Genomic DNA, 72,089 nt, shown 5'->3' with positions numbered 1-72,089 from the left:
TCTTTTCAATAGGTGTCTGATTCTTTTGTGGCTCCATGGACTGTAACCCACCAGTCTCTTCTGTCCATGGGATTTCCCAGGAAGGAATACTGGAGTAGGTTGCCATTTCCTGCTCTAGTGGATCTCCCTGACCCAGGAATCGAACCCACATCTCCTCATTGGCAAATAAACCCAAAATGAAATGGCAAGGGTAACATAGAATTTTGAAAGGGCTAACAACGTAGCAGCTATGCTTTAGGAGGTTGGTTTATGTTTGTAGTACTGGTGGGCCATCTGAGGAGCTGAGCTGCATGGAGACAGCCACGGGCCCTCACCAGTTATTCCTTTGGCATGATTTTGCAATCATTCTGCCTGGCTTTCATGTTCCCTATTCCTTTTATAAGTTTGACCCTTTGGCTTTTTGAGTTTCTTTTTACCTGGGTTTGTGCATGTGGGGGTATGTTTTAACTGATATATACCTTTTATAAGTTTGCTTTTTTCACTTAAAATATGTATTGTAATCATCCCTACATATCAATATCCAGTTATTTTATTTTCTGGTTTCTTTTTACATATATATGCATGTAATTATTAAGTAATTAGATTATATTACCCATGTCATATTATTATTTCATCCTTAAAAGTATATTTGCTTGTTTTTATCATCACTACTCTTCAGCCTATATTTAATAACCTGATTTTATCTTTTTACTCCTCTCACTATGCTCCCATAATACACACATTGTCAGTTTGTTTTACAAAATGGCACAATGATAGCCACACCCCCTCCTATTAAAAAACATCATGAAAATCCCTCAAGGTTAATTGGTGTGGTTATAAATAAGTCTTTTATTAGCTGCTATGTATTTCATGATGTAGCAGTACCATGATATATTCAACCATTCCTTTTAGGAATTTTCACTCTTTTTCAGTTGTTTTGCAGATATAAGCTATCTATTAACACATATTTGAATAAATGCTTAGCACTGGTGCTTTTATTTTTATGATGTAGCTTCCTGGACTGGAATTACTGGATTAAATTATATATATATAAATTCAATAATGATTACCAAATTGCTTTCTTATAACTATTCATATTCATACCAACAATATATAAGATAAAGCTTTTTCCTTCGTCCAGGCCACCAATAGATGTTTTCACTATTTGTCCATCTAACGAGTATGAATTAGTAACTTGTTCTGTTATTTGACATTTTACTGACTAGTAATGAGTTTACTCACCTTTCCAAGGTCATTTTAATCATCAACTGTGAATTGCTGATCTGTATTCTTTGCTCAGTTTTCCAATTTGAGAGGGGGCTCTCTATTTTTTTGTTGACTTGAGAATACAATTTATTTTGGACCTAAGTTCTTAGTGAAAAATATGTATTAAAATTACCACCTTCCACTCTGTAGCTTGCCTTTCACCCTCTTAATGTGACGTGGTAATAAAAGAAATGATAAATTTAAGAATGAAAGATAGTAGTGAAATTTGAAAAGGATAACATTCACAATATCATCCAAAAATCAAATAACTAAAAGATACTCAACTTCAATTTTCATCAAGAAGAGAAAAATTCCACCCCAATAAAATATCACTTCACACCCATTAGCTGCCAAAGTGGAGAAGACCAATGATGCCAAATGATGGTCATATGTGAAACAACTGGAAATTTCATGCACTGACACTGGTAGAATTAACTGGTAAAACTCCGTGGCAGAATCTACTAAAACAATGATTAACATTCTCTGTGACTCAGCAATTCCATTCCTAGGTATATATCTGATAGAAATACATGTGTGTGCTTATACCAATCTGAATGTGGATCCAAAAGGAAGACTGTTTTTGTTTAGTCGCTCAGTCGTGTCCAACTCTTTCACAACCCCATGGACTGTAGCCCACCAGTCTCCTCCGGTCATGGGGTTTCCCAGGCAAGAATACTAGAATGTGTTGTCATTTCCTTCTCCATTGGATCTTCCTGACACCTAAGGGTCAAACCCACATCTTCTGCATTGGCAGGCAGATTCTTTACCACTGAGCCACCAGGGAAGCCTCAAAATGAAGACATATAACATATAACCTACAATATATAACATATATAAGATTATATATGTTATATATAATAAATTATATATAGATTTGCCAAAGAAAATTTCATATGTACATACACATGGAACATATATTCTAATTTTTTGTAGCACTATTTTTAACAGGCTAAATAGCCTATGTACTGTTGAATTAAAAATAAATTGTGGTATAGCCACACACTGGATTATAGCAAAGAGAATCTGTGCTCTATAACACATGTGAAAATGGTTTATGCACTTATAATTTGTGCCCAGCTGTTTTGGTTCAAAATAAAAAGCAAATGTTTATTAAATATCTAGATCAGTGGCTCTCAACTGTGATTTGAAAATGTCTGTAGAAGTTGTTGATTGTCTCAGATTGGCATCTAGTGGCTAGAGATCATGGATGCTGCTAAACATATTATGATGCACGGGATAGACCCCCACAAGACTTGTCTTGCTCCAAATGTCAATAGTGCTGAGGTTGAAAAAACCTTGATCTGGATGAAAATATAAGTAATGATGTATAAGACCACAACAATAGAAACTGAAAAATGTTTTTTGAGAGATATATAAAAGTTGCTGAATAAATGATGGATCATTAATTGCTCATGGCTAGAAAGACAAAATTTTAAAGATTCTTATTCTCCTCAAATTGCTAACAGATTCAATGAAATTCTAGATATAATCTCATCACTTTATTCTGTAGATATGTGGACCCTATAGTGTGTTTTCAAATGGAGAGGGACTCACAAAATGGCATAGATAATCCAGAGAAGGAAAACCTTGAAGATTTGAAAGACCAGATATCAAAATTCATTATGAAGATTTTCTCTAGATTTTTTGGTTTTGTTTATATGTTGTCTTAATGCTTTGTTTTTTCCTTCTTTATTTAAATCTTTACTTCATCTGGAATTAATTTCATTTTGGATATGGCATACTGTCAGTATTTTCTGCAAAATAAGGAACCATAATTGTAATTATCTTATTAACTAAAGTGGTATTTAGAAAATTGGTTTAAGTTTTCAACTCTTTTCTCTACCTGTAGAATGGTTACTAAGCTCTAGCTGTATTATATAAGATCAAAGAAAATTAGCTACATAATTTTTATTTTTTTAATTTGTTTTGTTTTTAAGTAATTCTTCAAAGGTTCATTTATTTACATCAAAAGGGTTCTTTCTTATTGAAATATACTTGACATATAACATTGTGTAAATTTAAGGTTTACAGCATGTTGACCTGATATATACTATAATTGCCATTGTATCGATAGTTAGCACCTCTATCATGTCACATCTAAATTTGTATTTTAAAATGAAACCAACCCCCGCCACACAGTATTCTTGAGCTTAATATATTTTTTTCTCATTAAAGTTTCAAAACCAAATAAAATGCAATCAATATAGTTCAATGAATCATTTTTTATGGTCAGCCTTCTTTGTTTTCTTTAAAATATCTTGCCTACCAATGCAGGAGATGCAGGAGATGTGGGTTCAGTCCCTGGGTGTGGAAGATCCCTTGGAGGAGGAAGTGGTGACCCTCTCCAGTATTCTTGCCTGCATAATCCCATAGACAGAAGAGCCTGGCAGGCTACAATTCATGAGGCTGCAAAGAGTTAGATACAACTGAGTGACTGAGAATGCAGTATGTAGGCCTTCCTTTGAGAAATGTGTATTTAGATCTTTTGCCCATTTTTTGATTGGGTTGCTGTTGTTTTTTTGACATAGAGTTGCTTATGTATTTTAGATATGTATCCTTTGACAATCACTTCATTGGCAAGTATTTTCTCCCACTCCATGAGTTGTCTTTTTGTTTTGTTTATAGTTTTCTCTGCTGTGCAAATGTTTTTAAGTTAAATTAGGTCCTATTTGTTTATTTTTGCTTTTATTTTCATTACTCTAGTAGGTGAATAGGAAAGCTACTTCTGCGATTTATGTCTGAGTGTTCTGCCTATATTTTCCTCTTAGAGTTTTGTAGTGTCCAGCCTTATATTTGGGTTTTTGAACAATTTTTACTTTTTTTGTGTATTAGAGAGTGTTCTAAACTAATTCTTTTACATGCAGCTTTCCAGTATTCCCAGAACCACTTATGAAGAGACTGTCTTTTCTGTACTGTATATTCTCACCTCCTTTGTCATAGATTACTTTGCCATACGTGTGTGGATTTATTTCTGGGCTTTCTATCCTGTTTTACTGGTCTAAATTTAAGTTTTTGTGTAGTGTTGTACTGTTTTGATTACTGTAGCTTTGTATTATAGTCTGAAGTCAGGGATCCTGATACCTCCATCTTCATTTATCTTTATCAGGATTGGTTTGGTTCTTCAGAGTCTTTTCTGTTTCCTTATAATGTAAATATTTTTTTAATCTAGTTTTGTGAAAAATGTCATTGGTCATTTGATAGGGATTGCTAAGGATCTGTAGATTGCCTTTTGACATATAGTCATGGGTGTACAAAGTAATATTTCAATATTTGTATATATTGCAAAATACCACAGTAAGTCTAGTTAACATTTGTCAAGATTTATAGTGACAAATTTTTTTCTTTTGTGAGAACTTTTGAGATCTGTTCTTTAGCAACTTTCAAATATATAATAGAATGTTATTAAGTATGATCACCACATTGTTTGTGCTGTCCCATGACTTATTTATTTAATAACTGGAAGTTTTCACCTTTTGACCCCCTTCATTCACTTTGCTCACTCTCCATCACCTGCCAGTACCACATTAGCAATTACTATTCTGTTTTTTATATCTATAAACTTGATCATTAGTTGTTGTTGCTGATTCTGCATATATGCGTGATCATAAGATATGTATCTTTGACTTAGTTTACTTAGCTTAATGTCCTCAAGGTCTGTTCATGTTGTCACAAATGGCAGGATTGCCTTCTTTCTCATTGTGAACTTATATTAAATATCCCATTATATATATGTGTGTGCGTGTGTGTGTGTACACATATATACACATATATATACTGTGGTGAGATATACCTATATATATATATCTGTATCTATCTATCTATCTATCACAGTCAAGAATGAAAGATTAGATATTCTCTACAGTAACAACATAAGCATTGTACTCTGAACATTTTTCCTAGCCTTCCTCAAATGGATCTGTGTTCTTTCCATAGAGTAACTAGTGAAGGAAAATACCATACCATTTTAAATTTCTTAAATTTTGGCTCTGCCAGCTGATAAATGGAGCGCTGAACCAAGTCCACCTTGGAAAAGCACTTTACCCTGCAATTAATTCCTAGTTCATAAGTGTGGAGTAGGAACTGATATCTCAGCATCTGAGAGAGTCTTCTTGTTGGCTTTCTGACCATGGAGTAAGTAGGAGCTGTTCTAGGCCATGTGGAAGCCCTTGGTCTTCCCACTTTCAAGAAGAGTCATAAAAACTTTTGGCTTTTGAGGAGACTCATAGAGATTAATACTGCTATCAAAAATTAGAAAGATTCAGGATGAAAATTTTGATTACATTCTTATTTAACTCCACAGGTGCAGAATGATACAGAATCATATACATTTAATGGTGTAGTAACTAAAGTCACAGCTCCTGATCTAGATGTGGTCTGATTAGTGTGTGTTAGGACAGCCATGACCAAGGTGATCTCCAGCTGTTAATCACTTCGAATTTGTGAAAATTTCCAAAACACAATCTCATGCATAAAAAATTTTCATATACATAATAGTTACATGCATAACACACATATTTCGTAATGCTAAAATGAGATATGTGTGAACATGATCCAATTTGAAAACAAAATGTTGCCTGAACCACTGGAGCATCCTTTGTGATTTTTTCCCATAACAATCTCTTCTCTCTGTATGAGAGATAATAACTACCCTGACATTACTGTTAGCACTCCCATTGATTTTCTTTTACTAATAAATTTACCAACTATGTTTCATTCCTGTTTTGAACTCATATAAATGGAACCATGCAGCAGCATTTTAACCTAAAAATTATGCTTAAAATATTTGACTTTGGTGTCTGTAGTTACTTAAAATTTTTAAAAATTCTGTAGTATCTGTTTTATGAATAAATTTTTTTCTCTGCTTTTCTGTACTTCCTCTCTCTTCTTTTCACACTAAACAACAATGTGAAAATATCAGGTAATATCTTCCGAACAATAGTTCTTTTGCCTAAAGAAATCCTCTTGATAATTTTTGCAAGGTAGGTCTGTTGGCAACAAATTTGTTTGTCTGAGAAAGTCATTATTTTACTTTCAAGTTGGAGAATAATGGTATTGGATTTAGAAGTCCAAGGTGATAATTTTTTTCAACACTTTAAATATTTAACTCCACTCTCTTCTTGATTGTATGGTTTCTAATCATATTTCCTCTGAAGTTGAGAGTGTTTTATGCTTTTGAATCCCAGGTCCTTATCAAACATATTTTGAGCTTATTTCTCTCATTCTATGTGCTGTTTTTTACCTTCTTCATGATATCTTTTGGAGGATGTCTTATTTTGAGCAGTGTGGAAAGTTGAGGAGCCTGACACTTTCTGACTTTCTAACACTTTATTAAGTATAGCATCTTACTTGACTTAAAAATTTTTTTTAATCTAAAACTTAATCGTAGTTTTGATAGTTATATTTTTATTACAGTGTTGCAGTGTACTTTCATTACAAAGTTTCAATTGCCCATTGGGTAACTGAAGATCAACTATCAGTATACATATACCCCCTCCTTCTTGAGCCTCCATCCCACGAGCCCCACATACCATCCCTCTAGGTCATTACAGAACACTGAGCTGAGCTCCCTGTATTATACAACAGGTTCCCACTAACTATCTGTTTCATACAGGGTGGTGAACCAATGCTTCTTTCTCGATTCTTCTCACCCTCCCATTCCCCCACTGTGTCCACATGTCCATTCTCTACATCTGAGTCTCTATTCCTACCCTGAAAATGTCACATCTGCACCATCTTTCTAGATTTCATGTGTTAGTCACTCAGTCATGTCCAACTCTTTACAACCCTATGGACTATATATATGCATTAGTATATAATATTTGTATTTCTCTTTCTGACTTACTTCACTGTGTATGACAGCCTCTAGGTCCATCCACATCACTACAAATGACCCATTTTTTCTCCTTCGCGTGGCTGAGTAATATTCCATTGTATATATGCATCACGTCTTCTTCATCCACTCATCTGTCAATGGATATTTAGGTTGCTTCTGTATCTTGGCTATTGTAAATAGTGCTACAATGGACATTGGGGTACATGTGTTTTTTTGGATTATGGTTTTCTCAGTATATATGCTCAGTAATGGAATTTCTGGGTCATGTGTGTGTGTGCTAAGTCACTTCAGTTGTGTCTGACTCTTTGTGACCCATGAACATAGCCTGCCAGACTCCTCTGCCCATGGGATTCTCCAGACAAGAATACCAGAGTGGGTTACCATGCCCTCCTCCAGAGGATCTTCCTGACCCAGGGATCGAACCTATGTTCCTTATGTCTCCTGCATTGGCAGGCAGTTTCTTTACCACTAGAGCCACCTAGGAAGTAATGATAGCCCTATTTTTAGTTTTTAAAGCAACCTCCATACTGTTCTCCATAGTGACTATATCAGTTTTCAGGATAGATCATATCTTGGGTCACAAGTGCAGAAGAGATGCTATTATTGTCATCAGTATTTTAGAAATTATGAATCTGAGGCATGAGTGTCCAAGTCAGTAAGTATGGGGGTAGGATTCAAACTCATACCCTCTAATTGTATAGCCCAAACTCTTTTCTATGGTGAGAAGGAATTGGTGACCTCAATTAATGAATAATATATTTAAGGACCCACCTGGATCCTCAGGTATAAATTTCCAGGAGATGTTTAAACATAAGCCTTTAGAAAGGAAAAAGCTATTGCATTTTTTTGAGATAACAATGAGTTATTAGAAGTGAAATGAGTCATTAGAGTTTTACCAAAATTTCAGGGGAGGATATGAAGAAACCTGCAGCCATACTCTGGAAAATTTCAATGTAGGATGTGGGAAGACACAGAACCTGTATAATACATTTTTCTTAAGAGAGGAAGATGATGGGAAGATGTGAGTTTATTTTTGCCTCTACCTTGGGGATGTACAATCCCTGGAGTGACATGTAAACTGGATTAAAATATTGAATCCCTAAGCACATAAATAGAGAACATGATCTGGAGTGTAAACCCACCTTCTTTATTTCTTTTTTTTATACATAGAATCTATTCCCTGGGGGAGAGACTTAACAAGCTCCTACTCTTGATAATCACGTGCACCACATCATTAAACTCACATTTAAACTTCCGGGTCTCATCAAGTGGCAAAGCTGATCACAATGCTCTTTATTTTCCTCTGTTGCTTGAGAAGACTCAAAGTCATAATCTGAACTTAACATTTGTAGGTCAGAAAGATTTCCAGGTCATGCCTGAAATTAAGTCTGGGTTGCATCCTTTTAGAATCAGAGGAACCAAAGCCTCAAACCAGAAACTGCCTTTCTGGGACCACAGGGATAAATACCAAGGGAGAACTCTAAGGTTTCTGGCCAAAGGAGGGTGAGTTTCAGAATTCTGTTAATATTAATTTCCTTCTTATTTTGAGAAAGAAGTTCAGGGGTGTAATATCTGCCACTCCTCTGGGCCTCCATTTTGTGCAGTCCTGAGATTCAAGTGAAACTCTTAGGAGAATGTATTCAAGGGGGATCAGAGAGTGTTCAGAGATTAAGCTCAGAAAGTGAAATATCTCAGTCAGTAAGTTCCCTCTCCATGGACAAATTCTCACTCTTCTACTTGGGGCAGTAACTTAACCTCTCCTAGCCTTTGGTCCCTTTGTTTTTGGTTAGAGATAATCTTCTTGGTTCCTACTCACACCAAATCTAATCTGCTTTAGAAGCCAGCACCATTGAGCTAGGGTCTGCCTCCAATGATACTGATCAGGGGGAAGACTCAAGTGAATGAATAAATAAGAAGGAAGATTCTGTCCTTCTCCATCCCTCTCTCCTCCCTTGATTTTTCCAGCAGACATGTTTGCATATGGCAGCACTGCCTTCCCTCTGTAGGCAAGTTTGTAATGCTCTTTGCTTTCTTTAGCTTAACAAGACCTCAGTAATGGAAAGTCCATGTCACTCACTATCATGATAATGGTAAAGGTAGATTCCATGGGTCCAGTTTGGGCTAGTCTCAAATATGCTCAGTATATACACTTTTTTGTAGGATGAGACATTGTCAGAAGAGCTGAGTTGTTCTCTAATGGAACTCTTTCTACTGTTTCCACAGATTGCCTTAGAGAAGAATGGCTCCTGGAGTTGGTTCTTTTGTGACTGAATTCATTCTGGTGGGATTAACAGATTGACCAGATCTCCAACTTCCCTTGTTTTTTCTGTTTCTAGGAATGTATATGGTCACTGTGATGGAAAATTTGGGGTTGATCACTCTAATTGGGTTGAATTCATACCTACACACCCTGATATACTTTTTCCTCTTTAGCTTGTCTTTGATAGACATCTGTTATTCTGTATTTACACCCAACTTGCTGATTAACTTTATATCAAAGAAAAGTATTATTTCTCATGTGTGATGCATGACCCAACTGTACTTTCTCTCTCTCTCTTTTTTTTTGCATTTCTGAGTGCTATGTGCTAATATCAGTGGCCTATGACCGCTATGTGGCCATCTGTAACCCACTCTTGTATAACATTGCCATGTCCCCTAAAGTGTGTTCCAGTCTTATGCTTGGTTCCTACTTGATGGCATTTTCAGGTGCCATGGCTCACGCTGGATGCATGCTGAGACTGACCTTCTGTGATGCGAACACCATCAACCATTATTTGTGTGACATCCTCCCTGTGCCCCAGCTCTCCTGCACAAGTACCTACATCAATGAGGTAGAAGTGTTCATTGTGGGAGGCATCAACATCACTGTGCCCAGTCTCACCATCTTTGTTTCTTATGGTCTCACCCTCTTCAGCATCCTCCACATCAAGTCCACGGAGGGCAGGCCCAGAGCCTTCAGCACCTGCAGTTCTCACATCATTGCTGTTTCTCTGTTCTTTGGATCAGGGGCATTTAGGTATCTAAAACCATCTTCTACTGGATCTATGGATGAGGGGGAAATCTCTTCTGTCTTTTATACCAAATTGGTTTTCATGATGAACTCCTTAATTTTTAGTTTGAGAAACAAAGATGTTAAAATTGATTTGAGTAAAACCCTGAGGAGAAGAAAGTATTGATTAGCATCAGGGTCTCCGTGCAGGCAGTCATAGAACAGGAGTGTCTGTGTTTATTTACAATAGTTTTATTGGCATCCTTCTTATCCTGTTTCTTTCTCACATGGGGAAGAAAATTGGAGTCACCTGTCAAGTTGTATTCAGTTTTAAAAGTAGGTCTTCTTTCTTTCTTCACCACTTTCAGAATTTACTGTTCTTTTTCTATTTCCTATTTAAGGATAGAAACTGGAGCCTATTATACAGAGTGAAGTAAGCCAGAAAGAAAAACACCAATACAGTATACTAACGCATATATATGGAATTTAGTAAATCGGTAAAGATAACCCTGTATGCGAGACAGCAAACGAGACACAGATGTATAGAACAGTATTTTGGACTCTATGGGAGAGGGTGAGGGCGGGATGATATGGGAGAATGGCACTGAAGCATGTAAATTATCATATGTGAAATGAATCGCCAGTCCAGGTTCAATGCATGATACAGGGTGCTTGGGGCTGGTGCACCGGCATGACCCAGAGGGATGGGATGAGGAGGGAGGTGTGAGGGGGGTTCTGGAAGGGGAACACATGTACACCCATGATGGATTCATGTCAATGTATGACAAAACAAATACAATATTGTAAAGTAAAACAATAGATTAAAAAGAAAAAGAAATACATTCATCTCCATTTGTTTTCCATTGTCATTATGGTCTTTGTTTTTTTCCCTTAGAAAAAGATAAATGGTTCTGCTAATGATTGAAAAAGTAACATTGTTGTATCTTTAAAGTCCTTTTAAAGTATTTATTTTTAGTTATCAATAAAGTTAAAATTAATACTATCTGCTTCGGGGCATTAGGGCATTTCTTAAATGCCACTTGTGCCAGTGGAAGTAGGAATCGGATAATCTGTCTTACCCTTTTCTGTCGCCCTACAGTGGTCAGGAGTATGATTCCTCCAAATGCCAGTGTTTCACAATTACCTGTGTGTGTGCTCAGTCATTCCATCATGTCCAACTCTGTGACCCCCTGGATTGTAGCTGGCCAGGCTCCTCTGTCCCTGGAATTTTCCAGGCAAGAATACTGGAGTGGATTGCCATTTCCTTCTCCAGGGGATCTTCCCAACCCAGGGACTGAACTGTGAAACCAGCGTCTCCTGCGCTGGCAGGCAGATTCTTTACCACTGAGCCACCAGGGAAGCCCCACAGCAGACTATTAGCCTTTCGATTTCAAGTCTGTCCCTCTTTCTAGTATTCTTTATGTCTCATGACTCATGCTCATGTCCACTCATGTCTGACTCTTTGTGACCCCATGGACTGTAGCCCACCAGTCTCCTCTGTCCACGGGATTTTCCATGCAAGGGTACTGGTGTGGGTTGCCATTTCTTTCTCCAGAGATCTTTCCAACCCAGGGATCGAACCCTTGCCTCCTTTGTCTCCTACATTGCAGGAGGATTCTTTACCCACTGAGCCATTACTTTATTTTATTTTTATTTTAGTAAAGGCAAAATGTGAGAAAAGATTTGTTTTGAAAGCAGACTTTTTCTACAAAAAAAAAAAGAATGTGAAATGAAGTATTTTCAGAATCTTATAATTCAGAGAACAGAGCATGGAAGAAAAATAATTCCTGGAATGTATCATTAGTCCACAATCCAAAGAGACACAGGACAATACATGAGGTCCCTCAGTAGGGGATAGTCAATGAGATTTAGAAACCACGCTTCATTGTGAATTTTTACTCTGATGGTAGAGTATTGTAATTATCCTTGTTTTCCATAAAGCTGTGTCTAAAATCATATAGAATGATCACATTAATAGTGGTTTTGGGGCTGAATATCAATGGTTGCGGCCACATCTGTGGGGAACTAGGTAAGGAGAGGCCAGAATTTTTGTCTTATTTTTAATTTATTTTTATTTGTTTTGATTATTCTTATTATTTACTTGTTTCTTTTAGTTAACCACTTTGTGCTGAAGTATAGTTAATTTACAATGCTTTGGTAGTTTCAGGTGTACAAAATGTGATTTAGTTACATATATATGTATATGTGTACTCATATATACATATATATATTTAAAAATTCTTTTCCATTATAGGTTATTATAAGATATTGAATACAGTTCCTGTGCTATAAAATAAGCCCTTGTTATTTATCTATTTTATATATAGCATGGTGTTTACGTTAACCACAAACTTTTAATTTATCCTGAAATTTTTTTTATTTCATTTTATTCTTGAAGCACTAAATAAATAGTTCAAATAATCTCAGTGAGGTCCTGATATAGAAGGGAAAACATGCCTTCCTATTTTCATATGGAGAGACTTCCTTGGCATAATATATTGTAAGAGTTATCTGGCCTGTCATATGAACACAAAATTGTAGAATGACTGGCTTTTATCTCTCTACTAAACAACATGCTGATACTGTACTAACTCATAGGCAGTAATTTTCTACTTTGCCCTCTTCCTTACCCAGACAGTGCAGTGCTGTGCTCAGTTGCTTCAGCCATGTCCAAGTCTTTGCGACCCTATGGACTGTAGCCCAACAGGCTCTTCTGTCTATAGAATTCTCCAGGCAAGCATACTGGGATGGTTTTCCATTCCTCTGCCAAGGAATCTTCCCAACCCAGGGACTGAACCCATATCTCCTGCATCTCCTGCATAGAGGGGAATTCTTTGCCACTAAGGCACTGGGGAAGCCCAGTGCAGACAGTGAATCTAGGTAACTCCATGGGATACCTCTGCATTTGACTATATCCAGAAGGAAAAATTAATAGTAAACGACTTTAACCTAATTTAGTGAGCTCAAACATGTTTGTGTGTTGCAGAAATAATGGTTTGATTCACCTTTTTGGCAACATTGACATGTTGAATTTCCTGATAATAAAGTGTTGAAGAAGAGAGTGTCATGAATATTAGCTGTTACCTCCTAACCATTTGGAAAATTAGTATCCAACCTTCTCCATGTGTTTTATGCATTGTTTCAGTGTATATTTATTTTTGTGTTTTGATTTTCTCCCCTCCATTCACTCTATTGTCACTTATAAGACAGATTCATGATAACTTTATTATTTTATCCACGTGTCACATTGTGTGATGTATGCACAAAATGCATCTATACATTTTTTGAGACTCCAGATTTGATCTGTATGAAATAAATGGTGATATATTGGCATGACATCTTCTCTGAAAGGAGTGACATGAGGAATTAACTTGCATTGTTTTAGGTGCTGATATTGTGTGTGTATAAATCCAAGGGGAAGGATGTTTACAACTGGTATGTGATCTTTGTGGTGGACTGTCGTGGATCGTTATTGACGTATTTGCTTATTCATATATATTTTGGCTGTGTATCGTCTACACTCTCTGTATGTGGTACTGCTTTCTGCTATAGAAGCCAAAATACCAGACAGTTTCCCATTCATGTACTCAGCTGGTAAAGAATCTGCCTGCAGTGAAGGGGACCCCAGTTCGATTCCTGTGTTAGGAAGATCCCCTGTAGAAGGGAACAGCTCCCCACTCCAGTATTCTTGGGCTTCCCTGGTGGCTCAGCTGGCAAAGAATCTGCCTGCAATGTGGGAGACCTGGGTTCGATCCCTGGGTTGGGAAGATCCCCTGGAGAACGGACTGGCTACCCACTCAAGTGTTCTGGCCTGGATAATTCCATGGGCTGTATAGTCCTTAGGGTAGCAAAGAGTCAGACACGACTGAGTGACTTTCACTTTCATAGTAAATACAGAACACGGGTGTGTTATCTAGACTTGAACAGCAGAATTTATCAACCTTGACTTTGGATCAGAAACAAGCAACAATAACAAGCACATATAAGGGAGGATGAATTTGGATGACACAGTGACAGCACTGGCAACATCTGGTTTTGAAAGGCAGAACTGACTTCATGCCAGCCATGATTTAGGAGGTTTACATTTGTAGTGACCCTCTGTGGGGCTGAACTGCATGGAGATAGCAGTGGACCCTCACCAGATATTCACTGGCATGATTTTGCAATAATTCTACCTGTTTCCTATTCCTTTTACAAGTTTGGTTCTTTGGCTTTTCTGGGTTGTTACGTGTGTGTGTGTATGAGAGAGTATAAGGGTATGCTTTAGCTGACATATAAAATTTTGTTTACCCTTCTTTCTTTGACCTAAAAATTATATTATGGGCCACTCTGCAATCAGTAGATCAATATCTAATTCTTATATTTTCTGTTTTCTTTATGCATGTGATAATGTACATAATTTAAATGTAATTACATTATATCATATATGCTATATTATTATTTTTGCATTTTAAAATTTTTTTAGTTTTCCTTCACTCCCACCCCTCAACCCCAGATTAGTTTAATAATTATATTCTTCTGCTCCTTTATCAATACTATTATAACATATAAACTGTCATTGTTTTCTTTACAAAAATGGCACAACGTTATCTACACTCTGTGCCTCATATATGCCCCTCTGAAAATATCTCATGAAAACCCTACAAAATTAACTGCTGTTGTTACAATCTTTGAAATAGCTGCTTGATATTTTATAATGTAGCATATTTTGTTCATCCATTCCTCCTTAGGGATATTCCGTTGGCTTTGAATTGTCATGCCACCATAAACCATGTGTCAGCAATAGAATCTTATTATTGTTAATTATCAACTTGGAAATAATTATCTTTAGGTATTTCTATAGGAAAAGTCACTCTAAAATTCTATAAAATAAAAAATCTTTGAAAATGTAGATGTTTTAAGCCACCTGAAGAAGATGGTGGAAGAGACTGACAGTGGGGTGAAGAGTGGCAGCAGGTGGTGAGAGTTATGGATTCTGGACCATTTTAAGTTGAGAGAAAGCAGTTATGAGTCTACCTGCATCCCCTTTGAGGGGACGGGGTAATTGGATCCTTCTTTCTTCTTAGGCATAAATATTAGTTTCTGAAAGACATGAACTCTTCTCAAGATGATTCAAGTAACCAACACATAGGAGAAATATGCATGATTATTTAAAAACCTTTTATTAACCTTTCTGTTGTTTTTCTGCTCATCAAGGGAACCTGAAGACCCAAGAGTAATCCTATCCCCTGAGACACTAAATCAAGATAATCTCCTACCCATCCAGCTGTGTTAGTTCCCATTCTCTGCATTTAAACTAGTGGGGTTCTTAAACAGAAATCAAGCACTCTTTCTCACTGAGCAATCACAGGAGTATCTATCTGTTCCTTTAGTTGTAACCTGCAAACAAGTATCTCAACATAGCATGTAGGAAGTAAGATTTTGGTATAAACAACAACAACCAAAGGCACAGATGAGTTTTATACTGAAATGAATCACATGCTAGAAGGTGAGTTCTTAGAAAGGTATATTTCTCTTATTTCCCCTTCTTAAACTTATTCAGAATTAAGTTACTTGGGGATTGTTAGAGTTCTATCTAAATGTAGTCATCAAGTCTCTCTCATATATGTACACACACACACACATATATGGTTGAAACTTGGATAAAACAAATTTGAACACTCATCCATTTGCAGATTTTTCAATAAATATATTGGAAAGTTTTTGGAGATTGCAACAATTTGAAAAAAATCACCTGGAAATCATAGCCTAGAAATATCAAAAAAATTAAGAAACCGTTAGGTACATCATAAATACATAAAACATATGTAGATACCAGTATATCCTTAAAGAGGCAAAGATGAGTGACATTTAACAAAAACTAATATTGTGTTAGCTTTTGTACCATTTTATAACTTTACTTTCAAAGACTTATATTCCCATACAGAATGCCTCTCTTCATCATAATGGAAGAAACTATATTAGCCTATCATCACAGATATGTGTTTTTTTTTTAAAGTAACAATTTTGTTAATATTGTATAATGAATATAGCTATAATACTGTATGTCATAAGAGTTTTCTAACAATTCATTCATTAGTGTATGGACTAGGCTACCTTGAGGCAATAATTTAGCTACATCTTCATTATCAATGCATGAATTGTTATGAAGTGAAGTGAAGTTGCTCAGTCGTGTCTGACTCTTTGCGACCCCGTGGACTGTAGCCTACCAGGTTTCACTGTCCATGGGATTTTCCAGGTAATAATACTGGAGTGGGTTGCCATTTCCTTCTCCAGGAGATCTTCCTGATTGTTATAGCTGTAAATAAATCTGAATTTCTTTTTCATTTATCTTTTCATTTTGATGTCTAATATTAGTGATATGAGTAACAACTACAGTGTCTTCCATCCTAAAAGACAACATTAATATAGTGCTAAAACAGGTGATTCCTTTTGTAAACAGTTGACATAAACTTGGAATATCCATAAATACAGTACAGTAAATGTATTTTCTTATAATTTTCTTTATAACATTTTCTTTTCTTTAGTTTATTATACAAATATAGTATATGGTACATATAACATACAAAATATTTGTTAATCGATTGCTATGCTATCAGTAATGGAAGGTCAGCAGTAGATTATTGGTCATTAAATTTCTGGGAAGTCAAACTTTTATACAGATTTTTGACTGTGCAGGGGCTGGGTGAGAAGTTGGTGCCACTAAGCCCTGCATTGTTCACAACATAAATGCATAGATGTATGTATGAAATAGTAATAAGGACCTACGAATAGGGACTAAATTGTTACTGCATGAACAGATAAGTCAAACGCATACCTCTCAATGATATTCCTGCCTGAGGTCTCAGGCTACCTTACAATTCACATGATGAAAATTTTCATGCTTTATCTAACCTGATTGTGATTTATCCTGGTGATGGGATCCCACTGGTACAGGAGAGACTTTAGAGATACATTTGTTCCATTTTTTGAGTTCTGATTTCTATCTATACATATATAGGGTAACTCTAATTCTGTTATTTATTCTCTTATATGAAAATATAGCTTAAATCATATTGCCTGCAGATCAGATCCATTTTGTATAGGCTTTGCCAAGAGTAGATATCCTCATTTCTCCTATCTTGGTGAGTCTTTCCTCAAAAAATAATTCGTAATAACCCTGACCTTGACAGTATTGCATTAAATTACAAACATAATTTCTGCCTCACTTTCCATTGTACACAATTCCAACTTTTCTTGACTTCAAGCTGGCATAGGCCCTTTTATCTTACGTTGGTGCTCTCTTTCTTGTCACAGGTAGTAGGTTTTAAATAAGGATCAAATACTTATTTTTTAATAAATTTATTTATTTTAGTTGGGGGCTAATTACTTTACAATATTGTAGTGGTTCCTGCCATACACTGACATGAATCAGCCATGGGCCTACATATGCTCCCCATCCTGAACCCCCCTCCCACCTCTCTCCCCATCCCACCCCTCTGGGCCATCCCATCGCCCCAGCCCCGAGCACCTGTCCCATGCATCGAACCTGGAATGGTGTTCTGCCCCACATATGATAATATACATGTTTCAATGCTATTGTCCCAGAATGTCCCACCCTCACCTTCTCCCTCAGAGTCCATAAGACTGTTCTATGCATCTGTGTCTCTTATTCTGTCTCGAATATAGGATTATCGTTACCATCTTTCAAATTCCATATATATGCATTAGTATACTGTATTGGTGTTTTTCTTTCTGGCTTACTTCACTCTGTATAATGGGCTCCAGTTTCATCCATCTCACTAGAACCGATTCAAATGTATTTTTTTAATGGCTGAGTAATATTCCATTGTGTATATGTACCACAGCTTCCTTATCCATTCGTCTGCTGATGGACATCTAGGTTGCTTCCATGTCCTGGCTATTGTAAACAGTGCTGTGATGAACATTGGGGTACACGCGTCTCTTTCAATTCTGGTTTCCTCAGTGTATATGCCCAGCAGTGGGATTGCTGGGTCATATGGCAGTTCTAGTCCCAGTTTTTTAAGGAATCTCCACACTGTTCTCCATAGTGGCTGTACTAGTTTGCATTCCCACCAACAGTGTAAGAGGGTTCTCTTTTCTCCACACCCTCTCCAGCATTTATTGCTTGTAGACTTTTGGATAGCAGCCATTCTGACTGGTGTGAAATGGTACCTCATTGTGGCTTTGATTTGCATTTCTCTAATAATGAGTGATGTTGAGCATCTTTTCATGTGTTTGTTAGCCATCTGTACGTCTTCTTTGGAGAAATGTCTGTTTAGTTCTTTGGCCCATTTTTTGATTGGGTCGTTTATTTTTTTGGGATTCAGCTGCAGGAGTTGCTTGTATATTTTTGAGATTAATTGTTTGTCTGTTGCTTCATTTGCTATTATTTTCTCCCATTCTGAAGGCTGTCTTTTCACCTTGCTTATAGTTTCCTTTGTTGTGCAAAAGCTTTTAATTTTAATTAGGTCCCATTGAATCAAATACTTGATGGAATTGTCTTCTCTTCTGGGAGTATCACCTGGATTTATGAGGAGTGGAAGATGGAGGGGGATATCATCTCTAACAAAGCCAACACTAAAAAATACATACATATTTAAGATAGCAATATGTATCAGTATATTAGAAACCAGTCCCTACCCAGGGACTGTGGTTGGGAGAACACGTATGAAGTTTATGTTCTCAGAGCCTCATGAAAGACTATCTAAAAGAAGACAAGCATGAGGCCAGTAGTGTTATGAGGGTTGCCATTTTCTGGATCATACGGGAGGTTGTAGGGATTCTGGATGGAGTTTAGATTCTTAACCTGCTCTGAACTTACTCAAAAAACTGTAAGACAGTAAATTTAAATTGTTTTATGCTACTAAATTTGTGGTATTCACTAGAAGGAATGATGCTGAAGCTGAAGCTCCAATACTTTGGCCACCTGATGAGAAGAGCTAACTCATTGGAAGAGACCCTGCTGCTGACCAAGATTGAGGGCAGGAGGAGAAGGGGACGACAGAGGATGAGATGGTTGGATGGCATCATCGACTCAATGGACATGAGTTTGAGCATACTCCGGGAGATGGTGAAGGACAGGGAAGCTTGGTGTGCTGCAGTTCATGGGGTTGCAAAGAGCCAGACAAGACTTAGTGACTGAACAACAACATCAATGATGCACCAATAGATACATGCAATGGATTTCTTGTACTTTCATCTGCATATCATCTATCTATTTGTGTGTGTGTGTGTGAAAGAGAGACAGAAATAGAGAGACAGAGAGAGAGAGACAGAGAGAGAGACACAGAGGATGATAATGAAGTTATTCCATGCAGAAATGATCACAATATTGTAAAGTAATTAACCCCCAATTAAAAATAAAATTTAAAAAGAAAAAAGAAAGAAGTTTGGTAATAAGCAAAGTGCAGTATAATTTTAGAATTATCTACCATGTATGATGCAATTTCTATATAGAGAATAGGTTCTCAGTTCTCAATTAAATGCTGGGTGCTCTTGATATTCCATAGAGAGAAAAAGAGATCAAAAGCCTGGAGAAATGACAAACGTGAGCCTAGTGACAATGTTCATCCTCTCAGGCCTTCCCTATGCACCAGAGCTGGACACGCTCCTCTTTGGAATCTTCTTGGTGATCTATGTCCTCACTGTGGTGGGGAACCTTCTCATCCTGCTGGTGATCACAGTGGATCCCTGCCTGCACACCCCCATGTATTACTTCCTGAGCAACCTGTCCTTCATTGACATGTGGTTCTCCACGGTCACTGTGCCCAAAATGCTGATGACCCTGGTGTCACCAGAAGGCAGTCTTATCTCCTTTCCCAGCTGTGTGGCCCAGCTCTACTCCTTCCACTTCCTGGGCAGCACTGAGTGCTTCCTCTACACTGTCATGTCCTATGACCGCTTCCTGGCCATCAGTTACCCACTCAGCTACGCCAGCATAATGACTGGGAGGGTGTGCGCCCTCCTGGCCACAACCACATGGCTCAGTGGCTCTCTGCACTCTGCTGTCCAGACCACACTGACGTTCCGTTTGCCCTTCTGTGGACCCAACCAGATCCAGCATTACTTCTGCGATGCACCACCCATCCTCAAACTGGCCTGTGCAGACACGTCCATCATGGAGATGGTGATCTTTGTCAACATTGGGGTGGTGGCCTCAGGCTGCTTTCTCCTGATAGTGCTGTCCTACGTGTCCATCATCCATTCCATCCTGAAGATCCGCACCTCAGAGGGGAGATGGAGAGCCTTCCAGACCTGTGCTTCCCACTGCATTGTGGTCCTTTGTTTCTTTGTTCCCTGTGTTTTCATTTACCTGAGACCAGGCTCCAAGGAGGCTATGGACAGGATTGTGGCTGTTTTCTACACTGTGCTGACACCCCTTCTGAACCCTGTGGTCTACACCCTGAGGAACAAGGAAGTGAAGAAAGCTCTGTTGAAGCTTAAAGACAAAGTAGTGTATTCACAGAGCAAATAATCTCTGCAATGTAGACTTGCTCATTTAACAAATATAGTCATAGAACAGTACAATGAAACATAGAAATATAATATAGTATAGTACAATATATGATTTTATCAGTGTGAAACATTTTATGTATATAGTTCTCAGTATTAAACTTTATCCAAACTTCTTAGTGAGGAAAATTTGTTTCAAGGATTTTTTTGAAATTGAAAAATGACAAATTTTTTATTTATGATAAACATGCTAACTTTTGATCTATGAAGTCATTTCTCTGCAACATGTTTATTTTACCTTTTCCTCTAATTTTATTCATATACAATTGACATATAACATGATTTTTACCTTTTTAAAGAGTGAATATTCAACTTGGATCTTGGATGCAGAATAGTGAGCTATTTATATATACCTAAGCTGATAATATGCTTTTTTGTTTATGTCTTATGCACACAAACTGGGGACACTGCTCAAGAATAGCAACAATTATCAGAGGTTACTTACTGAGGCAGCTGTGCACCTGCCTCCTCAGTTTTTTTTGTGGCTGCATGTGTGCGTATGTGTGTGTGCACCTGTGTGTGTGTTTGCGTGATGGTCTCAAGGTAACCACCACACTTCCCAGGTCATCTTGACCCTGGTCAGTGCTCCCACAATGAAAGAGTCCCACACGTCTGAGAGTCTTGTTGTCTCTCCAGGTAGGTCTGCCAGGACAAGCTATGGATCTGAGAGGCTCCTTTCAGAGACTGGGAACCATCACCACCTCCATACAGCCCTGAAGTTTCTCAGGTTTGGTCAGTGTGATCAGGAGGAAGCTACCATCAGACACCTCCAGTCTCCATCACATAATCTGACCTTAAATTCCTGTATTAATGGACCAGATGCTCATATTTAGCACAACAATTCTATGCCAGGTCATTTCACTATGGATGGTGATGAGGGTCAGGCTGCGTAGTTTATATATCAAATGTAGGCTTTAAAAAAAAAAAAAACTAATTTCTCCCATATACTATGAAAAGCACTTTAGCTACCCTAACTCTTTCTGACTTAGATTCTAAGTGCTTTATAACACTATTTATTTGTGAGCTCTACATTAAGTTGTGGACTTCTCAGGGAAAAATATTGTCTTTTCTTGTAGTATTTCACCTTCATAATTGTTGGTCTCATTTCTTTAAGATGCTCTCCCTGCTACAGACTCCACTTCCCAGTATGTTTATACTTTCTGAGGGACTCAACTTCTGATGCACACTCATAATTTTTGATATCACTGCTAAACAGGGGAGAAAGCAATGGCAATCCACTCCAGTACTCTTCTTGCCTGGAAAATCCCATGGACGGAGGAGCCTGGTGGGCTGCAGTCCATGGGGTTGCTAAGAGTTGGACGCGACTGAGCGACTTCACTTTCACTTTTCAGTTTCATGCATTGGAGAAGGAAATGGCAACCCACTCCAGTGTTCTTGCCTGGAGAATCCCAAGGATGGGGGAGCCTGGTGGGCTGCCATCTATGGGGTCGCACAGAGTCAGACGACTGAAGTGACTTAGCAGCAGCTAAACAAGGGCCTTCTCTTTCTGTCTATGCTGTTCCTGCCTTCCTTGTTCAAGTCCCTAATAGCTTCAGTTTGTCAGATATTTCCATTAGTAGATAAAGTTATTGCATCAAATTTCATGTGTTTAACCTTTTTTCCCTCTTATTCAACATTTGCCTCTTAGGCACTATGGTTGTCCCAGCAAAATGTATGCTGAACCTCAGAGGGTCTGCCCATAATCCTTCCTCATACCTTTCTTCTTTTAAAATTGAAAGAACAGTAATTCAGTTCAGTTCAGTTGCTCAGTTGTGTCTGACTCTTTGTGATCCCATGAACCGCAGCATGCCAGGCCTCCCTGTCCATCACCAACTCCTGGAGTCCACCCAAACCCATGTCCATCAGGTCGGTGATGCCATCCAACCATCTCATCCTCTGTCATCCCCTTCTCCTCCTGCTCTCAATCTTTCCCAGCATCAGGGTCTTTTCAAATGAGTCAGCTCTTCACATGAGGTGGCCAAAGTATTGGAGCTTCAGCTTCAACATCAGTCCTTCCAATGAAACACCCAGGACTGATCTCCTTTAGGATGGACTTGTTGGATCTCCTTGCAGTCCAAGGGGCTCTCAAGAGTCTTCTCCAACACCACAGTTCAAAAGCATCAAAGAAGTGATAGAGAAAGATGAGACAGATGGGACGACATGAAAAAGCTCTGGAAAATAAAGTAAAATAATGGATAATTGAAATACTTCAGTAATGAATCCTTTTTATTGAAAGAAAGTGAAAGTCACTCAGTCGTGTCCGACTCTTTGTGACCCCATGAACTGTATAGTCCCTGGAATTCTCTAGTCCAGAATACTGAAGTTGGTAACCTTTCCCTTCTCCAGGATATATTCCCAACCCAGGGATTGAACCAAGGTCTCCCACATTGCAGGCAGATTCTTTACCAGCTGAGCCACAAGGGAAGCCCAAGAATGTTGGATTGGGTAGCCTATCCCTTCTCCAGGGAATCTTCCCAACCCAGGAACCGAACCAGGGTCTCCTGCATTGCAGGCGGGTTCTTTACCAATTGAGCCATCAGGGACGCCCATATTATCAAATATTAATCTGAACAGTGTTATTTGTAAATACTTGTTAATGTCATTATTATGCCCTAAGAGTTACACGTGCTGTTTTTAAAACAGGAAAATAAAAAGAGTAAAATAATTCACAATTGGTATGTGCATTGCACTTAGGGAATGATGCTATTGTTCAGTCGCTCAGTCATGTCTGACTCTATGTGACCCCATGGACTGCAGCACACCAGGCCTCCCTGTCCTTCACTGTCTCCCAGAGCCTGCTCAAATTAAGGTCCATTGAGTTGGTGATGCCATCCAACCATCTCATCCTCTGTTATTCCCTTCTCCTGTTTCAATCTTTCCCAGCATCAGGGTTTTCTACAGTGAGTCAGTTCTTTGCATCAGGTGGCCAAAGTATTGGAGTTTCAGCTTCAACATCAGTCCTTCTAATGAATATTCAGGATGATTTCCTTTAGGATTGACTGGCTTGATCTCCTTGCAGTCCAAGGAACTCTCAAGAGTCTTCTCCAACAATACAGTTCAAAAGCATCAATTCTTCAGTGCTCAGCTTTCTTCATAGTCCAACTCTCACATCCATACATGACTACTGGGAAAACCATAGCTTTGACTAGATGGAACTTTGTTGGCAAAGTGATGTCTCTGCTTTTTAATATGCTACCTAGGTTGGTCATAGCCTTTCTTCCAAGGAGCAATTGTCTTTTAATTTCACAGCTGTAGACACCATCTGCAGTGATTTTGGAGCCCAAGAAAATAAAGTCTGTCATTATTTCCATTGCTTCTCCATCTATTTGCCATGAAGTGATGGGACCTGATGCCATGATCTTAATTTTTTGAATGTTGAGTTTTAAGCCAACTTTTTCACTCTCCTCTTTCACCTTCATCAAGAAGCTCTTTAGTTCCTCTTTGCTTTCTGCCGTAAGGGTGTTGTCATCTGCATATGTGAGGTTATTGGTATTTCTCCCAGCAATCTTGATTCCAGTTTGTGCTTCATGCAGTCTGGCATTTCTCATGGTGTACTCTGTATATAAGTTAAATAAGCAGGGTGACAATGCGTAGCCTTGATGTATTCCTTTCTCAAATTTGAACCATTCCATTTTTCCATGTCCAGTTCTAACTGTTGCTTCTTGACCTGCATACAGGTTTCTCAGGAATGATGAAAGTTGAGTGAAACTTTCAACACATTGTGCTGTATTTTGATGTATTCTCTTGACGCTCTTCTTGAAATAACTTCTGTGGAGCACTGAACTTGTTCTTGGAGACATTATTATGGTGTTGTTCCTCTGTTAACCTGAATTTTAATATATTGTTTGTAGTAACATGATGTGTATGATTGATTCCTTGAAGCTGTTTTCTCTGAGCTTATTAGGACTTGAAAAGGATCCTAAATTATAGAAGTAAATTGTTAAATTATAAGAAGTAAATAGTTAACATAGAATCTGGCTCAACTCTATAATAGGGATGACTGAGAGTGGAAAAGCTGGCTTAAAACTCAGCATTCAAGACACTAAGATCATGGCATCTGGTCCCATCACTTCATGGCAAATAAAAGGGGGAAAAGTGAGATGACCGTTCATGGGTTCTGGGCAATTTTATGTTTAGAATAAACAGTTGTGAATTTATCTGTATCACTGATAAGGAAATAGGGTAACTGAGTCCTTCTTTCCTCTTAGGCATGAGTACTAGCTCCAGAAAGTCATGAACTCCTCTCAGGAGTGTTCAGATAACAAACACATAGGGAAATATGTAGGTAATTATTAAAAATCTTTCATTAGTCCCTTTCTGTTGTTTTTCTGTTCATCTAGGGAGCCTGAACACCCAAGAGTAATCCTATTCCCTGAGAAAACACATCAGGTTACATTCTTCCTTTCTAGCTATGTGAGTTTCATTCTCCACCCTTAAGTTAGTTGGGTTCTTGAACAGAAATGAACCACTCTTTCTCAAGAAGCAATCACAGGTACACCAGCTCTTTGAGTAGTAACTTGCAAATAAGTGCCTCGACATAGCATGTTGAGTGTTCAACATTCTCCAGGGTGAAGGGTAAACACATGAATTTTATATTGAAATAATCATGCAGTGAAGGTGAGTTCTTAAAAAAAAAATTTCTCTCATTTCCACTGGCTTTCCCTCTTAAACATCCATTTTGAGATAAGATATTGTTATCTACCATTGTTAGATAAGACATTGATAACCAGTTGTGGTTATCAAGTCTTGACTGTCTCTCTTTCACTCTCTGTTTCTATTCTTTATTCTTTGTCTCCGTATGTGTAATACACACACACAAACGGCACTTATATATATATATACACACACATATACGTATATACACACAACATATACATATCTGTATATGTGCAATTAGTAATAGGGACCTACGAAAAGGGACAAAGTTGCTACAGCATAAACAGGCAAGTCAAACCCTGGTATCTCTTACTGATAACACCAGCCTTAGGTCTCAAGCTACCTTGCAATTCACTTGATGAAAAACTTCATACTTTATGTGATCTATGTGATTTATCCTTGTGATGGGATCCCACTGGTACAGTAGAAATTTTAAAGATATGTTTGTTTCATTTTTTTGGTTCTGATACCCACATAGGATATTAGAGTAATTGTCACTGCTATTTACTGTCTCATTTGAAGAATATAGCTTTAATGTAGCTTAAGCCAGATTGTCTGGAGATAGTATCTATTCTGTGTGGGCTTTATTAAGAGCAGAGAACCTCATTTCTCTCACATTGGTGAATTTTTCCTTGAAAAATAGTAACAATCTTGAATTCAACAATATTTTGGATTAAACTAAAAACATCATTTCTGCCTCAGTTTCCATTGTACACAATTCAAGCTTTTCTTGATATTCAGTTCAGTTCAGATTAGTCTCTAAGTTGTGTCCGACTCTTTGCGACCTCACGGACTGCAGAATGCCAGGCTTCCCTGTCCATCACCAACAATCCAAGCTTGCTCAAGCTCATGTCCATTGAGTTGGTGATGCCATACAACCATTTCATCCTCTGTCATCCCCTTCTCCTCCTGCCTTCAATCTTACTCAGCATCAGGGTCTTTTCCAATGAGACTGTTCTTCATATCAGGTGGCCAAAGTATTGGAGTTTCAGCTTCAGCACCAGTCCTTCCAATGAATATTCAGGACAGATTTGCTTTATGATGGATTGGTTGGATCTCCTTGCAGTCCAAGGGACTCTCAAGAGTCTTCTACAACACTACAGTTCAAAAGCATCAATTCTTTGGTGCTCAGCTTTCTTTATAGTCCAACTCTCACATCCATACATGACCACTGGGAAAACCATAGCCTTGATTAGATGGACCTTTGTTGGCAAAATAATGTCTCTTCTTTTTAATATGCTGTCTAGGTTGGTCATAGCCTTTCTTCCAAGGAGTAAGCATCTTTTAATTTCACAGCTGCAGTCACCATCTGCAGTGATTTTGGAGTCCAAGAAAATAAAGTCTGTCACTGTTTTCATTGCTTCTCCATCTATTTGCCATGAAATGATGGGACCGGATGCCATGATCTTAGTTTTTGAATGTTGAGTTTTAAGCCAACTTTTTCATTCTCCTCTTTCACTTTCATCAAGTGACTCTGTAGTTCTTCTTCACTTTCTGCCATAAGGGTCATGTCACCTTTGTATCTGAGGTTACTGATATTTTCCCCAGCAATCTTGATTCCAGCTTGTGCTTTGTCCAGCCCATCATTTCACATGATATACTCTGCATGTAATGTAAGTTAAATAAGAAGGTTGACAATATACAACCATAATGTATTCCTTTTCCTATTTGGAACCAGTCTGTTGTTCCCTGTCCAGTTCTAACTGTTCATTCTAGGCCTGCATACAGATTTCTCAAGAGGCAGGTCAGGTGGTCTGGTATTCCCATCTCTTGAAGAATTTTCCATAATTTGTTGTGAGCCACACAGTCAAAGGCTTTGGCATAGTTAATAAAGCAGAAGTAGAAGTTTTTCTGAAACTCTCTTGCTTTTTCAATGATCCAACGGATATTGGCAATTTGATCTCTGGTTCCTCTGCCTTTTCTAAATCCAGCTTGAACATCTGGAAGTTCACGGTTCACATACTGCTGAAGTCTGGCTTGGAGAATTTTGAACATTATTTTGCTAGTGTGTGAGATGAGTGCAATTGTGTGGTAGTTTGAGCATTCTTTGGCATTGCCTTTCTTTGGGATTGGAACGAAAACTGACCTTTTCCAGTCCCGTGGCCACTACTGAGTTTTCCAAATTTGCTGGCATATTGAGTGCAGCACTTTCACAGCATCATCTTTTAGGATTTGAAACAGATCAACTGGAATTCCATCACCTCCACCAGCTTTGTTCATAGTGATGCTTCCTAAGGTCTACTTGACTTCCCATTCCAGGATATCTGTCTCTAGGTGAGTGATCACACCATCGTGGTTATCTTAGTCATGAAGATCTTTTTTGTATAATTCTTTTTGTATTCTTACCACCTCTTCTTAGTATCTTCTGTTTATGTTAGGTCCCTACCATTTCTGTCCTTTATTGTGCACATCTTTGCATGAAACATTCCCATGGTATCTCTAATTTTCTTGAAGAGATCTCTTGTCTTTCCTATTCTATTGTTTTCCTCTATTTCTTTGCTTTGATCACTGAGGAAGGCTTTATTATCTCTCCATGCTATTCTTTGGAACTCTGCAGTTAAACGCGTATATCTTTCTATTTCTCCTTTGCCTTTAGCTTCTCTTTTTTTCTCAACTATTTCTAGGGCCTCCTCAGACAACCATTTTGCCTTTTTGCGTTTCTTTTTTCTTGGGGATGGTCATAATTACTGCCTCCTGTAAAACATCAGGAACCTCCATCCATAGTTTTTAAGGCACTCTGTCTATCAGATCTAATCCCTTGAATCTATTTGTCACTTCCACTGTGTAATTGTAAGGGATTTGGTTTAAGTCATACCTGAATTGTCTAGCTGTTTTCCATACTTCCTTAAATTTAAAAGTCTGAATTTTGCAATAAGGAGTTCATGCCTGAGCCACAGTCAGCTCCCAGTTTTGTTTTTGCTGACTATATAGAGCTTCGCCATCTTTGGCTGCAAAGGATATAATCAATCTGATTTCAGTATTGAGCATCTGTTGACGTCCATGTGTAGAGTTTTCACTGTGTTGTTGAAAGAGGGTGTTTGCTATGACCAGTGCATTCTCTTGGCAAAATTCTGTTAGCCTTTTCCCTGCTTCATTTTGAACTCCAAGGCCAAATTTGCCTGTTACTCCAGGTATCTCTTGACTTCCTACTTTTGCATTCCAGTCCCCAATAATGAAAAGAATATCTTTTTTGAGTGTTAGTTCTAGAAAGTCTTGTAGGTCTTGATAGAACTGTTTAACTTCAGCTTCTTCAGCATTACTGGTTGGGGCATAGACTTGGATTACCGTGATATTGAATGGTTTGCCTTGGAAATGAACAGAGATCATTCTGTCATTTTTGAGACTGTACCCAAGTGCTGCATTTCAGATTCTTTTGTTGACTATGATGGCTAGTCCATTTCTTCTAAGGGATTCTTGCCCAGAGTAGTAGATATCATGGTCATCTAAGTTAAATTTGCTAATTCCAGTCCATTTTAGTTCACTGATTCCTAAAATGCCGGTGTTCACTCTTGCCATCTTCTATTTGACCACTTCCAATTTACCTTCATTCCTGGACCTAACATTCCAGGTTCCTATGCAATATTGTTCTTTACAGCATCGGACTTTACTTACATCACCAGTCATATCCACAACTGGATGTTGTTCTCGGTTTGGCTCCATCTCTTCTTTCTTTCTGATGTTATTTGTCCAATATTTCTTGATATTAAGTTAACATAGATCTTTTTCTCTTGTTCTTTCTTGTTACAGGTAGTAGGTTTTACACAAGAATCATGCTTCATAGAGTTAGTTGTCTTCTCTTTTGAGGTCATTTCCTAGATTTATGAGTATAAGGAATGGAAGATTGGGGGGAGAATATTATCTCTAACAAAGCTGATAAGAGAAAATATTATATTTAAATGTTTAGGATAGAGATCTGTATGTGAGAAACCAGCCGCTTCTCAGTGGATTGTGGTTGGGAGAGCACATATGAAGTTTATATTTTCAGTGTCTCATAAATGACTGCATAAAATAAGACAAGTTTGAGGCTAACAGTGTTGTGATGGTTGGTATTTTCTGGATCACATGAGAGGTTGTTAGGATTCTATATGAAGTTTATAGTTTCTTAACCTGCTCTGAGATTATTTCCTATATAAGCAAATTAGTGGTAGCTAGTGAGACACCAGTACCAATACGTGATGAAATTTTCCTCAAAATTGTAGCTTTGAAATTGAGAAGTCTCTATGGCACAATGAGAATTTATTTTCTCCCTCTACTCTCTCTCTGTCTCTCGCTCTCTCCATAGCTATATCTATACATTTAAAAAAGCAAGGCAACAGCTCCAAATAATTTGCTATCACTTACTGAGTACCTATGAATGTCGTTACTTTACTAAACACTTTTTGTTTAGTACCTTACTTCACACTGACATCATCAATGAGGCAGGTGATCCTGAACTTCAGATGGGATGAGAGACCAACCTGAAACTTTGATTTCAACATTGTGAGACCTGGAGCATACAACAAGCTAACGTGATCCACAGAAAGTATAAACTAGAAAATCTGGCTTGTTTTATGGTGCTAAGTTAGTAGTATTCATGATATATCAATAGAAATTTGTGTGGTTTTCTCCCTTTTTTTCATCTATCTGTGTATGCTTGTGTGTATGGTGTGTGTGTTTGTGTGTGTGTGTGTGACAGAGAAAGAGAGAATGAGAGGGAAATAAGAGAGAGAAGATGAAATCCTTCTATCTCCTTTTTCAAGGGAGCTTTGTGGTAAGCAAAGCTGAGTATGACTCTAGAATTACCTACCTTGTATAATGCAGTTTTCAGTTCTCAATAAAATGTTGGGTGCTCTTGATGTTCCCATAGAGAGAGAGAGAGAGACCAAAAGTGTGGAGAAATGACAAACATGAGTGTAGTGACAACGTTCATCCTCTCAGGCCTTCCCCATGCACCAGAGCTGGACACGCTCCTCTTTGGAATCTTCTTGGTGATCTATGTCCTCACTGTGGTGGGGAACCTTCTCATCCTGCTGGTGATCACAGTGGATCCCCGCCTGCACACCCCCATGTACTACCTCTTGACCCACCTGTCCTTTATTGACATGTGGTTTTCCACGGTCACTGTGCCCAAAATGCTGATGACCCTGGTGTCACCAGAAGGCAGTCTTATCTCCTTTCCCAGCTGTGTGGCTCAGCTCTACTCCTTCCACTTCCTGGGCAGCACCGAGTGCTTCCTCTACACCGTCATGTCCTATGACCGCTTCCTGGCCATCAGTTACCCGCTCAGCTACGCCAGCATAATGACTGGGAGGGTGTGCGCCCTCCTGGCCACAACCACGTGGCTCAGTGGCTCTCTGCACTCTGCTGTCCAGACCACACTGACGTTCCGTTTGCCCTTCTGCGGACCCAACCAGATCCAGCATTACTTCTGCGATGCACCACCCATCCTCAAACTGGCCTGTGCAGACACCTCTGCCAATGAGTTGGTGATCTTTGTCAACATTGGGGTGGTGGCCTTGGGCTGCTTTCTCTTGATAGTGCTGTCCTACATGTCCATCGTCCATTCCATCCTGAAGATCCGCACCTCAGAGGGGAGATGGAGAGCCTTCCAGACCTGTGCCTCCCACTGCATTGTGGTCCTTTGCTTCTTTGTCCCCTGTGTTTTCATTTATCTGAGACCAGGCTCCAAGGAGGCTATGGACAGGATTGTGGCTGTTTTCTACACTGTGCTGACACCCCTTCTGAACCCTGTGGTCTACACCCTGAGGAACAAGGAAGTGAAGAAAGTTCTGTTTACACTTAAAGATAAAGTAGTGCAATCACAGAGCAAATAATCTCTGTAATGAAAATACACTTATTTAACAAAGTTAGTAATATAAATTAGTGATCAATAAGAAATGTATTACATTTATATTTCTCAGTGTTAAACTTTATCCAAACCTGCTACTCTGGAATATTTGTTTGACTAATGTTTCTGAGGAATTTTATCATAAAAACTATATTATATTTTAAAGATGATTTTCCAGTTTATTAATTTAGTAAAATGAAAACATGTAACTGCATAGCTCCTTATAATATAATTTGACTTAATCTTTTTTTTAAATTGAAGAATTACAATTATTTTTTAGGGTATAATTGATCTAAAATGTGTTAGTTTCAGGTGTACAGCATAGTGATTCAGTTATACATATACATATATTCATTCTTTTTCAGATTCTTTTCCCATTTAGGTTATTAAAGAATATTGTATAGAGTTCCCTGGGCTATACAGTAGGTCCTTGTCAGTTATCTATTTTATACATAGTGTGTATTTTTGTTAAACCCAGGGTCTTCCCTCTCCCTCTTCTCCCCCATCATGTTTGTCTTTTGGTAACCATAAGTTTATTTTTGAAATCTGAGTCTGTTTCTGTTTTGTAAATAAATTCCTTTATATCATTTTAAAAATTAGATTTTACAAATGAGTCATATCATTTGATATTTATCTTTCTTTGTCTGACTTACTTCACTTAGTATGATAATCTCTGGGCCCATCCATGTTGTTACAAATGGCATTATTTCATTCTTTTTAATGGTCGAGTAATATTCCATTGTATACATGTATCACATCATCTTTTATAAAAATTAATCTTTTTAATTGAAGGATAATTGCTTTACAGAATTTTGTTGTTTTCTGTCAAACATCAACAAGAATCAGCCATTGATAGACCCCTGTCCCCTCCCTCTCAAACCTCCCTTCCACATCCCTCCCCATCTCACCCTTCTAGATTGTCTCAGAGCCCCTGTTTGAGTTCTCTCAGTGACATTTGGGTTGCTTCCATGTTTTGGCTGTTGTAAATTGTGTTACAGCAAACATTAGTGTGCATGTATCTTTTCAAATTAGGGTTTTCTCCAGATATATACCCAGGAATGAGATTGCTGGATCATATGGTAGCTCTGTTTTTAGTTTCTTAACGAACCTACGTACTGTTCTCCATAGTGGCTGCACAAATTTACATTCACGCCAACCGTGTAAGGGGGTTCCCTTTTCTTTACACCCTTTCCAGCATTTATTGTTTGCAGATTCTTTGATGATGGTCATTCTGACTGGTGTGAGGTGATATCTCAATGTAGTTTTGATTTATATTTCTCTAATTATTAGCGATATTGAGCATCTTTGCATGTACTTTGTGGCCATCTGTATGTCTTCTTTGGAGGAATGTGTATTTAGATCTTCTGCCTATTTTTTGATTGAACTGTTCGTTTTTTTGTTTTTTTTTTTGACATAGAGCTACATGAGCTGTTTGCATATTTTGGAGATTAAACCTTTTTTAATTGCTTCATTTACATATTTTTTCCCCATTCTGAGGGTTGTATTTTCTTTTTGCTTGTGGATCCCTTTGCTGTGCAAAATCTTCTAAGTTTAATTAGGTCCCTTTTTTTATTCTTCATTATTTTAGTAGGTGGATCAAAAAAGATCTTGCTGCAACTTATGGCAAAGTGTCTTCTGACTACTTTTTCTTCTAATTGTTTTATAGTATTACTCTTATTATTTTAAATTCACAGTTATGTTTTAGATAAATTAAAAATAAGAAAAATAATAATTTACTAATATTTATTCTTTCTCTGATGCTTTTTTAAAATGTCATTTCAAGCATCTGACCTAGATTATTTTTCTTTTGCCTAAAGAACTACTTTTAATATTTTTTGCAAGGCAAGCCTGCAGGCAAGAGATTCTCTCAGATTTTGTTTATCTGAGAATGTCATCATTTTACCTTCAATATGAAGGATAACATTATTGGATTTAAAATTTTAAGCTGGTGATTTTTGTATTTCAACACTTTAAATATTTTACTCCACTCTTTTTTGATTGTCCAGTTTCCAATGAGTTTCTCTGTAATTCTTATCTCTGTTCCCTATAAGTAAAATATCCTTTGCTCTTGGTTTCTTTCAAGATTTTCTTTTTTTTTTTTTTTTGCTGTTTTGTTTTATTGGCATATACTTGATGTACTATGTTATTTTCATGTGTACAACATAGTAATTTAATGTTTAGTTACATTATGAACTGATCACCATGGTAACTATCTGTCTCCATACAAAGTTATTATAATATTATCGACCATTTTTCTTATGCTGTATATTTCCATGACTTTTTTATTTTGCAACTGGACGTTTGTATTTCTTAATTCCCTTCACCTATTTCTCTCTTCCCCCAACACCATCCCCTCTGGCAACTACCCACTTGTTCTCTGTGTCTGTGAGTCTGGTTTTTGGTTTATCTGTTTTTTTACAGATCACAAGTTGGTGAGATCATACAGTATCTGCCTTTCTTTCTGACTCATTTCACCTAGATCCATTTATATCATAAGTGGCAAGATTTTGTTTTATTCTTTAAGGCTGAGCAATATTCCATTGTGACTATCTAGTGGTAAAGAACTTGCCTGCCAGTGCAGGAGACATAAGAGATGTAGGTTCAGTTCCTGGGTGGGGACGATCCCCTAGAGGAAAGTGTGGCAACCAACTCCAGTATTCTTGCCTGGAGAATCCCATGGACAGAGAAGCTTGGTGGGCTACAGTCCATGGGGTTGTAAAGAGTCAGGCATGACTGAAGCAATTTTGCACACGTACACGACAATATTTATCCATTCATCTGTAAATGGACACTCTGTCACAATCTTTTTTATATTTAAAAATTCTTAAGTTTCTTGTTTTACATTAATATCTATGATTCATTTTGTGACAGTTTTTGTTAATGTGAGGTACAGATTGAGTCTCTATTTTGTTTGTGTATTTGTTTTTGATATGAATATCTAAGCATTCCTACCACATTGTAAAGCCCATCATTTCTTCATTAAATTGCCTTTGTATTTTTGTCAAAATTATTGATCTGATAAATGCAGATCGATTTCTGGACTCTGTACCTCATCTCACTGAGCTATGTATTCCCTGGATTCTTTCTTTTTTTTTTTTTTTTTTTACTGTTGAGTGGAGGTGGTTTAAGTATTTTGGATACTAGGTCTTTATCAAATAGATGATTTGCTCATTTCTCTCATTCTGTGTGCCGTTCTTTTACCTTCTCTATGTCTTTTGGAGGCACTCCTTATATGAGCAGTGGAAACATCTGAAGAACCTGGCACTTTCTAACTAATAAGGAAACCCTCCAGATTAAGTATACAATTTCACTTGACTTTTTCTTTAATTTTATCCAAAACTTAACCATAGTTTTGACAGTTGTATTTTTATTACAATGTTCCAGTATACTTTTATTACAATATTTCAGTAGCCCATTGGGTAACTGAAAATCATGGAAAAATTTTAAGTTAGAAAGGGGCAGATGTATGCTTTCAGAACATATTCTCCAGCTATGTATATGGCCAAATAAGAGGGAGTATATGGGAAAAGCTATAATTATAACTGGCATCATTACATTTCAGCATATAGTTCAATAAAAACCTAAAAAGCTCTGAACTTGTGTGGTGGCTGAGGGAAAAGGATGGAAGTCAGTGTGTCTGTTGATCCTAATGCTGAGCATGTGAGAAATGTGAGAAACATTTGGAAGGCTTTCACCAGAGAACAATGCAATTTACAGTTATTTATGGAATGCCTACTGTGTCCTCTGAAGTATTCACAGCACTACAAGAGAAGTGGCAAAGAAGACAGAAGAAATGTTAGTCTTTATAGAGCTTACAGTGTATAGGGGACACAGGAATTAAAGGGAAAAATGTCTGGTGAATGTTACGGAAAGTTTTGAGAACATATGTGATGTCAACTGACAGTGTTGATTACATACCACGTGCCATGTACTGTTCTAACCATTTTATGTGTTTTTTCCATTTAATCATCAAGACAACCCAATGAAAGAGATGCTATTATTATCATCACTATTTTAGAAATTACAAACCTGAGGCATAGAGAATTTAAGCGCCATGTCCAAGTTAGTAAGCATAGGGGTAGGACTGAAACTCATACCCTCTAATTGAATAGGCCCCACTCTTTCCTAGGATGAGAAGGATTTGATGACCTCAGTTAATGAAATAATACATTTAAGGACCCAGTTGGAAAGTATTGATTAGAATCAGGGTGCAAGGAGTCATAGGAGAAGAGTTTCAGTGTGTTTATTCACAATATTTTTTTCGGTAGCCTTCTCATTCTATTTCTTTCTCACCATGGGGAAGGAAATTTGAGTTTTTTCTCAAGTATTTTTCAATTTTTAAAAGTATGTCTTCTTTATTTCCTACCACTTTCACAATTTCCTTTTCCTATTCCTAAGTAAGAATATCATTAAGAAATATATCATCTCTTTTTTTAATTGTTGTTATGAGATTTGTTTTTTTTTCCTACTTGGAAAAGATGAATGATTCTGCTAATGATAAATAAAGTAAGACTAATGGGACTTTACAGTCTTTTTATGTGTGTACCTTTCTTATATCCTTTATTGTACAGAAATCCTCATGACAGTTTCCAGTTAGTTTTCAGTGAGAATTGTTCTGTATGTAGGTGTATTTTTGATGTGTTTGTGGGGGTTGTGAGCTCCAAGTCATCCTACTCTGCCATCATGATTTCTCTTCCTGCCCTTTATGTGTTTTTAAAACTTAAAAACCTATAAGTAAATAAGTGCCTAAGATGTTAATTAGGAATAAATACACATGTGTGCATGCTAAGTGGCTTTAGTTGGGTCCAACTCTTTGTGACCCTATGAACTGTAGCCCGCCAGGCTGCTCTGTCTGTGGGATTCTCCAGGCAAGAATACTGGAGTGGGTTACCATGCTTTCCTCCAGGAGATCTTCCTGACCCAGGGATCTAACCAGCTTCACTTCTGTCTCCTGCATTATTAGCAGGTGGGTTCCTTACCACCAGTGCCAGCTGGGAGGCCCCAAGAATAAATACATATGTATCCCAATTTCTGCATACTGTTAGGCCTTTTGATTGTTACCTCTTGTGTTGTTGCTGTTTAGTCACTAAGTCTGTTGTCTACTATGTGTGTGCGCACATGCTCAGTCGTGTTGATTCTTTGCTATTATAGCCCGTCAGGATTATAGCCCGCCAGGCTTTTTTGTACATGGAATTTTCTAAGCAAGAATACTGGAGTGGGTTACCATGCCCTTCCCTGGGGATCTTCCTGACCCATGGATCGAACCCATGTCTCTCACATCTGTTGCATTGAGAGGCCGATTCTTTACCACTAGCGCCACATGGGAAGCCATGCTGTTGTTGTTTAGTCACTAAGTCAGTTATCTACTATAGATATTATTAAATAGATTTCAAAAACATTTAATGGACAATGCTTAAAAAGATACACAGTCTTATAAGCTTTTATTACCTCACCTATCTGTGATCAAAGTTACAAACAATAAGCATCATTTTTACATAATTACTAATAACTTGTAAAGTTTATGTTTGGAGAGATCACATGAAAACTGGGCTCAGAAGAGATGTATCACGGATAGATGGAGAGTAGATAGAATGAATTAAAAAATACATGTCTAGCTACTACTCTACATGTGCTCTTATTATAAATCAGTGGTACGTATTCTACATGGTAAGATAGAGAGTTTTAATTTCAGACAAGAATAATGGGTGTCATCATAAAGACATTTAATTGCTTGTCAGAAATTACTTAGAAGATACTAATCATTGCTTAAGAGTGACAGTTGTCATCAACTACAAGCAAATGCGCTTTGGGCAAAACAGAGTCATAAAGAGATGCGAAAGGAGATGGACAGGGTAAAGCTCAAGGGTCTTACTCTCTGAGGACTAGGAAAGGGTATACCTCGCTCATCCAGAGGGTCAAACTTGGGGAGAAAACTAGGAACCAGATTCTGATGTTTTAGTATCAACTTGGCTCTGTCCCCAGAATTAAGTCTGTGAGCTTTAGATTCAAAAAATTTGTGGCTCGATTCCTACTTCTACTCAATGTTGTGTAATCTTGGGAAAAATTACTCTCTCTGATGACCATGTCATCATTTATAAAGTGGACTAATAACTACCCTCTGTGGATGTTGTAAGAAGTAAATAAAATAAAATTTTAAAAGACCTTTTTATTGTAAAGTAATTAGCCCCCAACTAAAATAAATACATTTATTTAAAAAAAAAAAAAAAGAAGTATTCACCTGCAATGCAGGAGATCCTGGTTCGATTCCTGGGTCAGGAAGTTCCCCTGGAGAAGGAATAGTCTACCTGCTCCAATATTCTGGGGCTTCCTTGGTGGCTCAGAAGTATTATCAGAATTGTAATAATAATAGCTAGTCATCTTCCAGTGTTTCCTACAGACTAGAAACTGTCTTAATGATATTATCTTATTTAATCTGATGTTTTCCCCAATTTACAGATGAGAAACTGAGGCTCAGCGAGTTTTAGGAACTTCCCTGAAGTCACACATTCCGGACCACTCTGCCTGAGGCTAAGGGGCCAGAGGATGTTGTGACTTCTCTTTTCTAAACATCAATACAACTCAAGTTAGAAGTTTCTTTTTCGGTGATATCTCAAGGGACCTATGAAAACTAACAACACTGTGGCAGTTGTCCTAGCTTCACGCTCGTTGGGTGGCCCTGAACCCTGGACTGTTTTAGGGAAAGCTTAGCGAACACCTGGGCTTCCCAGGTGGTTCAGTGGTAAAGAATCCGCTACCAGTGCAGGAGACATGGGAGAGGCGGGTTTGGTCCCTGGGTCAGGAAGATCTCCTGGAGAAGGAAATGGCAATTCACTCCAGTATTCTTGCCTGGAGAATTCCATGGACAGAGGAGCCTGGCAGGCTACAGTCCACGGGGTCGCAAAAGTCAGACACGACTGAGCACACACGTCCATCCATTTACCATCAGCAAACAGTATGGGATTCAAAACTAAGCATTCCTAGCTCCAAAGCTCACTTGCTCTGCCACTGAACTATGCTTCCTCACCATCCAGAATCAGAAAGAGCTGGGTAAGAATTCTGCTTCTGCTGTTTATTCATTGTGTGGCCTTGGGCCCCAAGTCACTTAACCTCTCTTAAGCCTCTTTTCTTATTCGTACAGTTGTTAGGAGAAGCACTGACTGAAACCATCCTCCCTGGCCAGACCCAATAATAACCACTTGCATGAGTTATAACAGGAGGTCCTGGGAAGGAACATGAAACTAACAAGCTACCACCAACCAGGAAGAAGTTGGGAAAGGTCAAAAGGAGAGAGAAGACACCAGTCCATATGTCCTACCAACTTCCCAGAATCCTTCTCTCTGGAATCCATCTTGGCTGAGCAATGTGCATGCCATCAAGAAGGACTCTGAGTCAGAATGATCAGCCAGAGGGACTTCCCTGGTAGTCCAGTGACTAAGATTCCATACTCCCAATGCAGGGGGCCCTGGTTCAGTCCCTGGTCAGGGAAATAGATCTCATATGCTGCAACGGAGAGTTTGCATGTCACAACTAAAGATACCACATGTCGCAACTAAGACCCAGAGCAGCCAAATAAATAAATAAATAAAAATAATAATAAAAAAAAATGACTGGGTGGAGACAACCCAGAAACTAACACCATCAACATAAAACCTAAGACTGTGAACTGCATGGCAGAGAAGTTCTCCTGGGTTCTCCCACCCTACTGCTCTCTGCCAGGGCGCCCCTTCCCAATAAAGTCTCTTGCTTTGTTAGCAAAAATAAAAAAAAATAAAAGACCTTTTTCACAAGTAGGCTCTCTTTAAATGTGAGTTCCACTTTCCCTGTCTTGGATTGGCCTGTTGAATCCTGAGAACCTGGAAAATCTTATTTAGATTCCATAGAAAACAATCCATTATTATGAAAAACATTCTGATATTCCTTATTTTTTTTGTAACTCTATACCTATTATTTTCTTTTGTTTTGTTTCATTTTGGTTTGGTTTCTCACCATCTCTTTCACTATAGTTACAGTGAAAGTGTTAGTTGTTCAGTAGTGTTGAACTCTTTGTGACCCCATGAACTGTAGCCCATCATGCTCCTCCATCCTTGCCAATGAATTCTCCAGGCAAGAATACTGGAGTGGGTAGCCATTCCCTTCTCCAGGGGATCTTCCCAATCCAGGAATCAAACCCAGATCTCCTGCATTGCAGGCAGATTCTTTACTGTCTGAGCCACCACACTGTATTTACTAGTTGATAAATGAAACAAAACTGACTAAACTGACAAAAACAAAACAATGAAAAAACTCATCTTACATTAAGAAGACAAGGGGTAAAAGAACAAAAAAAGATTCTAACAGTGAATACAAGTCTATGTTCCATCCAATTTCAATACAAATAATTAAGTAATATGTGCCAGGAAGTTTATATGCGTTACCTCATTTAATCTCCAATTTTCCTATGAAATAACTCCAATCTATGAAGGATTATATTATGGTTCAGAGAAGAGCACTGGCTTGCTCAAGGACTTACAGCTAACGAGAAACAGACTTGTTCTTCACACCAGAAACTTCCAAGGTGAATGATCTTTTCATTATGTTACAATTTCTTCTACAACCATAAAAAGTAAGGGAATAGGTAGAGACTCAAAAAATGACACAGAAGGAAGTCAAATCTGTGAGATCTATGAAGAACAAAAAGGGTTCTTGGATGTCTACCCAGAATAGAAACTTAGGGTGGCCACAGGAGATCCACAACTTCTTTGATTCTTAATTGCTTGAAGATTATTTTGATTACCGTGTAGTCTTTTCTCAGTCATAAGCTCTCTCAACATCCAGCATTTGATTGCTCCCTGTACTCAAGGGCTCCTGCTCCCTGAGTCCTGGGATGAATCATGGATGGGTCTCCAGAGGGAGTAAGAGATCATTTAAAACCCTATGAATGTAGGAAATCTTACTTCTGCTAACTCTGAAGAAATCACCCTAGATGACGGGTGAGCCATCAGACATATACCATCCTCTGTGTAATCCTGAATGGAAAAGACCATTTGGGGTCTACACTTAGAGAGCCCAAATCCATTTCCATGGCACCCAGGGAAGAGAGATGTTCAGAATGGTGAGTCCCACAAGTCTATAGAAGAAAATGAACTTAAAGGTGGGAAAAACAACATTTGTTTTCCTTAACTGAGCCATGTAACTGCTCAGAGCATTTTCCCATCTTCTTTAATTTTTACTTTTACTTCACTATGGACTCCTGATTAGCATTGTTGGAAGCAATCATGACTAAGAGCTTCCTTCCCATTTTGTGCAATGACTAGAGTCCTTTCCTCCATTCACCCCACAAAATAGCAGGCAGAAATACATTCATCTATTATTTATTTTGTTGTTTCTTAATCATTAATTCAGCATCTGTCACTTTTAAAGAACCACGCACTTGCTTAGGAATAAAAATTAATTGCATATTCTCCCTGACAATGGATAAAATACATTTCTAAGACATGGAGAAAATAATAATTTTTATGATAAATGGTATGCAAAAGACATTCTCCTGACCTCTTCCAAATCATATGACAAATGTATATATTTCTTATTAAATGGCTCCCTTTTCTTCTCCTTTTCCTAAAATAGTATTTCTCAAAGTTTGGTCTCTTATTCCTTCTTTGTCCATAATTTACCCTGTCTCTCCTGGTGACTTCGTTCAGGCTTAAGATACTAACTCTGATTTTCACATAGGTAACTCCTTCCCAAATTCTTTAGCATGGATATCTCTATAGAAAATACAATTATAACAAACCATTATATAGCATCTTACTGTGTATCAAAATCTTTCCTGAGCATCATCACATTTAATCTTTACAGCAATTCTGGTAGGTAAATATTATCTCAGTTAATCAGGAAAAAAATATTCAATAGGTACCTTCCATTTATCCAGCACAATTATAAGAATATCCCACATCTTCAAGGGGCACAGTTATATCAGAACATGTCAAAATAAAGATCTGTAGGACACACATGAGGGAAAGGAGTCTATTCAATGGTTGAACAGAAATGTTCCTATTTTACTCTTCTTATCCTTCCTTAATTATTAATAATGCTTTCTTTGATTCTCAAAAGTGTCCTGCTTGGAATAATATATTTAACTGATTGATTAAGTTTAAGACTACTGGTGCAGGGAATACTTTCTGCTTATATAAAGATGAGAAATTGAGATTCCAAGATTACAAACAACTTGAGTAGATGGAGAGCATTATCTTACCATTTTTCAGGTTTTTTAGAAGAAAAAATTATCAATCAATAACTATTAATAATATTAATTATAAAAGAAGATCAGAGAAGTTGACCAGGAATTATAATTAGAAGTTCAAACCATTATAATTGGACATTTTAAATACATTTTGCATCTCAAAAAAGCAAATTATAATGGTAAAAACTGTAAGCAAAAAAGACATCTCTCTTCTTTTTTAAAATTAATTTATTGGAGTATAGTTGCTTTACAATATTGTGTTAGTTTCTACACTGCGGGAAAGTTAATTAGCTATACATATACATAAGTCTCCTCTTTTTTGGATTTATTTCCCATTTAGGTCACCAAGGAGCATTGAGTCGAGTTCCCTGTGCTATACTATAGGTTTTCACTAGTTATCTATTTTATGCATAGTATCATGGCATCTCTTCTTGAGAAATTCAGAAGCTCAACCATTGTAGCAGACAGCCGACCACAGCACTCCCTACTGGCCCTTTCATGTTCTCAACATAATGAGTTTTTCCTTTAAAATAAAACAATTATACTCTTAAAAGCAAAACACAGAATGATGGCTACCAGGGTTAGGGGACAACAGGAAATGAGAAATTGCTAATTAATAGGTATATAGTTTCACTAATGCTGTAAAACATTATGTTCATAGTTAATATTATCTTGTACACTTCACATGAGTAGATCTCATGTGAAGTTTTATTACCACAATAAAATTAAAACTAGAATTTAAGACAGAAGACACAGAAAAGTCTGCAAAATTGAAATACTTTGGATTTCAAAATTTCAGTATTTAGCAAACATCAAATATTCCAAAAATTCATCTTTATATATGATGACTTCACTAAAACCTATCATCTACGCAGTCTCTAAACATCTACTAATCTCTAAACAAACTAAACACTAGGATAATAATCAAATTTGTCACTGTCAATTTCTTTTCAGGCAAATAACCTTCAGTTCAGTTCAGTCACTCAGTCGTGTCCGGCTCTTTGAGACCCCCATGCTCAGACTAAGAAATATATCTAATTAGAATGATATCATACACCCAAATCTTACTGCTCCTTAAACTGTATCACAGTCCATTCTTATCAACAGAGGTGTGGGTGCTCAAAATGACCTTTGATGAATATTTAGGGTGTTTGAACACATATTTGAGTAACTAGCTCTGTAAAGGAGTCAGGAGGGTCAGGCTTCCACATGTTTTCAGGTTGATCTTAAATTTAGGACATTTTTGTTGTTGTTGTTGTATAATTGGTTGTGGACTTAATTCAAACTATGCTCATCTGCTCAATATTGATGCCTTTGTTCTCCTAGTACATCCAGTATTTCACTTTGTTAAAGCTTCATATTGCTTTGAATCCCTATTCATAAAGGAATGTGATATACATCTGCTTTACTAGCCCCTAAATATTATTCCCAGAATTTCTGATTCTTAATTTCAACATCATGTTTATGTGTAAACAAAGATTAGTGATGATGAATGTATCGGTATTGTGTCTGTCACAATCAGCCTCCACATTCATGCTTTCCTGTCTTTTGTCTCCCCTAGACCTTCCTCCCAGGAACATGAGGAACCACACAGAGCTGAATGAGTTCATCCTACTGGGAATACCTCAGACAGAGGGACTGGAGACTGTGCTCCTTGTCATCTTCTCCTTCATTTACCCCTTGACCCTGCTGGGAAATTTGCTCATCCTTCTAGCAATTGTCTCCTCCTCGACCCTTCATACTCCCATGTACTTCTTCTTGGGACTCCTATCGATTTTGGACATGCTGTTCCCCTCTGTACTCTGTCCCAAGATGCTAGTCGATTTTTCTGGCCAGAGCCGAGCCATATCTTATAATGGATGTGCTGTTCAGCTCTTCTTCTATCATTTCCTGGGTTCTACGGAAGGCTGCCTCTATTCTGTGATGGCTTATGATCGCTTTGCTGCCATCTGTTACCCACTGAGGTATAAGCTCATTATGAGACCTGGAGTCTGTGTTGGTTTGGTCACGGCAGCCTGGTTGGTGGGTTGTCTTCAGGCCACCATCCTGACATCCTTTACCTTTCAGCTACCCTACTGTGGCCCTAATCGGGTAGACCACTTCTTCTGTGACATTCCTGCTGTCTTACCCCTGGCTTGTGCTGACAGCTCCTCTGCCCAGGGAGTAGCTTCCACTAGTGTTGGCTTTCTGGCTTTAATGCTTTGGTTGAGTATTTGTGTCTCCTACACATGCATTGGGATTGCCATTTTGAGGATCCATTCGGCTGAGGGCAGGCAGAAAGCTTTCTCTACCTGCAGTGCCCACCTCACTGCCATTCTCTGTGCCTTTGGACCTATAATCATTGTCTATCTGCATCGCACACCCAACCCCTTGCTAGATGCCACAGTGCAACTATTAAATAATACTGTCTCACCCATGCTGAACTCATTAATCTATTCCTTAAGGAACAAAGAGGTGAAAAGTTCCCTAAAAAGGATTTTCCACAATGTAGTATTTACTGTTCTGCAATAAATTAAAGGTTTTATAATGGATTTTAAAATGTATTGACTCTTAACATCACCCACCTACTCAATCAAATAACTAATCAGATAAATAATCAAATAATATCAATGGAAAATGCTTTCTCTAAAGCACTGTTTGCCTAATAAGATTTTCTATTTTTGTGTGTAATTATAAACCCTGAGGCCCCATAAGTAACTTCATAATTCATACTATTCTCAGTGCATTAATCCTGGGGAAGGAATCCAAGGGAAATTGCAAGAAGCTTGAGACAAATTTTTTATAATAGACAGCCAATTTTGCCTGATTGAAAGTAGTGAAGATCTATGGCAATCCAAAAATCATCCTTCAATAGCCATCTCTGTGGCAAATTAGTTTTTCTTACTTCACTTAGAATGTAATCATTCTTTGGTTCTACCTATACACATTGCAGTTTGTCCATGTTGTTAACAATAGTATTAATCGCAATTGCTAGAACATGGTCTGTGATGAATATTCCACAGGTACCATCTTATGTAATCTTCATATCACCCCCATAAAGGAGTTTCAATTTCAAAAAACAAAACTTTGAGGATTAGAAGTTTCAAATAATGGACATTTGCACAGTAAGTGGCAAATCAGACCTCACACTCAGATCTTGTTAATTCCATAGCTCTTAGTCTTAATCCCTCTACCACATGACTGCCCTGAAGGACCTGCTTGGCAATTTACTCAACATCACTACCTCTCTCCGGAGCTCATGATACACAGAGAGCATTCAATAAATAACTAGTAAAATATGCATGGACATAGGTCATGTTTATATGTTGACTTTATTATTATCTCCATTCATTCTGTGCCACGATTCATTGTGTCCCTCTGTACATGGTGGCATTGAGATATAGAAATAAGTATCTTGCCATTCATAACACATTTAATTACAGTAAAGCCAGTTCTAGCCCAGGCTCTCTTAACTCTTGTTGTCATTTTTTTCCTACGCTGCCATACTGACATCATCCCAGATTACTCTTTAGTGTGAAAGAATTGGGAAAGCCTTCCTGTTCAGTGTTGTTTGAAGAGATGTCCTGATTACTGGGTTCAATGACCAGGCTTATTTGGTTCTCCCATGTTACATTTTCCAAGTTGGCTTCCAACGATACTCAAAATGATCATTATTTTTCAATTTTCTCCAGAAATCAGGGAGAAAGAGAGAGCAATATTTACTGCCCTTAGTTTTTATGACATTTTACTAATTTATAGTTATTTTGTATTCCATTTTTATTCCCTAAAGTTTGCATTCTACTTGAAACCATTAAAAACAAAACAAAAAATGAAACCCTGAATTAAATACATTGTTGCCTTTATAGAGGGCATGAGATAAAAAGGACAAAATAAGCCCGTTTTAATGTAGACAATGGTTTGATGTATGATGTGAGAGTTCCAAGGCCCTTCCTAAACTGACCAGTAAAATCTAACATCACAGTAAAAATTCCTGTGCTTTGGGAATGTATCCTAGACAATATGCTGTATTTAAGCAATTCTATTATTAGGTTGACGTCCTATTAGTGCTGGATATCGGTGGAAAACCCACATGTTATAATATCTGATAAAACCTGGATATGGATTATGGACAGATACTTATCATACCAATACTTAAACTTGTTCAGTAGATTTCTTTTCTATGCAATGGAAAATTCCATCATGTTTGTCTTATTCACTGTTATACCCACAGGACGTGGCCCAGTGATCTACTAGTCACTGTGGGTGAGTTTGTTGCATGAATAAATGGATACCACTTAGACCTTCAAATCAAATGTAATTACCTATTCATTTACATAAAACAGGGACATGAGTGAAATAATTAGGATACATAAAAACAACATTCACTAATTTAAATATATATTCTCATTAAAGTTGAAGATGTATGAAAGCTAAATATGAATGAACTCCAACTACTTGCCTCCTTCTAATAATTACTGCTTAGCATTGAAAAAAAATCAAAGCAGTTTAAATCTTTCCTATAAGTGAAGTTTTAGTACAGCACCCAACATAAAATTTTATTTAAATGATGTGTACATACACACACATGCACACATTGCTTTTTAATATTGTACTCCATCAACAGTAACAACAAACAAGTATCTTGATTAAAAAGGAGGTAAAGGACTTAAACAGACATTTCTCCAAAAAGGACACACAAACGGCCAATAAGCATATGAAAAGATGCTCAATCTCTACCGTTAGAGAAATTCAAACCAAATTCAGGAGAAATCACCTCACACCCATTAGAATGGCACTTACTGAAAAAAAAAAGGAAAAGTTAAGAAAGTGAAGAAGTTGGAAACATTACGCATTATTGGTGGGGATATAAGGCGGTGCAGCCACTATGGAAATCAGTGTGGTGGTTCCTCAAAAAATTTAAAAATAAAATTGCCTTGTGATTCAGCAATTATCCTTCTGAATTATGTCCAAAAGGGTCTTGAATAGATATTTATAGCATGCTCATCATCGCGGCATTATTCACAATAGGCAGGAGGTGGAAGCAATTCAGGTGTCCATTACTGATGAATAGATAATCAAAATGTGGTCCATACATACAGGCAATAGCACTCCCATCTTTACAAGGAAGGAAATTGACATATGCTACTAGATGGATGAAACCTGAAGAGATTATGTTAAGTGAAATAAGCAGTCACAAAATAAGACAAATACTATGTGATTTCTGTATGATTTAAGTATATGAGGTTTATAGAGTTGTCAAAATATAGAAAAAGAAGGTAGAATGGTGGTTGCCAGGGGTTTGGGAAAGGGAAAATAGTTTAATGGATATAGAGTTTCCTTTTGTAAGATGAAAAAGCTATGAAGTTTGGTTGCACAACAGCATGAATATACTTAGCATTACTGAACTGTATACTGAAAATGGTTGACAGTAAATTTTGTGCTTTATGTCTTTTAGCACAGTTTAAAAATTAGGCTGCTTATTTAGTTTTCACATATCCTGTGGTTTTTGAGTTTGCTAGTTCTCCCCTTTTTCTTATAACTCCATCTGCAGTTCAGTCAGTTCAGTTCAGTTCAGTTGCTCAGTTGTGTCCAACTCTTTGTGACCCCAGGGGCTGCAGCAAGCCAGATTCTTCTGTCCATGGGATTCTCCAGGCAAGAATACTGGAATGGGTTGCCATTCCCTTCTCCTGGGATCTTCCTGACCCAGGGATCGAACCTGAGTCTTCTACATTGCAGGTATATTCTTTATTGTCTGAGCCACCAGGGAAGCCCATGTTTTTCTGTTACCTTAATAATTTTACAAGGGCTTTATAACACTTCTTTTTTAAAATAAGCCTTTTTTTTTTTTAGAGACATCTAAATATGCAATTATTGAGGCAAGATATCTGAACAGAAAGTTTTGAGATAAAAATCGAGAGCAATTGTTTCACAGAAAAATGGGACAGTCATTTCTAAAACCATGGTGTATTATATATTATGTTGTTTATAGATTATGCTAAACTAATTTGTAAAAACAGGTTCTGATCCCAAAGACTGGGGTTCTATTATTCTTATTCTCATACTGTTACTCTCCTTTGTTGGTTTTGATCTTCTCGGTGTTCCCAGGAGATACCTGTGTGGAGGCTTTACCTGATTATTAGAGCCTAGGTCTAGTTCTCAAAATTTCAGGTACAGAAACTTAAATGCAAAAAGTTCTATTCTGATGTCATCTGGTTAGGCTAAAGCAGGATGTTAATCCACATACATTCCCAGTAGCATTTCTCTGAGTTAGTTACCATCTTTTCTCCTTTTTTCCTGACCAAGTATCTCAAACTTCTACAGTCCAAGGACCTTCCTTATTTGTTTTCCTCAATGTATTCGAGCTCCTGCAGCCACTCTCCCCATGATAGCTGGTGTTTTCTCTTCATATGCCCTCTTTCCAATAATACACTCAAATACAAGGCTACTAAAAACCCTCTTAGAGTTTTTTAAACTTCCTAATATAGAGACCACAATATTGAAAGTGACCAATCCAGCCCTGGCTAATCATTTCTTATGTGGGCTCTCAAGCTTTATCTCGGGCTTTCCTGGTGGTTCAGTTGGTAAAGAATCTGCCTGCAATGCAGTAGATGCAGGTTTGATCCTTGGGAAGATCCCCTGGGGAAGGAAATGGCAACCCACTCCAGTGTTCTTGCCTGGAGTATCTCATGGACAGAGGAGCCAGGTGGGCTACAGTCCATGGGGTCACAAAGAGTTGGACATGACTGAGCGACTAACACATACACAGCCCCATCTCTCTACCTACCTATGAGTGTTTATTTTGAGAAATATAAGAAAAATTATTAATCAAAAAGTTAAGATTAAAAAGGAATCATGCAAAACTACATATAGGGTATGATTGTAAATAGTTAAAAGTATAACTATGTGTTTATAACAATTGAAAAGAGCATATTAAGTAAGGTTGAGGAAAGATACTGGTATTTTTCTCGCTCTTTTGAATATTTTACCAGATAGTTTATAAAGTTGTAATGCTACATTTACAGTGAGTATCTACTATATTATGAAATAATGAGATGTGTAATGGGAAACGGGTGTTAGGATAGACAGGAGGACCTCTAATTACTCCCTTTGCTCATTCACGATTCTCAAGTCTAACATTGGGCCACTGGGGATAGTGTCTCAACAGAAACTCTCTGGTTTGAAAATATCATAAATCCAGCATTTCAGGACCAGACTACATGACAGGGCTGAGTGTGGAAACTTTGTGTCTTGGACTCAAGAGTACAAGGTGCAGAACCTTGTCTCTATGTCATGGCATCTTACGCCAATATGGACTTTTGTTTTTAGAAACATATTCTTGCCTAAAAACTTGACAAAAATCCCTCTGCCCATGTTAGGTATGTTTTCCATTAGCTGGTGTTTGTCTAAAACTTTACCTTCTTCTATTCAACTCTTGTTCTGCTTACACTATGCTTCTTCCTTTTCTCTCTGTCTTGCTTTTAACTCTACTTCTCCTTGTCATTTCCCCTGTTCAACCAACTGAAGAAGGAGAATTATGGAAGTTATGAAAATTCTTATATGTTGCTGAGTCCTGTGATTCATAAGTAAGTCAGCTCTGAAAAGGACATGAAGTGGGGGAGACTTAGAGATAAGTGTGCTCATGTGGTAGGAGAATGGTTTGTATGAGGAAGGTGGATGAGATTGAAGCAGATAGATTCTTTGTTTATGAATTCCCTTTTGCAGTTAGTATAAAAAAATAAAAACTATCCCCACTCTTAACATCTACTCTTTTAATCAATATCAATCTACTCCTCTTATCAATATGAGAACTTCCTTTAGCAGGCATATGCACTTTCTTTCTGTCATTGAACCCTGAAGGTTAAAATGAAAATATCTTTGAATGTGGTGATAGTGAAAGTCACAAAATTTATAAAATGCTAATAATATAAAATTTTAGAATTCAAAGTTGGAAGAAAACATCTAGTTTAGTCTCCTTTGCAGCAAAATAATTCCTTTTTCTGTTTCCGTAAGAGGTAAAAATTTCTGCTTGAAAATCTTCTGTTATTATCTGTTCTTAGAATTTTTTTTTTTCCTGGTATGTCAGATTCTTTCCTGAGAATAGTTTTGGATGGAGATAAGGCATTGAGTGCTAACTACAGAGGAGGAAAGAGAATTATGAAAGTCAATCTAAGGTAATTTGTGAAATTTACGCTTTTGCTGATGGCATGTTTGGAACAAACACCTTTGTGAATTTGACTGTTGAGCTAGAAACAAAAAAATTTCAGGTAAAGGGAGAATTTATGCACTTCTAGCCTACGAGATATCTTTTAATTCTGATGTTTACATAATCCTCTGCTGAAGGTCTGATGAAAAGAACATTTTTCCTGACCTATGTGTTTTTCTTTGCTATTTTAAAAAATGCTTAATTTTTTTTAGATGAGTTTTTGGTTTACAGTACAGATTTCTCATATACCCTAGGCCCGTACACATATACAGCCTGTCCCATTATCAAACATCCCCACCAAGAGGATACACTTGTTATAAACGATAAATCTACCCTGATACATCATAATTACCTGAAGTTCATAGTTTACTTTGGGGTCCACTTTCAGTTTTGTCCATTCAATGGATTTGAACAAATATATAATAGCGTCTATCTACCATTCCATACAATGTATTTTCACTGACCTAAAAGTCCTTTGTGCTCCACCTATCCATCCCCTGCCAACCAGTAATTGTTTACTGTCTCCAGAATGTCATATGGTTGGAATGATAAAGGTTGTAGCTCTTTCAGATAGACTTCTTTCACTTAGTAATACAGCCTTATTATTCCTCCATGTCTTTGCATAGGTTGATGGCTCATTTCTTTATAGCACTTAATAATGTTCCATTGTCTGGATGTACCATAGTTGATCCATTCACCTACTGAAAGACATCTTGGTTGCTTCCAAGTTTTGGCAATTATGAATAAAGTTTATATAAACATCAATGTGCAGACCTTTGTGTTAATATACGTTTTCAACTCCTTTGTTTAAATATCAAGGACCATGGCTGTTGGATCATGGTAAAAATATATTGAGATTCAAAAGAAACTGCCAAACTGTCTTACAAAGTGACTGCACCATTTTGCATGTCTACCAGAAATGAGAGTTCCTGTTACTTCACATTCTCCCTAGTATTTGGTATTGTCAGTGTTTTCGATTTTGGGCATTCTAGGTTTGTAGTGTTATCTATTTGTTTTAATTTGTATTTCCCTGATGACATAATGTGGAACATCCTTTTATGTCCTTATTTTCCAGCTGTATATTTATCTTCTTTAGTGAGGTATCTGTTAAGGTCTTTGGGCTAATTTTTAATTGGGTTGTTGGTTTTCTAATTACTGAATTTTAAGAGTTCTTCATAACATTAGTCCTTTGTCAGATGTTGTCTTTTACAAAATATTTTCTCTCATTCTGTAGCTTATCTTCTCATTCTCTTAGCTTTGTCTTTGGCAAAACAAGTTTTTTTTTTTTTTTTACTAATTTTAATGAAGTTCAGTGTATCAGTTATTTCTCTTATGAATTGTGCCTTTGGTGCTATATCTAAAAACTCATTGCCATATCCAAGATCATTTAGATTTTTTCTTAAATTATCATCTAGGAGTTCAGTAGTTTTGCATTTCACATTCAGGTTTGTTATTCATTTGAAGTTAATTTTTGTGGAGGGTGTAAGGTCTATGTCTAGATACATTGTGTGTGTGTGTGTGTGTGTGTGTGTGTGTGTGTGTGTGTGTGTGTGTGTGTGTGTGTGTGTGTGTGTGTGTGTGTGTGTGTGTGTGTGATGTCCTGTTGTTCCGGAATCATTAGTTTTAAAAGACTATCTTTTCTCATTGCATTGCCTTTGCTCTTTTGTCAAAGATCAGTTGACTATGTTTACTTTACTTTGTTTCAAATCTTGCAGATCCGTTTTCAAGTCCATTTCTAATTATATCTTCATCACACCTTCAATGCTTTTGTTTTAACTACATTACCATTGTCTTATATGCATGAGGTTAGTCTTTAATACTGAACATTTACTACTAAGTGCCAAGCACTGGGCAAGGAATTTTATTTTTGTTATCTCATTCAATCCTCACAAAGACTTTATGAGGCAGACAATATGATTATCCACTATTCTTTTGTAAGAGTTGAGGCTCAGGTAGATTAAGTGAATTTCTTATGGCTCAGAGTCAGGGTCAGAGTTAGAAACCAGTCTTCTATTAGAGTAAGTTCTTTAGGGGATAACACTTTATTTTACTCATCTTTATATTTCTAGCAGGTGGATAGAAAATTAATGTTTGTGAGATTAAATTGATTGCTGAGGCTTAAACTCAATGTGTAAATTATATTTTGGGCTGGAAAGGAGTTTTTTTGCTTTCCTGTTTGTATTTTTGTCAGAATCACAATCTACTCAAACATTTTGTGCAGGACAAGCTCTATACAGGGCCCTGGCTCTATAGATTGATTTCAAGATTATTCTGAAGAGCTCCTATTTTCTCCACTTCTTCATTCTTTGCCATAAATTCTACTTATTGAGCTTTTTTTCCTGTATGTCTATAAGCCTTTATTCTCATAAAATTGAAACAATGTAGGAAATGGTAAGAGATTAGCAATTTATAAATTAATATTAATAGATCTATCAGATTATTTCCTATGAGCAAATATCGATCACGGGCAGAGAAAAATCAGTTATATCCAAGTGACAACATGTGGAGGGCTAACATAAAATTTGATTCAAAGGAACAAAAGAAGATATTGGGCCTTCAGAAAAAAATAATTGAAGGTCTTTAGGCTTATCTGACTGACATTAATTAATGAAGTTAAAAAATAATAATATCATTGAAACTTACATGTATGAGATCTGTGGTATAGAAATAAAGTCTTTCTGAGGAGGGATATATTTCTAGTGGGATGCAATAGTTATTTCTGTTACTTACATGAGGCTTTCTTCTAGACTCAGTGTAATTACTGTGTGTGTTTGAGCATGTTATAAATATTAATTGTATATCATTTCTTGAATGTAAATGCTAAACAATGGAAAACACTATTGCTGAAAGTAAAAATAAATAGGTAAGTGAATATCATTTCTGTTTAGGTTCACATTTTTGTATGTGTATACTTGGATAGTTGGTCTATTGCTTTGTTGTGCTTAGTCACTCAGTTGTGTCTGACTCTTTGTGACCCCATGGACTGTAGCCCACCAAGATCCTCTTTCCTTGGGATTCTCTAGGCAAGAATACTGGAGTTGATTGCCACGCTCTTCTCCAGGGGATCTTCCCAACTGACGGATCAAACCCAAGTCTCCCACATTGCAGGCTGATTCTTTACCAGCTGAGCCACTTGGGAAGCCCAAGAATACTGGAGTGCATAGCCTATCCCTTCTCTAGGGGATCTTCCTGACCTAGGAATCAAACCAGGGCCTCCTGATTTGCAGGCAAATTCTTTACTAGCTGAGCCACTAGAGAAGCCCAGTTGGTCTATTAAGCAACTAATTATGACTTGACTTGTAATACAAAACCAGTTTGCCATTTGATGCCAAATTTTCCTTGGAGAAGATGCTTCTGTAATATACCAGTTTGTTTGATGATAAACTGGATTGGGAGAAACTACTTAAAATTGATAATAAGAGTTGATTACTGTGAGGTTTGTCAACTGTAGAGATAAATTATTCTATGTAATTTTGCATATGAAAAATACTGAGGCCAAATGCAACACATTACTTAGCTGCAGGCCCAGATTTATTACTGGTTTCCTTTTCCTCTTTGACCTTTTTTTGCTCACAGTCACTGCTTAAGAAATAACTCTACTAGGAAGATATTTTCTGAGTTATTTGTGGTCTTATATCACGAATGCTTTGCTTTTCCAGGACTGCCTGGTGCATAGACACGCAGAACTACACTTCTGTGTCAGAGTTCATATTGTTGGGAATTCCTAACTGGAGGGCTGGAGAACTTGCTATTCATCCTGTTTTTGATGTTCTATCTCTTCACTTTACTGGGAAACCTGCTCATCTTCCTCACCATTCTGGTTTCTTCCAACCTCCACACCCCTATGTATTTCTTCCTGGGGAACCTGTCAGTTTTTGATGTATTTTTCCCTTCAGTGAGTTCCCCCAAAATGATGCTCTACCTAATGGGGCAAAGTCGGACCATCTCTTATCAGAGCTGTGCCTCCCAGCTCTTCTTTTACCACTTCCTGGGTGCTACTGAGTGCTTCCTCTACACTGTAATGGCCTATGATCGCTTTGTGGCTATTTGTCACCCTTTTCGACACATGGTTATCATGAACCCCAGAGTGTGTATCAGCTTGACAGTGGGTTCTTGGCTGGGTAGTTGCCTACGTGGAAGTATCCTCACATTTCTTGTCTTTAAGTTACCCTACTGTGGCCTCAATGAGTTGGACAATTTCTTTTGTGACATCCCAGTGGTGCTACCCCTGGCCTGTGCAGACACCTCTATAGCTCAGATGGTAAGCTTCACTAACGTGGATTTTGTGACTCTTACATGCCTTATCCTTATCTTTACTTCCTATGGTCTCATTGTCCTTTCCATTTTCAAAATCAGATCCTCCAAAGGCAGGCACTGAGCTTTTTCAACCTGCAGTGCCCACCTGATTTCAATCATCTTGTTCTATGGGCCTGTGGTGCTCATCTATCTTCGGCCCCTGGCTAGACTCTGTTATCCAAGTGTTAAATAATATTGTTGCCCCTTCCCTTAATCCTTTGATTTATGCCTTGAGAAACAAGGATGTGAAGCTGGCTCTGAGGAAAGTATTAACTCAAGTGGTGCATGTTCTAGGGCATAAGGTATGGTAGCAGTTCCTCTCTGAAATTCTTTGAGGAGTTGCTTCAGATACACTACTTGTACAACAGGATTGCTGCCGAAATAGTGAGCTGGGTGAAGATGCTATGTGACATCTCTTGGGAGTCCCAAGTCATGTGGTCAGGGATTGGTGGACTGAGCCACGATGTACTGTTTCATGGAAGCTTTTCAAATTAACTCAGCCTTTCTCGATTTTAATTTGCCAAAACACTGTATCTTTTCTGCTTTACCCAGTCTGTTCTCGTTGGAACAGTGTTTTGATTGATTACCATAAAGAAGCAAGGTTCTGGAGAACACAGACTGGCTTCCTTCCTTCTTTCCCAAAATATGTGCCTTACTCTACTTTCTTACAATCTCTTTCTGGCCATTTAATAAAACCAGGTCAACAAAGTATGAAATTTTAGAGTAGAATTGCACAGTTTGGTAAATTTAACTTTAAACTTGGTTTATAACTTCTATGGCTTTAATCATGTCTTCTCAGTACAAAACAGTCCCATTTGAAGCTTTATGCTTTTGGCCATCAGAGAAATTTGGCATTAAAATTCTACTCATATGTCTCAAGTGAGAAGTTGGCCATTAATCTATTCGTATAAAATGGGAGACTGGATTTCTGTAAATTGGCAGAGGAAAGTCTCTCTGAGCCAGCATTCTCTATTCATTATAGGTTTGGTCCATTTCCTGAAAATCCAATAGATCTGTAATTAGTTAAAATTGAACCACTAAAAAAATAACTTACTTGTGTTTGAATCTTTCAACATTTCAATTTTAATCTTTAATCAAATGAGTTTTAGGTTGATTATCTATTTAGATTTATCCACTCAAACACCTAGAATAAAAGCTAACACTTAAAATAGTCCAATGTATATGATACACTTTACATGTATTGACTAATTTAACTCACAAAATCCTAAGACACAGATACATAGACATACATATCCTTCTTTCATAGGCGAAGCATCTAAGGCCAGAGAAGTTTTTACTCCCAGACAGTCTGAATCTAGAACTGAATGGTTACTGGCTTATAAAAAGTACTGAAGAATCATAAATTCTATATAATTATAGCTATCCTTACATCTTGCTTTCTGAATATTATTTGCTGTTCTATTTTTCATATACAGACAAAAAAGAACACACATTTTGTGACTCCATTTGTAAAAAATATCCCAAAAGGGCAAATTCATAGAGACAGAAAGTAGATTAATGGTTGCCTAGAGCTTGGAGTAGGGATGGAAATGATAGTAAATGGACATGTTTTTTCTTTTAGTATGAGGGAAATATTTTAAAATTAGATTGTGATTATAGTTGTACAACTTCATAAATGCATATTCTTTGTAAGTATATTCTTATTGAGTTGTACACATAAAATAGGTATTTTATGACATACAAATTATATCTCAATAAACTTGTTAAAATACTAAAAAAATCAATGCTAGTCCAAAAGTTTTAAGGTTTATGATTATCTGACTTAACATCTTTATTTTGAAAACAAAGCTAATGAATAAGAAAATGAGTAGTAATATATGACTATAACATATTTACTTTTTAAATTAGGACTCAAATCATTTATTCCACTTTGTTACAAGTGACCAAAAGCTTTAAATGCAGACAGACTGACATTCAAATCTAAGTTTTGTGATTGACTTTTGGAGTTAACTTTGGCAATTATTTTATCTTTAAAAAGAAAATAATATCTACTCATAGGGTTGATGCCAGAATGAAATAAAGGAGCCTTGAAGAGTTTGGATAAAAAAAATAGGAGAGTCTCAGTAAAATGTAATTATAATTTCAAAACCATGGAGAAAGAAGACTCTTCTGAATTCATTAGCATGAAAAAAAGACAATGATGATTAGAAAGCTGTAAATCCTTAAACCATTTTAGTGCATTTTGTATTATCACAAAGTGATTCTAGCTATAACAAATTTTCTATTAGAAGATTTTATTGGCATATAGTTGCTTTACAATGTTGTGTTAGTTTCTGCTTTACAACAAAATGAACCACCTATACATATATGTATATCCCCTCTCTCTTGAGACTCCATCCTACTCCCATCCCAGCCCTCTAGGTCATCACAGAGCACTGAGCTGAGTTCCCTGTGCTATACATCACTTTCCCACTTGCTATCTATTTTACACATCGTAGTGTATATACGTCAATCCTAATCTCCTAGTTTGTCCTCCCTCTCCTACCGACCCCAACCCATGTCCACAAGACTGTTCTCTAGACCTGCATCTCTATTCCTGCCCTGCAAATAAGTTCAACAGGACCATTTTTCTAGATTACATATATATGCATTAATATATAATATTTGTTTTTCTCTTTCTGGCTTACTTCACTCTGTATGCCAGACTCTAGGGCTTTCCAGGTGGCACTAGTGGTAAAGAACCTGCCTGCCAATGCAGGAGACATAAGAGACATGGGTTTGATCCCTGGGTTGGGAAGATCCCCTGGAGAAGGAAATGGCAACCCACTCCAGTACTCTTGCCTGGGAAACCCCGTGGACAGAGGAACCTGGCAGGCTACAGTCCATGGGGTTGCCGAGAATCAGACATGACTGAAACTACTTAGCCCAGCACAGGTTCATCCACAACACTACAAATGACCCAATTTCATTCTTTCCTGTGGCCGAGTAATAGTCCATGTATGTATGTACTACCTCTTCCACATGCTTACTGCACTGAGCAGCCAGTAAAAATAACATGTTCACAGCCCTACATAATTCTATCTTTTTCTGCTCTGATCATTTCTCTACACAGCAGTCAGCAGACTGATTCTTAAAACGTTAAGTTGAATCAAGTTACAGTAGTAAAAACATGCTGAGATAAACACAAGTAGTAATCTTTAACAAAAATAAAGAAATGAAAAAATAAACAAGTGAATTTTTAGAAAAGGATGTTGATTCAGGAAAATGAGAACCTGATATTGGACGACTATACAGCTAATTATGGGAAAAAAGCGGTTTTGTTAATAACTTCCCTAATCCCAGCTTTTTCTTTAAACCCAGTTCTTCCAAGCACAGAATCACTGGGCAGTTTCAAATATCTAACTCAAAGGATGGCTCCCCACTACAGGAAAAATATGCCCAAGAGTTACTGGGGTTTTTTTGGCTGTGCAGTGTGTGGGATCCTGGTTCCTGACCAGGGGTCAAGCTCATGCTCCCCACTTGGAAGCTCGGAGTCTTTTTTTTTTAATTTATTTTTGATTGCACTGCATCTTTGTTGCTGCACACAGGCTTTCTCTAGCGGGCTACTCTGTTGCTTCCCTTGTTGTGGAACACAGGCTCTAGGTGCATGGGCTTCTGTAGTAGTGACTCGAGGGCTCCAGAGTGCTGGCTTTAGTTGCCCTGTGGCACGTGGAATCTTCCCAGACCAGGACTCGAACCAGTGTCCCCTGCATTGACAGGCAGATTCTTATCCACTGTACCATCTGGAAAGCCCAAGAGTTATTGTTAATCAAAAGGGTTTGAAAACTGAAAATAAGTACATTTTTTTTACGTAATTACATTTTTGTTTAAAAATTAATGAGGTGGAGACACTGGGGAGAAAGAATGAAGGAGGGGAAAGTCTCTGACTAATTGCTCTCTGTTGCAAGGCTGTCCCACGTGGGGAGAGAGTGGGTCCCAAAGGAACACCCCGAACATCTCTCCTCAGGGACCCGATGCTTCTCCTTTTCTCAGGGACCACAGACACTGTTGGTCTAGAGTTTCAGTTCTGACTGGTTGAATCTGACCAAGAGGTGCATTCGTCTTCTCTGGTTTCAGAGCCTGGCCTTCTGTTTCACAAGATCTAAAGGAAAGCAAGCAGGAGGGTGGATGTGGAGCCTGGATTCTAACCAAGTCCACTCTTTCCCTTCCATCTGTAGGTACCTTCTTTCTGGAACGCTCTCTCCTCATCTAATGGGTTATACACACCATGGGCAGGTGAGAGAAGATGGAAATTGGCTCTATTGGAGTTTGGGCTAAATACAGACTTAGCTGACTTCATGGATTACAATATTCCCTAGTTAATGATGCTGAGTCTTAAAAACCTTCATCGGGATGGCATATATTGTCATACTGCAGACATAATTCCTATTGAGAGACTGAATGTTACACTGAAGTAAGATAGCTGTCTTTATTATTGCTAAGTGCCTGTTGCTTTTTCTGCATTAAATATTATCATTTCCATCCTGTTTTACTCCATTTCCACTAGGTGGTTCTTAGCTGTCCGTTGTTCTAGCTGATGATGGAGAAAGCATTTTTGTGAATCATTTTAATCAATAGGTGATTCCAAAGTGCTATAGGCACAGGTCAGCTAAAGCCAAGTGGTGTGTGGAGTAAAGGAGCATTGAAATCAGAATATTACTACCTCGAGTGAATTTTCTAATGAGGGTGGGTAGTTGCAGCTATTATATTAGGAGTTTTATATACACTAAAGCATTATTCCTCATAAGAATCATATTATTCAACTATTAACCAGATTCCAAGGAGATTTGGAGACTTTTTCAAAATTGTCCAAAATCACTGAGTGTACATTTAAACTCAGATAAATCCACAGGTACAATTTATCCTCTGCCCTCTGCTCTATTCTGCCTCTTGTGTTATCTATTATCTTTCAGAGGACACAGATGAAAATTGATGTTACACGTTAATTAGTGAGAACTTGGACTGACTCCCATCTAGAAATATTTTATGTATAATATATAGATGCTATCCCTTTCCCATGGGTCTTGTGCAGGTGTTAGTGTTTTGGGAAGAGCCCATCTCAGTGAGACCACTGTCTGATCTTCCAGGTGTGACTAGATGTGAAGATGAGGAATCACACTCCAGTAACCCAGTTCCTCCTCACGGGAATCCCTCACACACAGGGGCTGGAACACGCGCTCTTTGTCTTCTTCCTCACCTTCTACCTGCTCACTCTTGTGGGGAACCTGCTCATTCTCCTGGCCATCCTCACTTCCTCCAATCTCCACACCCCCATGTATTTCTTCCTGGGCAACCTGTCAGTGTTTGACATCTTTTTCCCTTCCGTGAGTTCCCCCAAAATGATGCTCTACCTACTGGGGCTGAGCCGGACCATCTCTTACCAGGGCTGCGCCTGCCAGCTCTTCTTTTATCACTTCCTGGGCTGCACGGAGTGTTTCCTGTACACTGTGATGGCCTATGACCGCTTTGCTGCCATCTGTCACCCCTTGCGGTACACGGTCATCATGAACCCCAGGGTATGTGCCATCTTGACTCTGAGCACCTGGATGGGGAGCAGTGTGCATGCGTCTGTCCTCACATTTCTTGTGTTTCAGTTACCCTACTGTGGCCCCAAGGAAGTGGGCAGTTTCTTCTGTGACATCCCGGTGGTTCTGCCCCTGGCCTGTGCAGACACCTCTCTAGCTCACAGGGTGAGTGTCACCAATGTAGGTGTTGTGGCACTCCTGTGTTTCCTTCTTGTCCTCACTTCTTAATACTCGCATCGTTATCTCTATATTGAGAATCAGCTCCTCAGAAGGCAGGCACAGAGCCTTCTCCACCTGCAGTGCCCACCTGACTTCCGTCCTGCTCTTCTATGGACCTGTGGTCCTCATTTATCTCCGGCCTGCCTCCAGCCCTTGGTTGGATTCTGTGGTTCAAGTATTAAATAATATTGTTACCCCATCCTTAAATCCTTTAATATACAGCTTGAGAAACAAGGATGTGAAGTTGGCTCTGAGAAAAGCACTAATCTAGGGAGTACATACCTGAGGAGTATAAGCTGTTCTGTCATTATCTGTCCTTAAAATGTTGGCTTGTATTTATCTGGGGCACCTAGTCTCTTATAGTTGGTGTGACTGCTAAATGCGATCTGGGACAAGTAGGTTGAATTAATTCTTTATGATTAGTGTGTATATATTTATGTAAAATGTTTTTCAACAAAATCTTTTACAGCACTTACCATGTGCCAGGCAGTATTCTATGCACTTTACAAATACTGACACATGTTTTTATTATAATCATCACATGGAGTAGACATTATTATCCCAGTTTACAGAGGAGGATATTAAGGCACCAAGAGGTCAGGACAGTTTTGCAGTGTCGCAGAGATAGAAAGTCACTGAGCTAGGATGTGAATGCAAGGCTTTTAGCTTTGTGCTAATGCTTCCACTGTATTGTCAGAATTACAGCATAAATGCTTACTTCTTCTAGGGACTTCTTTTCAATTTACATTGCGTTTTCTCCAATTTTCCAAAAAAAAATCTGTAGTCTATTAAATTTGTTTCATTAGTTTTATCACTTTTTAGTATTTATTTTAATAGATGTTATGTATTTCATCTTGATATAAAGAATTTCAGTTATATTTCAGAAGCCGGGTGATATCCATGTATCTACTAATACGTATTTTAATAGATCGTCAATCTTAGTTAAGTATATCTGTTCTTTACTACTGTGATTTGAATTCTATAATAATGACTGCAGATTTTCTTTCATTAAATTAATACTGAGTTTGAATCGCAGAATTCCTGAACCTTCAAATATAATAATCTTTTTTCCCTTATATAAGTAAATAGGTTTGAAGAAAACAGGAAGACTGTAAAAATTAAAGTGACCTGAAATCATGTATTAATGCTACCACTGAAATGATAATCACCATTAACATTCAGGCATTTGCTCTATCTCTCTCATTGCTGACTAAATTAGAACTAAATTTCCTGACTTCCTGTTTATAATTATTTCGTTTATATCTGTAGTATTATATATCTATCTACATATGTGTATTTATGTGGTTGTAGTCGCATATATGGGTCTTCCCTGGTGGCTCAGTGGTAAAGAATCTGCCTGCAATGCAGGAGACCCGGGTTCTATCCCTGGGTTGGGAAGATCCCCTGGAGGAGGGTGTGGCAACCCACTCTTGCGTAGAGAATCCCTCGGATAGAGGAGCCTGGCAGGCTGCAGTCCTTAGGGTCGCATAGAAGTGACTAAGCAGCAGCAGCTGCAGTCATGTATATAAATAAGTGTATAAACTGTGCTCAGTTGCACAGTCATGTCAGACTCTTTGCAACCCCATGGACTGTAGCCCACCAGGCTCCTCAGTCCATGGGATGTTTCAGGCAAGAATACTGGAGTGGATTGCCATTTTCTACTGCAGTGGGTCTCTTGTGTCTCCTGCATTGACAGGCGGATTCTTTAACACTGAGCCACCAATCTTGTTTTATTTTAATAGTGTATCAAGCATTTTCAATTGCCACGATTTTTAACCAGTTTTATTGAGATATAATTTACATACCAAATAATTCACCCATTTAAAGTACATGAGTCAGTGTTTATTTAGTATATTCACAGATATGTGCAACCATCCCCATGGTGTATTTTAGAAAATTTTTATCATCTCAAAAAGATATCTTATACCATTTAGCTATCATTCTCTTATTACCTTTGTCACCTTTGACTGTAAGTAATCATTAATCTGCTTTCTGTGTCTATAGATTTCCCTGTTCTGGACATTTTATATCAGTAGAATCAAATAAAGTGTGTTTTTTGTGTGACTGTCTTCTTTAACTTAGCATAATGTTTTCCTCTGCACCCCTCCCCCCCACTTCATATGTGATATGAGTGTCTCTAGTTCTCTTGATTTATGAGGCAGCTATATGTTATTAAATGCATATGTATTTACAATTGTTTTGTCTTTATACCAGATTAACCCTTTTATTATTACAAAATATTCCTTTTTATTTCTAGTAACATGTTTGTTTTAAAGTCTATTTTATCTACTAATCTAACCACTTCAATTCCCTTGTTGTTTCTATTTGCATGACATCTCTTTTTCTACACTCTTATTTTCCTTCTGTTTGTATCCTTTTTTAAAAAAAGTATTTATTTTTAATTAATTTATTTGGCTGCCCTGGTTCTTAGTTGTGGCATGTGGGATCTAGTTCCATGATCAGGGGTATGAAACCAGACCCCCTGCATTGAGAGCTCAGAGTCTTAGCCACTGGACCACCTGGGAAGTCCCCTGTTTTTGTCTTTGAAACTAAAATGTGTCTCCTATAGACAGAATGCATTTGGATCATTTTTATGGTCTAGTTCAATGATCTCTGCCTTTTGATTAAATTTTAATCCATTCACATTTTAATGTTAATATACATATAATTGGATTTACATGTGATATTTTACTTTTTGCCTTCTATATGTGTCATTCCATGTCTTTTATTGTTCCTCTATTTCTCCTTTACTTTTAAAAATTAATTTGTAATTAATAATTTTTAGCATTTTTAATTTCTTTAATGAGGTTTTCACTATATTGTTTGAATTATTACCTTAATAGTTGCTCTAGGGCTTATCATCTTATATCTTATCACAATAAGCTTCAGACATATACTAAATTAACTCCAGAGTGATAGAGAGACACTAGTTCTATTTAGCTCTCTGCCTTCTGCCCTCTCCTTATGGTATTATTGTTAGACATATTACACCTATGAATGCTACAATTTCAACAATGCATTGTTATAATTATTGCTTTGTGTAATTTTATGTCTTTTAAAGAAGCTGGACGAAGTATGTAAAGCAACTATCTATTTATAGCTTTTGTTATAATAACCTTGTTACTTTTAGTTTTCTCCATTTGTTTCTGTGGTTTTGAATTATCACGTCATTTTCTTTGCTCAATACAGATTTGCTTCCATCTACCTCTTTTTTGCTATTATTGGCAAGTATATTACATTTTTATGTATATTGCATGTCCTGTAATACTTTATATGTGTATTGTTTTATATATTTGATATTAAAATAAGTTCATATAAATCAGAAAATATGAATTTATATTGCCTTTTTAAATAGCATAGTTACCTTTACCAATGGTGTTTGTCTTTTATTTGTATTTGGATCACCATCTAGAGTCAAGTGCTTTTAGCTTGAAGGACTTCATTTAGTAGTTCTTGTAAGGTACATTTGCTGGGAGCAAATTTTTTCCACTTTAATTTTTCATAGAATGTCTTTATTTAACGTTTCATTTTCATTTGGATGATTTCTTTAATGTCAGTAGTATCCTGGTTGGCTTTTTTTCCTTTGAGTACTTAAATACTTGTCCTGGTGCCTTCTAAGATCTGCTGTTCCATATGAAAAGTCAGTCAAAGTTCTTACTGAGGTTCCCTTGTAAGGGATGAGTAATTTTTTTCTGAATGGTTTCCACATTTTCTCCTTCTGTTTGGTATTTGGTATTTGGCGTTTTTGTTATTCTGTGTTTATTTATGCCTATCCTCAGTTCAGTTCAGTGGCTCAAACGTGTCCGACTCATTGCAACCCCATGAATCACAGCACACCAGGCCTACCTGTCCATCACTAACTCCCGGAGTTTACCTAAACTCATGTCCATCGAGTCAGTGATGCCATCCAGCTATCTCATCCTCTGTCGTCCCCTTCTCCTCCTGCCCTCAATCTTTCCCAGCATCAGGGTCTTTTCCAATGAGTCAGCTCTTCACATGAGGTGGCCAAAGTATTGGAGTTTCAGCTTCAGCATCAGTCCTTCCAATGAACACCCAGGACTGATCTCCTTTAGGATGGACTGGTTGGATCTCCTTGAAGTCCAAGGGACTCTCAAGAGTCTTCTCCAATACCATAGTTCAAAAGCATCAATTCTTCAGCGCTCAGCTTTCTTCACCATCCAACTCTCACATCCATACATGACTACTGGAAAAACCATAGCCTTGACTAGACGGACCTTTGTTGACAAAGTAGTGTCTCTGCTTTTTATTTATTTATTTATAAATTTATTTATTTTAGTTGGGGGCTAATTACTTTACAATATTGTAATAGTTTTTGCCATACATTGTCTGCTTTTTAACATGCTGTCTAGGTTGGTTACAACTTTCCTTCCAAGGAGTAAGCGTCTTTTAATTTCATGGCTGCAATCACCATCTGCAGTGATTTTGGAGCCCAGAAAAATAAAGTCAGCCACTGTTTCCACTGTTTGCCCATCTATTTCCCATGAAGTGATGGGACCGGATGCCATGATCTTGGTTTTTGAATGTTGAGCTTTAAGCTAACTTTTTCACTCTCCTCTTTCACTTTCATCAAGAGCCTCTTTAGTTCTTCATTTCTGCCATAAGGGTGGTGTCATCTGCATATCTGAGGTTATTGGTATTTCTCCTGGCAATCTTGATTCCAGCTTGTGCTTCATCCAGCCTAGTGTTTCTCATGATGTACTCTTCATCTAAGTTAAATAAGCAGGGTGACAGTATACAGCCTTGACGTACTCCTTTTCCTATTTGGAACCAGTCTGTTGTTCCATGTCCACTTCTAACTGTTGCTTCCTGACCTGCATACAGGTTTCTCAAGAGGCAGGTCAGGTGGACTGGTATTCCCATCTCTTTCAGAATTGTCCACAGTTTATTGTGATCCACACAGTCAAAGGCTTTGGCATAGTCAATAAAGCAGAGATAGATGTTTTTCTGGAACTCTCTTGCTTTTTCAATGGTCCAGCAGATGTTGGCAATTTGATCTCTGGTTCCTCTGCCTTTTCTAAAACCAGCTTGAACATCTGGAAGTTCACGGTTCACGTATTGCTGAAGCCTGGCTTGGGAAATTTTGAGCATTACTTTGCTAGCGTGTGAGATGAGTGCAACTGTGCGGTAGTTTGAGCATTCTTTGACATTGTCTTTTTTGGGGATTAGAACAAAAACTGACCTTTTCCAGTCCTGTGGCCACTGCTGAGTTTTCCAAATTTGCTGGCATTTTGAGTGCAGTACTTTCACAGCATCATCTTTGAGGATTTGAAATAGCTCAACTGGAATTCCATCACCTCCACTAGCTTTGTCCATAGTGATGCTTCCTAAGCCCTCTTGACTTCACATTCCAGGATGTCTGGCTCTAGGTGAGTGATCACACCATCATGATTATCTGGGTCATGAAGATCTTTTTTGTACAGTTCTGTGTATTCTTGGCACCTCTTCTTAATATCTTCTGTTTCTGTTAGGTCCATACCATTTCTGTCCTTTATTGAGCCCATCTTTGCATGAAATATTCCCTTGGAATGTTGCCTATCCTACATGTCCTTTATTGAACTCTCTTCAGAGCTCATGATACATAGTGTTCAATAAATAAGTGGTATAATATAGAGGGACATTGGTCATGTTTATGTATTCACTTTCTTATTACCTCCACTAATCCTGTGCCACAACCCATTGCACCCTTCTGTACTTGGTGGCACTGAGATACAGCAGTAAGTATCTTGCCCTTCATTACACATGTAGTTAGGGTACATACAGCTCTAGTCTCATGTCCTCTTAACTCCTACTATCACTGTTTCCTACTGTATCATACTGACAACATCCCAGTTTACCCTCTAGTGTGAAAGGGTTGGGAAAGCCATATTGTCCAGAGTTGTTTGAAGAGAAGATGTCCTGATTACTGGGTTCAATTACCATGTGTATCTGGTTTTCTCACCAAGTTACATTTTCCAACTTGGCCTCCCCAAATACTCAAGTTGTTCATTATTTCTCACTTTTCTCCAGAATCCAGAGAGAAAGAAGGAGAATATTTACAGGCGATCCCATGGACACATCAGTCATTATTTTCTATGACATTTTACTGATGTGTAGGTTTGTGTTCCAGTTTTACTCACCAAAGTATCCATACCATTTGAAACCATTAAAACAAAACAAAAAGTGAAAATCACAAATAAAGTAAATTGCTGTCCTTATAAAAAGCATGAGACAAAAAGGACAAAATGAAGTCCGTTTACACCGCAGACAATGGTTTGATGTGCAATGTGAAGTTTCCATGTCCCCTCCTAACATGACAAGTTAAATCTAAGATCATACAGAATCCTATTCCTATGCTTTGGGAGTGTGTCCTAGACTATATGCTAGATTCAAACAATTCTAGTGTTAATCTGTTGTCCTATTAATGCTGGATACTGATGGAAGAACCCTCATGCTATAATATCTGGTAAAACTTATATAGCGATTATGACTAATAGTTATCACCACTAATACTTAAACTTGTTCATTTTATTTCTTTTCTATGCAAGACAAATTTCCATCATGTTTGTCTTATTCACTGTTGTACCCATAGGACATTGCCCAGTGACCTAGTAAGCACGGTGTGTGAGTTTGTTGAATGAATGAATGGGTATCACTTAGCCTTTCAAATTGTGATGTAATTGCAAATTTATTGATATGAAAACAGAAACATGAGTGAAACATGTGGAATACAGAACAACCACACAACTTATTTAGATATATATTTTCATTAAAGATGAAATACATATTCTCATTAAAGTTGAAGAAAGCCAAATATGAATAAACTCCAACCACTTTTCTTGGCTTCTCCGAAATCAGTGTTGTAATGACTGGCATTGCAAAAATATTAAAGCTTCTTAAAACTTCCCTGTATCTAAAACTTTAGTATAGCACAGAACATAAATCTTTTCTTAAAGCACATGTGCCCACACATACACATGTACACACCAGTTCTTAAAATCTTATTCCATCATCCTCAACAAGAACAACAACAAAACAAATAACTTGATCAAAAGGGGGAAAAACGACTTAAATAGACATCAGTAAAGAAGATATACAATTGATCATCAAGCATATGAAAAGATGCTCAATATCAGTAATTTTTAGGGAAATAGAAATCAAATTCACATTGAGATATGACCTACACCCATTAGAATAGCTCTTATTGGGGAAAAAAGCAAAATAGAAAAGAGATGTGGAAAAGTTGGAACCATTGTGCACTGTTGGTAGGAATTGCAAGATGGTACATTTTCTGTGGAAAGTAGTATGGTGATTTCTCAGTAAATTTAGAAATAAAATTACCCTATGATTCACTAATTTTTCTTCTGAGTATACATCCAAGAGTCCTGAATATTCATATTTATAGTTTGTTCATGGCAGAATTATTCACAATAGGTAGGAGGTGGAAGCTATTTGTGTCCATTAATGACAAATAATCAAAATGTGGAACATACATTCATAGTGAAAATAAGTAAATGCTTTTACATAATTATATTTTAGTCTAAGATTTAATGAAGTAGAGACAGTGGGGAGAAGAAGGAAGGAGGGGAAAGTCTCCCGTCTAATTGCTCTCCCTGTTCTACAGACATCCCACATGGGGAGGAGGTCTCAAAGGAACACTCAAAACATCTATTCACTCTGCAGGGAACGAATGCCACTCCTTTTCCCAGGGAACACAGGCACTGCTGGTCTGGATTATCAGGTCTGAGTGACGGAATCTGACTAAGAGGTGCATTCAGCTTCTCTGGTTTCAGAGTCTGGTCTTCTGTTTCACAGCATCTAAAGGAAAGAAAGCAGGAGGGTGGATGTGGAGCCTGGATTCCAGCCCACGTCGACTCTTTCCCTTCCATCTGTAGGTGCCTTTCTAGAATGCTCTCTCCTCATCTGATGGGTTATACACACCATAGGCATGTGAGAGAAGATGGAAATTGGCTCTATTGGAGTTTGGACTAAATATGGACATGGCTGACTCCATGGATTGTCTTACGATATTCCCTATTTAATGACGCTGAGTCTTAAAAACCTTCATCGGGATGGCATACATTGCCATATTGCAGACATAATTTCTACTGAGAGACTGACTGTAACACTGAAATAAGATAGTTGTTTTTATTATTGCTAACTGCCTGTTGCTTTTTCCTGAAGTAAGTATTACCATTTCCATCATTGTTTCACTGTATTTATACTAGATGGTTCTTAGTTGTCCATTTTTCAACTTGATGATCGAGAAAGCATTTTTGTGAATCACTGACATCAATAGATGATTCCAAAGTGCTGCAGATGCAGATCATCCTAAGTCAAATACTATATGGAGTAAAGGAGCATTGAAATCAAAATTCAGTACCTTGAGGGAATTTTCTAATGAGGGTAGGAATTTGCAGCATTATATTAGGGATTTTATATATATTAAAGCATTATGCCTCATTAGAATCAAGTTCAGTCACTCAGTCATGTCTGACTCTTGCAACCCCATGGACTGCAGCGCATGAGGCTTCCCTGTCCATCACCAACTCCTGGACCTTACTCAAACTCATGCCCATTGAGTCGGTGGTGCCATCCAACCATCTCATCCTCTGTTTTCCCCTTCTCCTCCTGCCTTCAATCTTTCCCAGCATCAGTGTCTTTTCCAATGAGTCAGTTCTTCATATCAGGTGGCCAAAGTAGAATCATGAGATATTATTAAATCTTATAATCATAAGATATTATTAAACTATTAACACAGATACTGAGGAGATATGCAGATTTGTTTTTTTAAATTGTCCAAAATCACTGAGTGGGAATTAGATTGGGCATTTAAATTCAGTTTAATCTGAGGGAGGATTTATCTTCTACCCTCTGCTCTATTCTTTCCCTTGTGCCATCTATTATCCTTCAGAGGATACAGATGAAAAATGACTGGATGTTGCACATTAATTAGTGGGAACTTGGACTGACTCCCATCCAGAAATATTTTATGTATAATATATAGATGCTATCCCTTTCCCATGGGTCTTGTGCAGGTGTTACTGTTTTGGGGAAAGCCCATCTCAGTGAGACCACTGTCTGATCTTCCAGGTGTGACTAGATGTGAAGATGAGGAATCACACTCCAGTAACCCAGTTCCTCCTCACGGGAATCCCTCACACACAGGGGCTGGAACACGCTCTCTTTGTCTTCTTCCTCACCTTCTACCTGCTCACTCTTGTGGGGAACCTGCTCATTCTCCTGGCCATCCTCACTTCCTCCAACCTCCACACCCCCATGTATTTCTTCCTGGGCAACCTGTCAGTGTTTGACATCTTTTTCCCTTCCGTGAGTTCCCCTAAAATGATGCTCTACCTACTGGGGCTGAGCCGGACCATCTCTTACCAGGGCTGCGCCTGCCAGCTCTTCTTTTATCACTTCCTGGGCTGCACGGAGTGTTTCCTGTACACTGTGATGGCCTATGACCGCTTTGCCGCCATCTGTCACCCCTTGCGGTACACGGTCATCATGAACCCCAGGGTGTGCGCCATCTTGACTCTGAGCACCTGGATGGGGAGCAGTGTGCATGCGTCTGTCCTCACATTTCTTGTGTTTCAGTTACCCTACTGTGGCCCCAAGGAAGTGGGCAGTTTCTTCTGTGACATCCCGGTGGTGCTGCCCCTGGCCTGTGCAGACACCTCTCTAGCTCAGACAGTAAGTGTCACCAATGTAGGTGTTGTGGCACTTCTGTGTTTCCTTCTTGTCCTCACTTCTTATACTCGCATCGTTATCTCTATATTGAGAATCAGCTCCTCAGAAGGCAGGCACAGAGCCTTCTCCACCTGCAGTGCTCATCTGACTTCTGTCCTGTTCTTCTATGGACCTGTGGTCCTCATTTATCTCCGGCCTGCATCCAGCCCTTGGCTGGATTCTGTGGTTCCATTGTTCAATAATATTGTTAACCCTTCCCTGAATCCTTTGATATACAGCTTGAGAAACAAGGATGTGAAGTTGGCTCTGAGAAAAACACTAATCCAAGGAGTACATACTTGTGGAGCATAAAATACTATGTCTTTATCTGTGCTTACAGATTTGCTTTGCATTTATATGGGGCATGTAGTCTCTGAAACCAGCTGGGGTGAATGGCTAAGTGGCATTTGGGATAAATAGGTTGAATGGATTTTTTTTTTTGTCATAACATATATATATTTATATAAATTTGTTTTCAAGAAAATATTTATGGCAGTTACCATGTGCCAGCTACTATTCTATGCACTTTATAAATACTGACATATGTTTTTATGAAAATTATCATATGAAGTAGATATTATTATCCTGGTATACAGAGGAGTGTATTAAGGCACTGAGAGGTTAAGACACTTCTGCAGTGTCTCAGAGATAGAAATTTGGTGATCTAGGATGTGAATGCAAGGGTTTTAACTTCTGCTAATAATGTTGCCTCTGTATTGTCACAATTAGAACACACATGCTTACCTCTTCCAGCAACTTCTTTTCAATTTGCATGGAGTATTTTTCATTTTTCAAAAAAAAAAAATCTATTGTCTACTCAATTCATTCCATTAAATTTATCACTTCGTCATCTATACTGTGATAACTGTTACTAAGTCTGATATGATATGAAGAAATTCAGTTACATTTCAGAAACCAGAAATGTGCTAATATATCTAGTGACATGTATTTTCATAGATTCTCTAGGCTTAGGTCAGTGTATATGCTCTTTACGACCGTGGTTTGAATTCTGTAGTATGAATGCAGATTTTCTTCATTAAATCAAAGACTGAGTTTGACTTCCAGAGTTCCTGGACCCTCAAAAATAGTAATCATTTTTTTCCCCTTGAAAATAAATAGATTTGAAGTAAATAGGAAAACTGTAAAAAAGTAAAGTGACTAGAAATTACAAATTAATCCTACCACCTAAATAATAATCACCATTAACATTCCGACATTTCTGCTCTCTAATGAGTGACTAAATTGGAACTAAATTTTCTAAAATCCTGTTTACAACTATTTCATGTATACCTATGTCATCCATATATCTATCTACATATGTGTATTTCTACATTTGAAATCATATTATATATATATGTATATAACCCTGGTTTATTTCAATAGTGTATCGAGCCTTTTCAATTGCCACAATTTTTAACCAGTTTTATTGTGATATGTTTCATATGCAAAAGAATTCACCCATTTAAATTATAGGAGTCATTGTATTTTTTAGTATATTCACAGAGTGTCCACAATCACCACGGTCAATTTTAGAACATTTTTATCATCACAAAAAGATATCGTGTATCTTTTACAGATCACCTTTTCATTACCTCCATCAGTTTCAGCTCTAAGCAACCATTAATCTACATTCTATAAGTACAGGTTTGCCTGTTCTGGACATTTGGTATAAATAGAATCACATAAAATGTGTTTTCTGTGACTGACTTGTTTAACTTAGCATCATGTTTTCAAGGTTCATCCATGTTGCAGCAAGTTCCTTTTTCTCCCCACCTCTTACCTTATGTCTCTGAATGTCCCTAGATCCTATGATTTCTGAGGTCACTATATATTATTAAATACATATGTATTTATGATTGTACTATCTTCATAGCAGATTAAGCCTTTTATCATGATAAAATATTCCCTTTTATCTCTAGTAACATTTTTTGTTTTAAAGTCTATTTTGTCTGTTAGTCAAACCACTTCAACTCCCTTGTTGTTGCTGTTTGCATGACATCTCTTTTTCTATGCATTTGTTTTCCTTCTATTTGTATCTTTGAATCAAAGGGTGTCTCCTGTAGGCAGAATGTATTAGGAAAAGTTTTTTTCTGCTCCAGTTTGATGATCTCTGCCTTTAGGTTGAATTTTAATTCATTTGCATTATAATGGTAATATAGATATAATTGGATTTATATTTGCTATTTTACCTGTGTTTGTTTTCTATGCCTCATTCTGTGTCTTTTTTGTTCCTTTATTTCTCCTTTACTTTAAAAAATTACTTTATAAAATAGTATTTTGATTTACTTAATGAGTTTTTCACTATTTTGTTTGAGTTATTACCTTAATAGTTGCTCTGGGGCTTACCATCTTATATCTTAACTTATCACAATCAGTTTCAAATGTATACTAAATAAATTCCAGAGCAATATAGAGACACTACTTCTACATATTTCTATTCATTTTCCCCTCTTTTTGTGGTATTATTGTTAGACATATTGCATCTATGAGTGCTACAATTCCGACAACACATGTTATAATTATTGCTTTATATAATTTTATGTTTTTTAAGAAGCTGGGGGAAGTATGTGAAGCAACTGTGTATTTATAGCTTTTGTTATAATAAGCTTCTTATTTATTTTTGGCTTTCACCATTCGTTTCTGTGCTTTTGAATTATCATGTCATTTTCTTTGCCCAGGACAGACTTTCTCCCACCCAACTCTTGTTTGCTATTATTGGCAAGTATATTACAATTATATATATATATATTGCATGCATATATATATATATCAGTTTATATCAGTATATATATCAGTTTATCTTCAAGTTTGTCCATTCTTTTTTCTGCCAATTTAAGTCTACCATTGATTCCCT

General features: G+C 37.6%; 4 protein-coding genes, 1 long non-coding RNA gene and 3 pseudogenes across 5 annotated transcripts in view; 7 read left to right on the top strand and 1 right to left on the bottom strand.

The window, feature by feature from the left end:
* The window catches only part of LOC145522312 (uncharacterized), a 12,546-nt gene extending 10,868 nt beyond the window's left edge, over positions 1-1,678 (bottom strand). The window contains exon 1 of the long non-coding RNA XR_014065978.1: positions 1,222-1,678. This is a non-coding gene — a long non-coding RNA (uncharacterized LOC145522312). The remainder of the gene's footprint in view (positions 1-1,221) is intronic.
* A 7,639-nt stretch (positions 1,679-9,317) lies between these two features.
* Positions 9,318-10,254, top strand: LOC145523593 (olfactory receptor 8B3-like; annotated as a pseudogene).
* Positions 10,255-19,608: 9,354 nt separating this feature from the next.
* Positions 19,609-20,544, top strand: LOC145524895 (olfactory receptor 10G4-like). Its single transcript, XM_081537954.1, has one exon. It carries the CDS (start codon positions 19,609-19,611, stop codon positions 20,542-20,544), a length of 936 nt encoding a protein of 311 aa, XP_081394080.1.
* Positions 20,545-30,115: 9,571 nt separating this feature from the next.
* Positions 30,116-31,051, top strand: LOC145524563 (olfactory receptor 10G4-like). The gene has a single exon (XM_081537114.1). It carries the CDS (start codon positions 30,116-30,118, stop codon positions 31,049-31,051), a length of 936 nt encoding a protein of 311 aa, XP_081393240.1.
* An 11,811-nt stretch (positions 31,052-42,862) lies between these two features.
* Positions 42,863-43,795, top strand: LOC145523402 (olfactory receptor 10N1-like). The gene has a single exon (XM_081533628.1). It carries the CDS (start codon positions 42,863-42,865, stop codon positions 43,793-43,795), a length of 933 nt encoding a protein of 310 aa, XP_081389754.1.
* A 9,437-nt stretch (positions 43,796-53,232) lies between these two features.
* LOC145522415 (olfactory receptor 10D3-like) lies at positions 53,233-54,073 on the top strand (annotated as a pseudogene).
* A 4,794-nt stretch (positions 54,074-58,867) lies between these two features.
* LOC145522414 (olfactory receptor 10D3-like) lies at positions 58,868-59,777 on the top strand (annotated as a pseudogene).
* Positions 59,778-68,614: 8,837 nt separating this feature from the next.
* Positions 68,615-69,547, top strand: LOC145524858 (putative olfactory receptor 10D4). Its single transcript, XM_081537916.1, has one exon. It carries the CDS (start codon positions 68,615-68,617, stop codon positions 69,545-69,547), a length of 933 nt encoding a protein of 310 aa, XP_081394042.1.
* Positions 69,548-72,089: the final 2,542 nt, after the last annotated feature.

This window comes from Giraffa tippelskirchi, chromosome 10 (assembly GCF_054371585.1).
Source record: "Giraffa tippelskirchi isolate mGirTip1 chromosome 10, T2T-mGirTip1v1.2.pri, whole genome shotgun sequence".
NCBI lineage: Eukaryota > Metazoa > Chordata > Mammalia > Artiodactyla > Giraffidae > Giraffa > Giraffa tippelskirchi.
This window is presented reverse-complemented; position numbering and strand designations above follow the sequence as displayed.

Coding starts and splice junctions, on each gene's coding strand:
- LOC145524858 (XM_081537916.1), top strand. CDS start 68,615: ATGAGGAATCACACTCCAGTAACCCAGTTCCTCCTCACGGGAATCCCT.
- LOC145524563 (XM_081537114.1), top strand. CDS start 30,116: ATGACAAACATGAGTGTAGTGACAACGTTCATCCTCTCAGGCCTTCCC.
- LOC145523402 (XM_081533628.1), top strand. CDS start 42,863: ATGAGGAACCACACAGAGCTGAATGAGTTCATCCTACTGGGAATACCT.
- LOC145524895 (XM_081537954.1), top strand. CDS start 19,609: ATGACAAACGTGAGCCTAGTGACAATGTTCATCCTCTCAGGCCTTCCC.